Genomic DNA, 72089 nt, shown 5'->3' with positions numbered 1-72089 from the left:
TAGGCTTGGGATGATGGGTCAGTCAGTGATGACTGCCATGCAGGGTAAGGACTTCAGTTCAAATTTCCAGTCCTTGGTAGCTGAGCTGAGTGGCACATGTTTGTAGACCCAACTCTCAAGGAGCAGATACATCTACTCCCTGGAGCTCACTGGCCAGCAGCCCGAGCCAATCAGTGAGTCCCAGAGCCAGTGAGAAACCATGTCTCCAAAAAACGAGGAAAGTGATTGAGGAAGATACGTGATAGAAGTCTCTGCACCTTCCCCATACACACATCCTCACACAGGTACCCATGTACAGTGTACACATGAACTTTTACATAGTAGATAAGAAGCTGCAGCTTAGCTATGGGTTGAAGATAGTTAAGGGGAGGAGGACCAAGGCTCCTGGAACCTGGGCTAAGTTGTGCCTGCCGCCTGCCTGATGTGCTGAACATATTTTTGCCTTAGAGAACTTCTACCAGGTACAGTACCTGGTGCTCACCCTCTGCTGTCACTGCCATTGCTCTCTTTGGCATGGTCAAGGTAGCCATATCCATTGTGCAAAGCAGTTGTAACTCTTGCTGCCAAGGGACTTCCTGCAGGAGAGATACCACCAGCTAACTTCTGCTGCAAAGGGACTCCAGAGACCGTGACTGTCATCCCTATGCCTATAATTCACCCACCTATCACAGCTTCATTCCTGCCCAAACTGCTGTAACTACTACTGCACAAGTCCCACTACTGCCACTCCTGTTGGTGCTGGCCACCTCAGCCACCCTGTGAGTCTGCACATTGGGATTGGTTGCTTTCCACAACCCACAAAGGAACAGAGTCGTAAATGTCAGAGAGAACAGGGTTCGTGAAAATAAACAGAGTAGACCAGGGTAGAGGGGCTTGAAAGTGTGCGAGCATAAAATGTGTCCAAGGAACCCCAGCTTGGCTGTCAGCCAGAGGGAACAACCCCATCCCTCACACCTGCCACAGCTGGATCTAGAAAAGAGCACTGTGTGTTCGAACCCAGAATTCTGCTGATATACCTCCTCAGGTCGGCAGGCCTTCCATTCCCCTTGCCTTGCATGTACAAAGTCCTTCCCTAAATTGTAAGGGGCAAGACTCTAAGGTGAGGAGTTTCTGGCAGAAAGTCCTCCTTCTAGTTGGGAAGGGTGCTCTGACTTGTGTGAGTTGGTGGGACTACCAATTCTCACTGCCACCTTGGAGACTGTTTTACCCATGACAGTCCCACAGACAGGAGCTGCTGCATATTCTCAGTGACTGCCTGCATACATAGTATAGCTTCCATTCCACGGCTCCATGTTTTTGATTTTTAGTTTTCGGTCTAGTGTTTTTGTTAATTTTCTTCCCCCTAAATTTGCTATCTTTAGCAAATTACACTTAATGCTTTGTAGGGTAATTGTTAAGCTAATGTATTTTCATTGTGTCAAACTGAAAAAGACATTTATGGCTGTTTCTTATTTATCTCTATCTGCAAAATCATCTTTTATCTATTTTTATATCCACAGTCGTCTCTCTACCACCTCTCCTATCTTAAATCTATACACTTTCCTTCCTAGTCAGTTTTACCCATTCTGTCCTCCTCTCTTTCCTCTGTCTTCTCTTAACCACCTAACATCATTATCTTTAAATAATTTATAAAGTAGACATTCTACAGTCATTACCCTATCACAGCTGCCCCTGAGCCTTAACAGAGACAAAATGAAAATACAGAGACATATGTAAGCACCTCCTGAAGCAAGGTAAGGCTCAGACTGCTGGCAAATTAGTAAAGGCCACTGATGTTCCTACTGCCACCCATCACAACCCACCACCAACACCCAATAACACTCAACAACACCCAAGAACACCCATCAACAACACCCACCACCATCCACTACCACCCACCACCATCTGCCATCAACACCCACCAAACACCTACAAACAACACCAACCAACACTCAACCAAGGCCACCAACATCTACCACTACACATGAACACCCATGCAAATAAACCAAAAAAAAAAAGTGGGGAAACAGAAAAATTAAAACTGGGAGATGCATTCAGACAGCAGATGTACAAATCAAAACTAAAACACAGAGAATATGAGACAACCTTTATTCTGATGCAATCTGTTCAATTCACCTGGCTTTAGTGCATCCTCACCATGCCTAACCTCCAGACCTTCTCCAGGGCATCCATTCTGTACCAATGCCTAGTCTGGTGAATTCTAACCCACCACGCATACTTTCCAATCCACAGTCTTATCTGAATTGCATATTCCATTCATTTGCTAGGTCTGGACAGCCCTCCTTATGCCTTTCTCAATCTCCAGGCTGGGCTTTGGTGGAATATCCTCTGTGCTCCCTAGGTCTGATTAGTCCCACCTTTTGCCCCCTCCAGGCTGAATCTTAGTTGTTCATTCAGTGAGCTAGGTTAGTCCAAACAGTCACAACTGTGCTGATCCCAGTACATAAGTTTGGCCCAAGTGACACATTCCATATGCTGTCCAGTCTGGGGAGTCCTGGACCCTATCCCACTTGCACCACATCCAACTTGCAGGCCTAGCCGGAACTCAGGAATCTGGGCATGGACTCAGCCTCATTAGTCTTTGGACCCTTGCCTGTTTGTGCCAGTCTGAACTCTTAGGCTTGCTTTAGTAGCAGAGACTCCATAGCCCAAGGCAGCATAGAATCTAACCTCAGACAATCAATGAAAGAAATCTACATATCCATTCTCCAAACACACAATATTAAAGACCAAGACAGTATATCTCCCCTCCAAAATCTGCCAGTCTGGCAGAAATATTCTCCAATTATTTAGATGAACCCTAAGAGACAGAACTTAAAGGAACAACCATAAACTTTGTCAAAGAATGTAAGAAGTTTAAAGAAGGCACAAATAGTACAATAAACTTAAAGAAGACAGCAGTAAACGATAGAGTGACACAAGCATAAGACTTAATGAAATGACAAAGACAATGCAAGACAGGAAAACCACATTTAGTGAAGAGAGTTATTGAAGAGAGAAACATTGAACAGAGCTCAGTCTAAAATGCAGATGGAGCTGAAGGGCTCTATGACCCAGTGAGAAAACTGGGGGAAAACCTTACAAGTAGAATAGATCAAGTAAAAGATACTACAGGAAGCAGAGCTTAGACAAAGAGAGAAATAAGCACAGCCCGTAGAGTTGTCTTCTGTGTTTCTGTCCAAGGGTTAATACTGTTGTCAGCTTTAACCAGAGAAGTTTCTTATTGCCGCGCTCACTGTGGCTATGGAGAATCATAACGAGTTAACGTTCTGAGAATGAGTACTAACTGCCCAGCCACAATGGAACATCTATATCACCTCTTCCACGGCTCAAAAAACACTGTGGGAGAAGAGATGGAAGCACTGGAGAGCCAGAGGAAGGGAAGGAAAGTGGTATGGAACGCTGACTTCCAGGGATGACATAGCTGCAGCACTCTTAATACGTGATAACTGGGGTTACTTATACAAGGTTCTGCACAAGATTAGACCATTGTATCAATAGTCTATTATGGAAAGAGTTGGGGCTTCCAAAACCCCACCTATGCACGAGGATTTATATATAGTTAATGGTTGATGAAGAAGGAAGAGGTATTCTCTTCAGTATTATAGTCACTGGTAAAGTTCCCACACATTTGTCAACAAACTTTTATTCATGCTCTTGTAAATAACCTTAATGAAACTACACACACACATACACACACACACACACACACACACACACACTCACACACACACACTCACACACACACTCACACACACACTCACACACACTCACACACACACACACGCACACACACACACACACTCATACACTAAAAGGGGGGCTACCTGGAAGAACAAATGGACTCATCAAGACAAGGTAATAGCCTTGTGTGAATATGATAAACACACACATATGTATGTAAGAAAATGTCATAATGAAACTCTAATATATAATTAACACGTGCAAATAATGTTGCCAGTATGAGACTCTGGTGTCTAATTGTTTAACTCCTCTCCTGGTTCCATTTCTCTGTCCAGTTTATTGACTTTCTCTGGCTTCATTCTGGACTTAGTGCTGGGTACCTTGACTTTTGTTAGAGATACAATCCAGAATCTAATCTAAAAAGCTACTACATTAGTGGTCTTTAAATTCTGGAGCAACGGAATTCTCATCTAAGACTAGGACAGAATTTTTTTTTTTTAAGATTTACTACATTTATATGAGTACACTGTAGTTGTCTTCAGACACACCAGAAGAGGGCATCTGACCCCATGACAGATGGTTGTGAGCCCCCATGTGGTTGCTGGGAATTGAATTCAGGACCTCTGGAAGAACAGCCAGTGTTCTTAATCTCTGAGTCATCTTTCCAGACCCTAAAACACTCTTAAGACTATATTCTTACTCTTTAAAACTATATTTTTGTTGCCTGGAAGCCATAGGAAGCTATGATGAAGACTCCAAGCATATGATCATGCTACTGGAGTGATTGTCATTTTAGAGTATCACTAATATTCTCAATATAATTCATGCAATAAATATCACAAGTCTCGTGCACCATTGCATCAGCTTCCTTGCTTTTCTTCCTCTGTGCTCACTAGAAGCACATCTTTTGGCTACAAGTATCAGGACACTAACATGCCTGAAGATAATTGGGCACAGCCACATCTCAATTCTACAGGACAATTTAGTACAGAGATGGAAACCTGAGGTCCAATCCTAAATTCTTCATAGAGAGTTATAACTATCCATCATACACAGAAGCCACTGGATTCAGAAAAAGAAAATAGTAATATTATTATTAATTGACTCATGTGGTTTAAAATCATAAAGGACAGTTTCTTCAAGGAGAAGCAGGGACACAGCCAACCAATGGTACCCTAGGGAAAACAGGTTACAGATGATGAAATTGAGATGTGTTTACTGCTGGGTTTGATGTATGTGAGAGAAGCGAAATACTCAGAGAGACAGGGGTCATTGACAGAGCATGCTCATTCAAAAGTGTCTGCGAGAGAATAGTCTTAAAATAAACGAGCAACCCTTCTGAGGCCCTGTCCCTTTAATATTTTGGAAGAATCAATGAGATGTGACAATGACAAGGTTGGTAAGGATACCACCAACACTTCCTCATTTTGCCTAAGGAAAACCTCAGGGTATAACTTGGCCTGGTAGAGTTAGCAATCTGGCCCAGGAAGGCAGCACATTCATTAGTCAGAGGCAACTTATGCTACCAAGAAAGAGCTTCAGAAGGGAAAGTCTAAGTGCCGTATCCAGGAAGTAGGAAGTACCTCCATATGGTTGTGTAAGGATGTTATTTTACTGTGGAGACCAATCTTACTAGCTAGAAATGGGTAACAAGTGACTTTTCTACCTAGTGCAGGGCAGAACAGTGAGAAAAAAAAAAAGAAAGAAAAGAAAAGAAAGTTAATTAAATCCTTTTCTTTCCAAGCATTTTGTATATATCACTTTTTGTTTTAGAACATTTTAACATTTGCAGAGGAGTTGCAGTGGAGTGGAGATTTCCCCAAAAGCTGAATACAAGTGTTTATAGTTCATGTCCAGCAGCGTGCCATCTCCTCTGTAACATTGGCCTCAGCTCCCAGAAATGTCTGGATCGGAACCTTACGGAACTTTTCTTATGCACAGTACATTCCTCAAAGGATTCTTGGTTCACATTGTAAAATTGTAACATTCCTAACAACTTTGTATTGAATAAAGATATGCATCAAAATGAGCTTTCTCTGTCGAGAAGATGTACATGCGGCCAGTATGTTGTTACAGAACAGAGTATTAAAAACTTTTCTGTGCCCTTTCAGGTCCTCAGGTGGTCATGAGATAGGCAGAGGGGGCTGTGGTGAATCTGATGACCCACCGTCCAGTTTTTCATGAAGAAAAGGCTTGCAGCCTAGCTTTCAGAAATGGCTGTCACAGGGATGTTGACACAGGAAATGTTCAGAGATGGTGTACACAGGAAAGAGCCACTTCACAATAATGTTACACCATTTTTTAGGACAGCTGTTTCTGTATTATTGCAGAGTAACAACTTCAAATTTTTCAATGGCATGTAAAAACAAACAAACAAACAACAGCAAACCCATTCCTTTCTATATGGCTCCCTGCCTTACTTATAGATAGAGTCTTTCTATAGAGCCCAGGTTGACTTTAAATTCATGATTTCCCTGCCTCAGTCTCCCCCATGCTGGCATTACAGGCATGATCATTACCCATTACTTTCTTGTGTGTTTATCTGGAGGTCAGTTAGCCTCAGCTAAGTTGTAGGTTTATATTGATGTCATCTGGTATAGGCACAAAGTCACAACTCTGTTTCAGGCACCAAGTCTCTCACTCTAAAATGCCTAAAAGAGCAACAGCTACTTAGGTTATGTCCTGCCTTCACGTAAGTGAATGGTAGAAGGTTCTGGAAGGCTGGAATGAGTCATAAGATCTCATTTCAAAGCTCAGCCAGTCCCTACTGCTCTTATTCCACTGGCCAAAATAAGTTCAACATCCTTGGAGAATGGGAGGTACAGTCCATGAACTACAAGGAAAGTGAATGAAGGCCCATGAGCAAAGCATTCTGTCTACTGCAAGCATCCTGAAAGATGAGTGGATTTTTCTAAAGCTAAGGAGCCTTCTGGGGGAAGGGAGAATGGGAGCCCCGCTTGTTCTCTTGGAGAACTTTAAATTAGGAAAGTTTTATTAGGATGAACAGGAAACATTCAAGCAAAAGTTAAGTGCAAGAAAAAGCAAGTCCCTGTATCTTAAAAAGAAGGAGAAGAGGAAGAAGAAGAAGAGGAAGAGGAAGAAGAAGGAGAAGAAAGAAGAAGAAGAAAAAGAAGAAGAAGGAGGAGGAGGAGGAGGAGGGGGGGGAGGAGGAGGAGGAGGAGGAGGAGGAAGAGGAAGGAAAATCAACCTAAGGACAGAAATAACTGAAATTAGGAAGCTGATTCTATGTGTGCAGTTGACATCTACTACAATATTTCCCAAATATTGTGAGAGTCAGTGGTAATTGCTTCATATAAAAGAATTAGAAGGCTAGGAGTATAGGACCATACCACATCCCAGCAGAGAACAAGGCTAGTTCACTAGGTGGGGACTTGCCCACATTACATCCCAGCAAGGCCAGTCATAGGGGGACATGTACACAATGTTTTCATAGTAACACTGGAAAGTATGGGGATTCCAAATTCTTTTCTCTTTCTACTTTTAACCTTCATAAGCAGGGTTGACCATTAGCCACAGTAGGCACTAGATCATTTGAATCCTTGGCCTTAACATGACGTACTTGGGGGGCAGGGAGGGTTGCAATAAATGAAGAGATTTCCATCTCAGTAGGGCTATAATGTAAACAATCTAAGTGATTTTGTCAGGTATCACAAAGCTAGTGATCTTGGTTAGGTGGAAATAAATAAGATGCTTTCTCTGTCCCTTAGAAGTTTGATCTATATAGAAAATATTTTTAAAAATATTTGTTATGTTGCCACTTCCTCTGCTTTATAATTTTAAGACAGGATAATGTCTTCCCCTTGTGCAATGCTTGCTCAGAAGGATCAATGCGAGACAGAGGACTGCATATAACAAACTCCCTAGAAGATCGAGATGTGGCTATCTATCGATCTAAAACATCAATAATGATACTCTTCTGCATTATCAAGCAGCAAGATGAAGGCCTTCGAGCTTAAATAAGAAAGAACCCAAAACTTCAAAAATGTGGAACTTCCAACCAGGCTGAGCTGGGAGGACAGACAGCTAATGATAATTACTGCCGTCACGAGAGCAGGCGAGTCGCCATTTTACTTTATGACCTAAATTAGTGGTTTAACATTAGGCAACGAGAGATGCGTGAAAGTAAAGGAGAACTTAGTGGGATTCTCATCTTTAATCTAGGTGTCGTCAAGGCTGAGCCAGCAAGCCCTGAGCAGTACCTAAGTCAGCTGAGAGTACAACAGTGAACTTGCGTTTGGTGGGCTACTGTTTCGTCTTCCCATGGTGGCTTCCTGCTTTGTCTAATACCACGCCAGGTTCTGGCAGGCACTGGAGTTTTAGACTTGGTTCTGTACCTTTTCCCTGGACCCTCTTGAGGTGCCAGCTTTCTCTCCTCAGAAGAGAACTTCAGCTTCCACATTGTGAGCCAATGAATAATGACCAGTGGAGACTCAGAAGCTATCGGGGAAACCCCTTTGACCACATTCTTCCCTTGCAGCAAGCATATTTGAATCCACACTGAATTAGCTACCCTTGACACTGTGGTTTGTATGATGTGCCTTTATTATTTGTTGAATTAGAGGAGTGCTTTTCAGTTCAGAACCAGCACCGAGTCCCAACACACATCCAAGGTTTCCTACCAAAGTTGAGAAATCAAGACATGTGTGCCCATGAAATAATGAAGCCTTATCTTTGACCTCTTGGACAAGGACTCCTTTTTGCTCAACATTTAACCAGGGCTGAGGCTGTTGCCACTGTTCGTTGGGTTCCATCATGTCACCCGAGGATGACAAGCAGAAGAAAGGCACTCAACAGTCAACTGAGAATACACACAGTGAATACATCTCTGAGCAAGGCCCAAGTGAAGGCATGATCTGGACCAACCTCAGTAACCTCGTCTTACTTAACACCGCTGTTTCCATGAACCCCGAAAGAAAATTCCCAATTATAAGCTTAGAGCCCCCTGGGGTAGCTTCTGAGTGATGGGCAGTGCAAGATTTGGAGGCCAGAAGCCCCTCAGGAGCTTCTCAGCTAAGCACTCAGCAGACCTGCATCAGAACAGAGTTTAAATAATTTGCCCAGGACACCAAGAGGGGAGCTGCCTCAGCAGCTGAAGAAGATGCAGAAGCAGGTCAGCCAACTGCACCCTGGGAAGAAATACATTTTCACTAAATTTCTAAAAATTATTTTATGTAAAATGAAGATCCCAGCCGTTCTCTAGTATTCTAACACTGGAATATCAGAAATGACAGAACTCTTAAGGTTCATACATATATATGACGGTATTGCTTCAGGCTTCTGCTGAAACTTTTATTGGAATCCTGAGGAACGAGATGCCCAAGAGCCTATGATTATGGTTTGGTTTTCAAGTTTTTAAATTTTCATGGTATATATTCATTTTATATAAGGATACTTTCGCACAAAGATACATTCAATGAGCATACACCAACCAGACTTCCTGCTTGATTCTTCTTTAGCCCACCCCCACCCCCACTTACCAGCAGGCCACATCATTTCCCTACACCATTCCCCATCTACATTCATGGCACATGTACACATAAATGTACTTATCTGTACATAAGAACAACAAAGGAGAAAGGACACATGATATTCGTCTTTGTGTGGATAGGTGGGTGTGTATGCACGTATGCATGTTCATTTGGATATGAGTACACAAGTAAGCCAGTTTCAGGGACCACATGGGCACACATTGACACATATCCTCTGATTGTTCTTTATTTACTGAGGCAGGGGTCACCGGTTTGTGCAGGTTAGCTAGCCAGCTTGTGCTCGGGATCCTTCTCTGTCTTCCAATCACTGGAATTATGAAGAATCCACAGCTACTACATGGATTCTGGGAATCATTAGTTCCAAACTCCAGTCCTAGCCCTTGCATAGTAAGTGCTATACCCGCTGAGCCATGTCCCCACCCAGCCACTGTTGCTTGTTTCTCGGAGACTGGCTGGATTTCCTTACAGAAATGAGCTCCAGACCCATCAAAGAGACAAAACTTGATTCTTCGAAAAAAATCCTAAAACCTTTCCATTGTGAATATATAATACACTGCCTTTGTCTTGTTGCTGGACACCTAGGGAGGGTCTGTAACAAGAGTATTGTGAAAAGAGCGTGCATGTGTATTGTGAAAAGAGCGTGCATGTGTATTGTGAAAAGAGTGTGCATGTGTATTGTGAAAAGAGCGTGCATGTGCAAATGTCTCTGCGAACTGTGGACTTGGAATGTTCCAGTAAACAATCAGGAGTGCTGCAGCTGGCTCTCGTGGCAGACCTTAGATTTTTAGGGAATCTCCAAACTGATATCCCTACTTTATGGCCTAGTTTGCATCCCTACCAGAAGTATATAAAGGTTTTTGTCCATCTACATCTTCACCAGCATATTTCTCCTAATGTCTGCCCTTCTGACAGGGGTGAATATAGAATTTTAATGCAGTTTTCATTTACATTTTTCTGGTAGCTGTGAGGCGGAACTTTTTTTTTTTTCATGATTTTCACCTTTTGAGAGACATCTGTTCATCTTGGTAGCCCACTTGTTGATCATAATTTTTCAAAAAATGTTTTGAGTCCTTTGTATATTGTGGAGGTTAGTCACCATCAGATGTTTAGCTGGTAAAGATTTTCTCCCATCATACAGGATGTGTCTCTGCTCAACTCTCCTCTTAGCTGTTCAGAGCTTTTTAATTTCATGAAGTCCCAATGGTCAGCTGTTGATCTTGACTAAACAACTGCGGTCCCCATCAGAGGTCCTTACTTCTTTTTCTATCTTGGCGTGCTTTCCATAGCTTTCCTCTGACAGTTTCAGAGTTTCTCACTCAACATTGGGAGTTGAAAGAGATAAGGACCTCATTTCATTCTTCTACATTTTGGCACCATTTGCCCAGCTCCATTTGTTGAAGAGACTGTCCTTTCTCCAATGCATATATTTTAGAATCATTGTTAAAAGTCACATGGCTGTAGCTATGTGGATTTATATCTGGATCCTCTTTTTTATTCCATTGAACTACATGTCTGTTTTTATGCAATAATATGATTTTGTTTTTAGATGGCTAAGTAGTATAATTTTTTTTTTTTTTTGGTTTTTCGAGACAGGGTTTCTCTGTGTAGCCCTGGCTGTCCTGGCACTCACTTTGTAGACCAGGCTGGCCTCGAACTCAGAGATCTGCCTGCCTCTGCCTCCCAAGTGCTGGGATTAAAGGTGTGCGCCACCATGCCCAGCTATAAATATTATAATTTTAAATAATGAATGATGATACCTGCAGCACTATTCTGTTTTTCAAGATTGTATTTACTACCCAGGGTCTTCTGGGCTTCCATATGAATTTTAAGGGTTTTTTTTTTTTTTTTTTTTTTTTGCTATTTTTGAAAAAAAAAGGTGTTGAATTGTTAATGGAATTTTTTTAAATATTTAGATAACTTTTAGAAGGGTGACATTTTCACAATATTAATTCTTCTAATTCATGAATTTAGGATGTCTTTCTGTATTCCAGTGTTTTCTCTTTCTTTTGTCAGTGTTTTAACACTTCCATTTTAAAGGACAGGCACTTCCATAGTTAGGTTTATTCTGAGGTATTAAAAGCTTCTGTGTGTGTGTGTGTGTGTGTGCGTTTGATATGTAGTAGGGTAGCAGAGAATACAATGTAGCATGTATGGAGATCAGATGACTTTATAGAGACAGTTTTCTCCTTCCCCAATGTGGGTTCTAAAACCAAACTCAGGTTGTCAGGTTTCTGTGGAATTATTTATACCCACTGAGTCATCTCGCCATCTCGCCAAGATAATTTTGTTTTAAAGAAATTGTAAATGCAATTGTGTCCCTGATTTCTCTTTGTTTGTGTTTAGCATTTTTACATATGAAAGATACTGGCTTGGAGTAGAAGTTATCCAGTGTTGATAGAAATGTTTAAGAGATCCATAAGGTCTCTGGTTGCATCTTTTCCGTTCCTTATTTGTAGAATCATACCAACAGAAATTAAAGATGCTTTAATTTCTTCATTTTCTTTTTATATCTCTTTTATTTTCTTCTCTTTCCATACTGTTTTGGCTAAGACTTTAATCACTACCAAATAAAGACATCCTTTGATTTGGTAGTTCCCAACTGTAGTGAAATGCTTGAGTTTTTTAAATTTAGCATAACGTTGGCTATAGATCTATCCTATAAGGTCTTTATTATGTTAAATATGTTCTTCCTATCCCTAGTTTCTTTAGGTTCACTCTTAGTCATGAAGTGATGTTGGATTTTATTACAAGTCTGTGTCATTGATGGATCTTTGATTTTTATCCTTGAGTCCATTTGTGTGATGTAATACATTTATTGATTTCTGCATGTTGAACCATCCCTGAATCTCAATAATGAACCAACATGGTCATGGTGAATGGTATTTTGATTGATGTATTAGGAAGATTAGTTTTAACTTCTTTTGTTCTTGTTGTTGTTGTTGTTGGGTCTTTTTCTGGTTTCAGATCAATGGCTTCATAAAAAATTTGGTAGCTTCCTTAATTTCCTACTTTTAAAAACCGTTTGAGAAGCATTGGTATTACTTTTTAATTTACATTTCATACAAATATATAATATTTTCTAGCCCTATCTAGCCCCAACTTGCCCCTCCTGCACACTTGAAACCCCGTAGCATATGTCCCTCCCACCTTCCATATCCTTTTATAAAAATAGTAAAGCAATAAGCCCAATTAATACTGCTTGTGCAAGCAGGAACAACCCACCAGCAGTCACACTCCTGAAGAAAAATGATTCCTCCTATAGCAGCCATCAACTGCTAAGAGGTATTCCAAAACACTCATACACATAAAATAATTAAAATAATAATAAGTAAAATGACTGCTTAAAGCTCATAGTGTAAGGGTCCATGGTTCGCTGAAGAATGATACCCCAGACTCAAATATATGTAAACACAAGGAGTTTTTATTCTGCAGAGGTCCAGTATGCTGGGGTCTATCATCTACAAAGATGGAGAGACCCCACAGAACTGACTTTAAGCATATTAAGGGAATGCCAGGGAGGGGTAGGTGACCTCTATATTTATCTGTTGGCTCTATCTTAGGGACATTCCAAAACTATTGCTGGGGAGGGGGTGGGGGCTAGAAACTGTTGCTGGGGAAGTCTGGAAACTGCTGCTGACCCACTGTCCTTACCTCAGGCTAGTTGGTAGAGCAACCTCTGAGGCCTGGACTTGCCTGGATTTGCCCAGTTCTAGGAAACAGAGATTTAGGCCTAGTCTCCTGAACTGCTAGTTTGAAGCCTGTCATGGAGTCAGCCTAACCCATCTCAATAGCCGGCTATTAATCTATTTAAATTACTTTGCTTGGTTTAATTTTGCTGATTATATACATCTATAAATTTATCCATTTCATTTAGACTTCCCAAGTTAGTGAGATACATGCCTTCAGGGTATGTCCTTCCTAAAGGGTTTCTAGAATTTATTGGTATCCACTGTACTGTCTCCCTTTTCATCTCTAATTTTATTAGTTTTGGTTCTTCTTTCCTTTGGTTGGTTTGGCTTAGGGTTTGTCCATCTCTTTCAAAGAACCAACTATTCAGCTTACTCATTCTTTGTGTAATTTTTTTATTTCTAAATCACTTCTGCTCTGCCCCTATTCTAAGTATTTCTGTTTACTAATTTAGATTTGGCTTTTTCTTGTTTTTCTAAGGCCCTGAGGTGCCTAAGTTATTAGAGATGTCTCTGATTTTTTTTTTCTTTTGAAGTAGGCATTTATAAGCTTCCTATGACTGGTTTTATTTTATGCCCTAGGTTTTGGTTTGAGTGCTTCTACCTTCTTTTGATTCTGGGAACTTTTAAATTTCCTTTCTCCACTCCACAGTGTGTTGTCCAATCTCCATTCATTTTTGTATGTTGTATAGTTTCTCTTGCTTGAATTTGTGGTTACATCCCAAGTAATCAGATATAATACAGGAAATTATTTTAAATTTACTGCACTAGATGAGACATGCTTTGTTTGATCTGTTTTAGAGGTAGGTCTATGGGCTGCTGAGAATATAGATTTTGCAAGTGTGTGGATGGCGTGTTCTATGGATGTCTGTGTTGGCTCTATGATGTTATTTTAACTCAGATATCTGTTTCTCTGTCTCTCTGTCTCTGTCTCTTTCTCTCTCTTTCTGTATGTGTGTGTGTGTGTCTTGAGATCACTGGCTCATTGGTAAGAATGAGTTACTACTGAAGTCATCCACTATTATTGGGTTGAAGTTAATCTGTGACTCTACATCTAGTCATGTTTGTTTTATAAAATTGGGCACATCTGTGTATAGTGTATATATGCTTAGAGCCATAATGTCCTCTTGGTAGACTGTTTCTTAATCAGTATGTCGTGACTTTGTCTCTTTGACTAGTTTTGGCTTAATGTCTACTTTTTCAAGTATTCGAACTTCACACTAGCTTTCCCTCATTCCCCTTGCTTGGGATACCTTTCTCCATCCTTTCAACCTAAGATTGTGTTTATCCTTGATGGCAAATGTGTTTCTTGGAGGGAGCAAATAGATCACCTTTAAATCTGATCTGTTAATTTTTGTCTTTTAATTGGGGGGATTGATATCATTGCTATCAGGAGTTATTTTTAAAGTGTGTGTAAATCTCTGTCATTTTGTGATTGTGTAGTATTTGATGTTTTCCCAATTCTCATTGTTTAATTACTTCTCTAGTGTCTTTTCCCTCTAGATTCATGGGAAAGTTTATCATTCTCTTCAGTCTGAAGAATTCCTCAGTGTCTTCTGTAGAGCTGGGTTAGTAGACATAAATTCTTTCATCATGTAATTTATTTCTTTCTCTATCAATTATGAGGGATAATGTTTCTGGTATAGTAGTCTAGGTTGGCAACTGAGGTCTTTCCAAATTTTCACTATATTATGTCTTTTGGCTTTTCAAATTTCTGTTGAGATATGAGTAGTTATTCAATGGGTCTGATTTATACGTGGCTTTGTGTTCTCCCCTGACAGTTCTCCATACACTTTTTTCATTCTGTATATTGTTTAAGCTATAATGTGAAATGGGAAAGTTTCTTTTCTGGTGTTTTTATGTGGTATTCTGTGTACCTTGTGTGCTTGGGTCTGCCTTCACCTAAATTGGGAATTTTCTGTTATGATTATATTGAAAATATTTTCTATACATTTGACACAGAGGTCTTCTTTTAAGTTCATAATTTCTGGGCTTGGTCTAATTTGTGTTGTAAAATTTTGCATTTTTTCAATGTCATTGTCTTTGGATGAACATACTAATTTCGCTACCTCATCTTCAAGCCCTCTGATCTATTTTTTGGTGAGACTTTCTGTAAAGCTTTTTATTTGACTATGGAGCTTTTCATTTGTAATATTATCTAAGATTTGTTTTTCCTCACTACTTCTTTTTGATGGATTCTATTTTCATATTCTGTGCTGACTTCTGTATTTCATTCAGCTGTTTATGTTTTCTTGGAATTCATTCTGAAGTTCATTCATGTCTTATTTCTTTCCCTTTGACCATATTCATCAATAATCTTTTGATTCTTCATCTGGAACTTCTTCGATGTCACTCATATTGGGGGACATTCATCTAGAATTGGTAGATTTGACAAGACACATGCTGTTTTGGTTTTCATGTTACATGTGTTTGTATTTTTGTTTTGTTTTATTTTAGTTAGGACTTTTACATTATGAGTTAGATCACTGGCTGAGTTCTTTTTGTTTATTTAGATGACCTTTCTCCTTACAGTAAAATTCCTTGCAGTATTTGAGAGGAACTAGGTTACAGTAGGGGGTTAAACATCTCTGAGAGAACATCAAGGCACCAAGCTTTACCCGCTGTCTTCTCCCACGAGTTTAATATTGCCTGCAAGAATAGTCATTATCCAAGAGTAGAACCACTTTGAAAATGGAGTAACAATCAACTGCAAAAACAATAATGCTGTAAACACCAGTTCTTTTAGAAAGTAAAGGGAAGTTAAAAGAAGAAAAATGATAAGACTAATTATTAATACTGAGATAATAGAGAAAATGTAGACAAGATGACCATAAACGCAGGGGAAACTGTAGGCAAAAACAATAGAGAGTATGAAACAGTTCTCATGAAACAGATTGAAAAGAAAGAAATACAGACAAGCTATTAGATAATATAGAAAAGTCTCATTTTTTTTTTTGTAGGCAGAAGCACAGACACTCTGCAACCTGGCTAGAGTATATTATTTGAGAGAGGAAAACGGGTAGGAAAAGTAAAGAGAGGGAGAGAAAGGGGAAAAAATATAAAGACAGGATGAGAACAAAGTGGGAGCACATTGATCTATGAAGATATTGAATGTGAAACAAATACGGAACAGATGTAGAAGTAGAGCAATCTGGGTGAAGATAAAGGATAGAAAAATGGACTGACCTCTTGCCTCACATTCCTTCCCTAGATCCGGAATGATTTCTCAGTTTTACAAGTTTTTCAGTGGTGGGTGGTCTATTCTCTCCTCTGAGATGTTTTTGGTTAGATGGATTATTGATGCTGCCCTGGTTTACAGGTGGAACCTCAGATCTAATCTTATCTCTGTGAAGTTCTTTAGGCTCCCTTTAGGAATAGAAGACAAGCTTCTATCTTTCATAGACACTACATAAAGTGAGGGAGACTCTCCTCCCTTATATGTAGAGCCCACAGGGAATCTTTCTTAGGAAGAGGAAAAGAAAAACTGGTATAAACTATAAATTCTGCCTTGCATTGCTCTATAGTGGGAATTTTAAAGTCTAAAATACAGAATCCTTGCTTTTACTTCTAAGAGCACTCTGCTTTGGAAATTTTCAAACACCAAGAGCAGTAGGCAAGAATGATAAACTCTATGTAGTGTTCCCTGCTGTTAACTCTTGCCACAGTTTTGCCAGTCTTTCACTCATTGCTCATCAGTTAATCTTACTGAAGTATTCTAAGGTGCACCCCAAGCAGTAAGGGTTTTATAGACTTCTGCATGCATCCCTAACTGGTACCTCATGAAACATCTCTAATTGACAAATACATTGAAAATGTAATGATGGTGTTTAATTTTTGTTGTTATACTCTTTCTATTAAAATGTTTGGCAGGGCGGTAGTGGTGCACGCCTTTAATCCCAGCACTCGGGAGGCAGAGGCAGGAGGATTTCTGAGTTTGAGGCCGGCCTGGTCTACAAAGTGAGTTCCAGGACAGCCAGGGCTACACAGAGAAACCCTGTCTCAAAAAAAAAAAAAGAAAAAAAGAGTTTTTAAAAATGTTTGGGTTGTTGATTTGGACTGGGTTTCAACTGTGATCGTAAGCTGATTCCACTGATGAAGTTTCCTTTTTCCATACCCCTGCCCAGCTCAGTTTTCTATGTCTTCTATTGTCAAAAACAGGTGATTGTTTTATGGCTCTCATATCCTAGGTCACATCACTTAATCCTGTTCCTCCATCTCTCTTCTTTCTTCCAATCTGTAGCATGATTCACATTACTATTATTATTATTATTATTTTGGTTTTTCCAAACAGGGTTTCTCTCTCTGTATATAGCCCTGGATATCCTGGAACTCACTTCATAGACCAGGCTAGCCTCAAACTCAGAAATCTGCCTGCCTCTGCCTCCCGAGTGCTGGGATTAAAGGCATGCGCCACCATGCCTGGCCATGATTCACATTATTTTTGAAGAAGGCTATATGTTATAGGAGGTAATATAATTTATAGCACATAGGTCAAATATGATCTATGAACAAGGTTTGTTTGGCGATAAAGTGAAAAAATAATGAGTTAAATAAAACATAATTATTTGGTTTTGTCAGTACTTTTAAACAACCTCTTTATAATAGTATGATCAAAGTTAAAAATTAAGACAGAATAGAAAAATATCCTCTGTAGAGGGATTTTAATCCATCAACATGGCTACTCTGGCTAGAATACAGACACACCCTTAGTATACATCCTTAAACCCAAACAATGAAGGTAAAGTTAGTTCATAGAAGGAAACATCCATGTTGAAAATAATGTCTAATTGAAAAACAGACAAAGTGATAAATCTGAGAAATATTTAACAGAATATGATATGCCCAACTCTCACAAGAACAGAAAGGAGAGGCTACTTAAGAGTAGCACCAAGAGAGGGAAGAAAAGAGAGCAGCTTGTATCAGGACAGTTGTACAGAGACAGGTTAGAGAGAGAGAGAGAGAGAGAGAGAGAGAGAGAGAGAGAGAGAGAGAGAGAGAGAGAACAAGCTAGACACGGCGTGAAGACAGAATGAGCCGGAGAATGAGAAGGAGCCAGAAGATTAGATCATATTGCCAAAGTTAGTATGAAGCCAACCAGAGAAATACAGTCAGAAGCTGAAAGAAGCCAGTTTGAATCAGTGAGCTTTGACAGAAGTTAACTCAGAATTGAGTTGAGTCAGCCAGCCAGAGTTCAGAAAAAGAAAGAGCGAGCTTATTCAGCAGTAAGACTTCAAGATGAGAATTACTTCAGGTAAATAAAAGTTACTGTTACAAGTCTCAAAAACTTTGAGTGAAAGGTTTTACTGGTGTGACTGGAACTGTTACAGTCACTAAGTGTGTTGGTCACCTAAGTGAATATAAGATCACTGGTCATGGGTAAGTGCAGAATGTAAGAAATGAGAGTGGAAAAGACAATGAGTTTTCCTTACCTTCCAAAGGCAAAGACAGAAGCTGAGTCCAAAGGGAGAATATGGGCAGAATATCAAGGTAGAATCTACACAAGTGTGTCCCTAGCTATCTAAACAATTCTTCATTTGTATTACTTATGGGATAGTATGCGATTCTTTGAAAACTTTCATAGGTAAAGACAGGAGAAGTTACTGATGTGCTCTGAGAACGCACTGCCTAAGAACTTTCCCTTTATCATCCACTGTAATCCTCTGACAACCATTAGATCAGCATCACTATTTTGCTCATCCCATTAACAGAAAAACTGAAAGGAGTGAGTCTGAATGCATGCATGGACATCCACATCTGCAGGTATGTATGCAAGGACAACCTTGGGGGTTATTCCTCAGTAGCCACATTCGCCTTGTTTTGAAGAACTTTTCCATTGGCTTGGAGCTTACTAATCAGGCTAAGGTGGTTGAGCAAGGAAACCCAGAGATGTGTCTATTTCTACTTCCCAGCACTGAGATTATACTTGCCCAGCCATCAGGCCCTGCTTCTTAACATGGGTTCTGAGGATCAAACTCAGGTCTTCATGCTAGTAAGGCAAGTGCTTTGCCAATTGAGCTATCTCTTCAGGCTCTTGAAAAGAAATTTAACAAGAAACAAAGGTCCTAGTTCAGTTTAACATGTGTGACTGAGGTCAGGAACCTTCTATGAACGTCTTGACTCCATTGCAAGGAAGATAGAGAAGGGAGAATATGTATCTAACCCCAGAACTCTGTAGATTAGGGTCCTCTGTAGATTCAACACATAATAAATATTGCGTAGCATGAATGTCCAGGCTGTAGGTGAAAAGCAAGAGGTAGGAAGATTGAGAACAGTAAGCAGGAGACAAGAGACAGAGCTAGAAAATGAAGCTTCTGCATCCTAGATGGGCATCCAGTCTTTTTCTGTATTCCTACAGCCATAGCCTTGACTTTAGTGATCCTTATCTCTCTGCTGGATTGTTGTAGAAACCTGTAGCTGATAATATATCCAACTGGGTTAAAGGATCAAGCACACACACACACACACACACACACACACACACACACACACACACACAGACAGAGGCAGAGAGAGACAGAGACAGAGAGAGACAGACAGACAGACAGACAGACCCAGACAGAAAAACAGAGAGATAGAGACAGATCTCAGAACAAAATAACTCTCTGAGGCCTCCTGGAAGACAGAGCCCAGCCAATGGCTTTGTGTACACAATTTCATTAAATTTATGTGCATGGAAGTAGAAAAGAGAATGAAAAGAAGGTTTGGGAATCAGGCGATTTAAAATGATGAGTAAATCCCTTGGGTGCAAATGTCTCTTTTATTTCCTCAGACTGAGGAATGACATGAGAGCTGTACCTAAGCTTTACAAATACATGGCGTAGCCTGAGCCCAGAGAGTATCTATCTAACTATCCATAGGCCTAGGCCTGGAAACTTCTAGTTTCTGTACAATCTAATCTTCTGCAAGCCTGGACCTTGAAGGCTTCAGCTTCCAGCCTCCATCTGCTAACCTATGCCTAGAATGTTTCAGCCTCTGAGACTTACTGCTGAATAAACTCATTCTTTCTAGCTCTTTCTGAAACTCTGGCTGGTTGGTTCAAATCAGCTCTTCTGGCTCAAACTCCTCTCCAAGCTGACTGATTGAAATTGGCTTCTTTTAGCTTCTGACAGAATTGCTCTGCTTAGAAAAATTGCCTCTGAACTCAGTAAACTGTACTGCTCTAACTGCAGGAAATGAATGGAACTGAACGAAACTGCATGCAACTGTAGCAGCTCAACTGCATTCAATTCAACTTCTTTCCCTGCATTGCTCTTAACTGGCTTCTCTTCTGTCTGTTCTCATGAGAGTTAGGTGTATCCTATCTCTGACTCATTGTGCTAAATCTTTCTCTGATTCATCACTTTGTCTGCCCCTCAATGAAACATCATTGGTTTTATTTATTGTTTTATTTATTTATTTTTTATTTTATTTTATTTTATTTTATTTTATTTTATTTTATTTTATTTTATTTTATTTTATTTTATTAAAGGTGCATGCTAAGGGTTTGTCTGTATTTCAGCCAGATTATATAGACCTAGGTCTTTCAATGTGATCCCTTGCCAGAGTAGTCATGTTGCTGGATTAAATGTCCTCTACTCTTGTGCTATTAGTGAGTGGGTGGAGAAACCTAAGGTGCTTATTTACTTCATTAATGCCAAGCAATAGGTATAATAAGACATCTTCCTTTCCCGTTTAAATTATTTAAGGAGTCACATCTTACAAGGAGTTCAGTTCTAAATTCTGAGCATAAATTTAGCTATGGCTACTTACGCTCTGACTAGCTTAATTTATCATTTTTGACTGGAAATCTGACTATATCTCACTCCTGTATGAAATTCCCCAGAAGGGCACCCAGCAGTATTTTATCAAAATTTTTGGACCACTGTTTCCTCTGTGAAGTCACACTAGACAGTGCAGCCCCATCACTGTAGATATGTGTGGACCACAGGCACTCAAATATGAGAAAAATAAGTGAATTTGAATCATATTGTAACAAGGATATGGCTGACCAAATACACACTTAGAGGAGAAGTAGGGGCATTCACATCAGGGTGTTGTTACCAATCCAACCAGGCAAAAGCACTTTGCTGGTGTCTTAAGGTTCCATTGTTGTGAAGAGACACCATAACCATGGCAACTCTTATAAAGGACAACATTTAATTGGGGCTGGCTCACAGTGTCAGAGGTTTAGGCCATTATCATCATGGTGGGAAGCATTGTAGGAAGCAGGCAGACATGGTGATGGAGAAGGATCTGACAGTTGGACATCTGGATCCTTAGACAGCTGTGACCCACAGTCTCTTGACTTGCTCAAGCCTGTCTTGAACATCTGAGACCTCAAAGCCCACCCACACTGACACACTTCCTCCAACAAAGCCACACCTGCTCCAGTAAGGCCACAGCTTCTAATAGTGCCACTCACTGTGAGCCTATAGATCCATTTTCTTTGAGACCATCACAGCTGGCCATGTCAACTTTCCAGTGTCACTTTCTGCATGCAATTTACATTCACAGTACCAGCAACCCTGGATAATAGCTCCATTTTTATCACATGTTTGGTAACTCTTGTCTGTATTCCTCTTCTCATCCCTGATTTCTAGAACTTCCCTTTGATGATCCATTCACATGCCTTCTCTAAAAATTATGCTTTCCTCATTTACTATTCCCTCCTAAAGCAGTTTCTTCTAATTTCTCATTTGAGGCACCATTATTTTTTATTAACTATGATTGAATTAGTTGTACACAGAAGGAAATATGAAGGGAAGGAGAGGGATGGAGGGGAAATGGAAGAAAGCAGAAAGGGAAATTTAGAAGAGAAGAAGCAGGAATGGAGAGACCTGTGGAGGTTGTTTGTGTTGGGCAATTAAAGGTTGTTTTAAGCTGGATAGTGGTGGCACATGCCTTTAATCCCAGCACTTGGGAGGCAGAAGCAGGTGGATTTCTGAGTTCAAGGCCAGCCTGGTCTACAGAGTGAGTTCCAGGACATTCAGGACAGCTGGGCTACACAGAGAAACCCTGTCTCGAAAAACCAAAAAGAAAAAAAAATGTTGTTTTAAGTGTAATTTAGGCTTCTATGAAATCACTTGAGTCAGTGGATCAAGCAGATGGCTTCCCAAGCTGTGGTTCCTCACAGTAAACAAGTGCCCAACAGTCCCCTTGAGCACATCTGAACTTGTACATAGCTCAGAGCGACAAAAACTGACCTCAAGGTTTTCTTCTGACTCGCTCTCAGGTTACAAATTAATCTTTCTCACGAGAACTCTGACTGATTTGTGTGACTATCTACCCTGACCTTATCATGATGAGAGCTTTGACTCCACCCTGGCCTTCTTACATCATAAGAGATCCTAAACTTTGTTGACTGTGGAGGCCACCTTGCTCTCTTCTCCATCTCCAGAAATAGGCAGCCATCAGGTTCTTGGGCAAAACAAGTCACTGATTTGGGAATATATGTGTCCCCTGTCCTTTGCTAACTCACGCAACATCAGCTGTGAGGTACTAAATGGAAGGTACTCTAGCCAGGCAGGGCTGATAGAAATCATTGTTTGAATCTGCTTGTCTAAGATTTTTCTCTTACCCTCTTCCTCTCACATAACCCACTGCTTCTTATCTCCTTTCCTCTGCCACTCTCTACCTTATTCTTCTGCAATTATTTTCTGCAAACGCACTCAAAGAAGCTCTTCTTTGGCTGTTGTTTTCTTCTCTTCACCAATCTTACCCCCCTTTGAAAAATGCAGCTCACCTGAGCTCAAGTCCTGGCTTCATTTCTTATTTGCAATATGTGGCCAAGAATGTCACTTGACCATTGTGTGCCTCCATTTCCCTGTCTGTAGAGGAGATGCAGTGAGAGTGTCTATCTCAGACATTGGCTTGAGGACTAAGAGATTAGTATGCCAAAGTTATACACACTAATGACTGCAATTAGATGTTCAGTTGCTGATGTAAGCTCACAGCACTCCAATGACCATACTTACTCAACTGCAGTACATTTGATTGGAACTCAGCTTGCAACAGTAGTAAAATAAATATATCCATTACAATTCATGGCTACCTTGCAATGGGGATCTTCAGAGGCCAATGACCTTCAACTGTCTTTCTGCTAAGGGAGTTTGGGCCTCTCCTTTCAAATCAAGAATCATTAACATACAGAATGTCTTGGAACCAGAGAAACCCAATAAAGTCTGTTGTTTTTGTATGTTCTGGTCACTTGGTATATTTTTGTGACTGAGAATCTTAACAGCAAAACCTTGTTATGGAGGTGGGAATGGAATTATTGATATTATGACTTCATTTTTAGGCTGAACCACATGATATTACTATTTTTATAAGTAAAAATAATGGGATGTCAGCTATTTTTGCTGTTGTGGACAGACTTTGGAAATTTCATTTTCTTTTCTGTCCTGTCCCACTGGATGGGGTCTTTCAGTGCCCACTCAATATAATTGCACTGTGTTCATATGTGGCAGTATTTAAAAGCACCTAGAACTCTCTATAATAATTATCTTGGGAAACAGAATAGATCTATTATGCAAATGATTGCACAACAAGTAGAGTTTAGAGACTGAACAAAAGCTTAGCTGTACCAACAAGGCACCTGCCTTGGTGTTTCTACTGCTGTGATAAAGCATCATTACCAAAAGCAACTTGGGAAGGAAAGGGTTTATTTCAGCTTGCAGTTGCACATCTCAGTTCATCATTGAGAGACCTCAGAGCAGGAACTCAAGTAGGACATGAATCTGGAGGCAGGAGTTGATGCAGAGGTGGTAGAGAAACACTGCTTATTGGCTTGTTCCCCATGGCTTGCTTAGTCTGCTTTCCTATAGCACCCAGGTCCACCAGCCCAGGGATGGCAACACCCACAATTGGCTGGGCCCTCCTGCATCAATCATTAATTAAGAAAATGCCCTACAGACTTGCCCACAGGCCATTCTGATGAAGGCACCTTCTCAATTGAGAGTCCTCCTTCCCAAAGGACTCTAGCTTGCTTTGAATTGGCATCAAACTAACCAGTACACCATCTAATATCTATCCAATTGCCAGAGGATGTGAAGACATTAAAAATCCATCACAATTGTTCTGTGTCTATCTACACATTAATATGTATGGAGAAAGGTGGGCTGTCAGAGGAAATATTATTTGGTCTTCAGAAGGGTGGGTGGTAGCTTAGAGTTTGTATCACAGATACAATTTAAAAATAAACAAAACAAAACAAAACCAACCAGGTACCAAATCCATGACACTCTAACAAATATCGTCAAACCATGGTTATATGGGGCCCTCATTATTCTGTTTGCCATGTTTTTTTTTCTTCCTCTCTTCATTCAGCCTGATTTTTTTCCTCATCTTCATCGACATCCTCATCTTCTTCTCCAGTTTCTCCATCAGGTCCAGAAGAGTCTTCCTCCCTGTGACCTGGCTGCTTCCCCTTCACATCTTCAAAGCTATCTTCATTCTCTTGTGGACCTTTCTTTCCCATGAACATATGGCACCACCAGTGTGTCAAGTGTTTGTTTGTTTATTTTTCTGTAGGTTTTGTTTTTGAGATGCTATCTCAGCCCTGAATTCACATGGTAGCCAAGGATGAATACCTGATAATTGGCTCTGCCCTCCTTCTTAGGCTGGAACTACCATGCTAGCTTGTACATTTTAAAATTTTGTTTTGCTCTTAGTTCAGCTTCCAATTTTGTGTTACTATGTAACACTTTTAAAAATTAATTATACAAGACTGGCACAGCAATGCACAACTTATAACCCCAAACTTGGGAAACTGAGGCAGGAGGGTCACAATTCTAAGACTAGCCTAGGCTACATAGGAAACTATATTTTAAAACAGTAACAAAACACTCTAAAACTAAATAAGCAAGCAAACCAATAAAACAAGGCTGCAGAACATTAGTTACTGTTGAAGTTTCTCCATAAAACATTAATATGACTTCAAAACTTCTTCCTCTTCACAATCCCTCTCTGCCTTTTGTCCCTGGTCCCCTTCACCCACACCATCAACCTCTGCTTCTTAGTCAGTGGCCTCCCCTGCAGTCACAGGCATTTGGATCCAGCAGGATGATCCTTTGTGGTTAGTGGCTTCATTGTTAAAGAGATCCAGGCTTTACAGACAGCTCAGCTCTTTGGAAGGTCGCATGGTATTGATATTTTTCAGATGTTTTTCATATCAGTTCAGATGCTGAGATTTGGAGGGTTTTTTGAGGTTTTTTTGTTTTTTTGTTTTTTGTTTTTTTTTTCTAATGTGGTCAGATCTTCAAAGTGTCTCTTGTGGTGGAACTTGTGTTTTTGTTTTGTTTTGTTTTTTAACCTAGGTGGCTGGGAAAATTTGAAGTTAAACTCTAACACACATTTATAAAACTAAGGAGCTCACAGACCCAGTGGTTACTCTCCACATTTCTCCATCACTTAATGAGTAAGTTGTCCAAGACACATGCTAAATCAAAGAAGGGTTCTCACACCACTTGGGTCTAGGAGCTGGCACTCAACAGAAGCCATAATAATGTGCAGAGGAATGAAAGATGTCACAATTTAGTTTTTAAACCTCATTATGTATAAAAAATTCACTAAAGCATACATTTATAGATTTATTTTGTATATGTTGTATAACAGTGTATTAATGGTGATTGGCAAAGTTATCTGGTTAAAAAAAAAGTGAAAGCCTTATTAGCTTTGTAAATTTGGGTAAGCCATAAACACATGATCAATGTCACCCACCTACCATGTGTGCAGCCATTTGTCTGTAATCCCAGCCCTCAGCAAGCTAAAGCAGGAGGGTCACGATTGCCCATTCTGGGCAACATAGCAAGTTCTGGTCCCAAGCTTCACCCTTCCCAAAGGACAAGGAGAGTCTCTAGCAGAACTAGAAAGCACTGTTCTAACAGACAGGAACTCCTCAGCAGTGTATCCAAAGATTGGCCTTTGTAGGATGTAAACATCTTGGACTTTGATTCGTAAGAGGATTCACACTGACCTTTTCCTCAGTTTGCTTTAGAAATGTCCAAGATGTGATAGATTTAAGCATTAGCAAATGATTTTCATAAAACAAATTCCATTTCTTTCAGGAATGAGAGGTCATATTTTGTGTTTAGCAGAGCAGAGAGCTGTAAAAGAAAAGAAGACCACAGAGGAATTGCTGATTCAAAATTATTGTCCCTTGACAACTATTAAATTTTTTTTTCTTACGAATCTTTTACCTTTCCCAATGCTCTAGGTCACCCACACTAGCTCTTTTAGTTCCTGTCTGTCTGTCTGTCTGTCTGTCTGTCTCCTTTTGTTTTCATGTTGTTGCATGCTAGCCAAACACTACTACTACTAAGCAACATTTTAGATCATAAAGCTGCTCACTTTCTAAAACAATATATTTATTTGCTTATTCCTGCCAGTGTATGCACATGTGATGTATGTGTGCGCGTGCATGGCATGACACACATGTGGAGATTAGAGGATAACTTGGTAGAGTTGGTTCTCTTACAAGTTAAGTTGGAGGTGTCTTTACCCAGAGAACCATCTAGCTGGCCTGAGTTACTCACTTTTGTATGTACGGTGACATGCATCTTGAGATAGACATTGGGTATACCAGATGGTTGGCTTTTCACAAAAACCTTGTGAGTTTGGTAGGGCTGTTAATATTCTATTTTATTGAGTGGTTTAGCAGGCCAACTTCTAACATTGACTCTGTTGACTCCTACAATCTAGGTTGCATGCCATTTTGTGATCCTTTCCTGTATAGACCATCATCAACAGATTACAGCAAAGCTGATGAGACTTGCCTTGTGACTGAGTGTTAAAAGATTAATTTAGCCTGACATGTTGATACTCTGAAATATTTCCAGTTCTCAGAAGTTGAAGCAGGAGGATCTCAAATTTGAAGCCATCAGACTACCTCAAAATAAACAAAAAGATAGTGGTTTGTACAATCTTTCAGGCAGGTTTGTTCAATTGATCCTTAACTTTCATGCTTAGAAGAAGCCGGCCAACATATTGAGTATGCCAAGACAAAGAACTGAATCCTACCAAGAACTAGGTGAGCTTTGAAGCCTGTCCTTCTTCAGTGAGGCCCAGAGGTAACTGCAGCCAAGCCAAACTCAACAGCTTGTAGACCCTGAAGAACAGAAATCATCCAGACCAATAAGCCCAGGTTCCTGGCCTACTGAAACTATGAGACGATACATGGGTCTTGGTTTAAATGTTAAGTTGTTAAGTTGTGTGGCAATTTGTTCTTTAGCAAAAGATAGCTAATACCAACTTAGATGGAGGCTGGCTGTAATCAGTCTGTGGAAATACTAAAATATGCTCTCAAATTCTTTGATGTATCTGCCATCCTGAGCTGATCTCTGCATTTCCTCTGCCTACAGGTATTTTAGAGATTCTGTCAATATCATACACACACACACACACACACACACACACACACACACACACACACACACACACCAACAATCTAGCTAATCCAACAATGGCAGATGAATGGAAAGTCCAAGAATCTAGTAGTGCACAGTCCATGAGAATGGTCTTCAGTATACACTGGAGTCCCAAGAAGTAGGCTCTAATGTCAGTGAAGGAATGGATGTGCTCTCAAGGAGAGGGCAAGCAGGCAAAGAGGTAACATTTCCTTTTTCCATGTCCTTATATAGGCTTCCAGCAGAAGGCGTGGCCCTGGTTAAACGTGTGTCTTCCTGTCTCAAGATCCAGATTAAAAGTACGTGTCTTCCTACCCAAAAAGGTCTGGATTAGAAGTAGCTCTTTCTACTTTAAATTAAGCAAAATATCCTTTAAAGGTGCGCCCTCCATTTTTGGATTTTAGCTAATACCAGATGTAGTTGACAACCAAGAATAGCCATCACAGCTGTATAAGTTCATGTAGCATCTCTCTGTATTTCATCTTGATTGAAATACTCACTGTTGAAGCTTTGAAACGGTATGAAAAAAACAAAAACCCAATTACCATTTGGTGAGAAAGTCTACAAAACTTGAAAGAACCTACAGCCCCACTGAATCTAGTCACCTAACCCAGCTCCCAAACAGATTGTTAAAGCAGCCTGCAGTTGATCCCAGGTCCAGCCACTCCAGTCTTCCAGAGCAGGGAAAGCCATACCCCTGTACTGTTTGAATTCCTAGTCATGTCAACAGCCACATCACCCTGAACGTGCCTGTTCTTGTCTGAATTCCTAGTCATGCCATTTCTGGGCACCACAAAAAGATTATTGTTTAACTTCATTGACTTTTGGATGATTTCTACAAGGCAGCAGGAAGCTAGAACTCTGCCCCGTGTCAGGGCACTTTAGATCAAAATTTCCAAGTCTGACTTTAGCATTTTTTTCCACCCTTACTGATGCTGCCTTTATATCTGGGATCCTTATGTTTCTTCCCACTCATCATGGGGGACTACAGCAGCAGTACTTGGTGAACACTGAAAATCTCTGTGTTTGGGTCCTCTCACTAGAGTTGTTATGCTGTCTGAAGTACAACCCAAGTATTGTAATTTCTACACTATGTCTGAGGTGTTTCTAAGACACAGCCATATTTGAGATGACTGCCCACATGAGCTTTGTGAAGCACAGTACTTGGGAATGGTCCAAGTCACTCTCTGTGACCCATCCTAAAGGAATGCAGAAGAACAGAGAATTCAAAGGGACTCTGTAGATCCAAAGAAATCTATAGATTCCACAAGAGTGTGCATATTTGTACAAGCATGTGTTTGACTATTCTGGAGTAAGGTTAATTTTCCAGTATATTCAGGGCACCAGAAATTATAAGCCTGCAATATTTTTGAGTACTAATATTGACTGCAAGTGAAAAATTCCATACAATAAAAGTTTGTTTCATGAGCAAACATTTTAAAATATTGTATGATGTTATCTCTAGGCTATACGTGTAAGGCATGTATGAAACATAAATGATCTTTGTGCTTAGACTTGGTTTCTATCTCCAAGGTATCTTATTACTTATGTACAAATACTCTAAAACCCCATACTTCTAGTCTCACACATTTTGGGTGAGATATTTTACCTGTATACAAAGGGTCTTACTGCCTAGGGACAAGAGAAAAAAGGAAGATCTTTGGGGTCACCGATGTTCTACACTTTGATGTAATGCCACCCTGTTGAGAGCTAAGCCTACCAGAGATCACCATATGGACACTCTTAAAGCCTAAGAGAAAATCTTTATTGCCAGCCAGTAGGTGCATGAGGAGTTTGCCCAAATCAGGCAGCCCTGAGCCTTATAGCTCTTTTTCTTTTGTGGGAAACACACACACACAACACACACACACACACACACACACACACACACACACACACACAAAACCCCCAAAACCACAAAAAAAAAAAAACAAAAAAAAAAAAAACAAAACCTATATCCTGGTTGTCACACTCAGTTAGCAAGAAGCAGAACTGCAGAAGCCAAATGCAAGATTAGTCACATTTAGGGACTTTCCTGGAACTATGGACTGGGTCTTTGATGGAGTAGGTGTTTGTTCCCTATATGCTGGGTTTTATGGTCAGAATGAAGTATCCCTCTACAATGGTCAGTCATGCTAAGGTCTGGGGCCTGTTTTAACCTCATTCCTATAGATGGAATGTCTGTCATATAAGTGGAGACACATTCAATGTTGAACCCTAATCCTGAGTGTGACAGGATTAAAAGACCAGGCTTTTGGGAAATGGTTAGGTCAAGGGGACAGAGCCCTCATGAATGGCTTTAGTACCTTTATAAAAGAGATCTGGGAGAAATCACATGTTCTCCTTGTGCCATGTGAGGAGACACTGGAAATGCAGTCATCTATTTGCTAAGAAACAAGCCTTCACTAGACAAACCTCATAAACCACATGGGGGGAGGGAGTTCTTGATCTTGGACTTCCAGGCCTCAGTGACTTTTGTGATAACTTTCCAGTCATCTAGTCTACTATATTTTACTTTTGTACATCTATTTAGTGTGGCTTACAAACACACACACACACACACACACACACACACACACACACACATCTAATAGCTCTTACCACATGTGACAACCATAGAAAGTGGAGAATCATGAGGTCATGTTGAAATTTTAATTCTGAGCCTTGCTTCATCTCACTTTCCAGCTAAATGGTATGATTGTGTATGGTGGCCTCAACTATGTCAAATGGCAAATAGTTGCAGGCTACACCTCCAGGATCTCTTGCAAACATGAACCCTTAAATATCTATGGATGGCCTACTAAATCGTATGGGTTATAATCCAATGGAGCTATAAACAAGCAAAGCCTAAGGGTGAGCACTATAATCTCAGCATCTAGAAGGTGAAATCGTGAATCCTGAGCAGGTCCCGGCAGAGAAACGTACTGAAAGTCCCATCTCAATCTGATTAAGGCACAAAATAGTGACTTAGAGTGTGTGTGTGTGCGTGTGTGTGTGTGTGTGTTTGCTCCTGCGTTTTATGGACCATGAAGAAATCGGGGAATAAAGCTGTGGGGAATTGCATCGCACTAGCAGAGATGTAGTTGAACCAAATCATGGTTGCTGATTGTCAATGTCTTGCTGATCATGGAAATGTGGCTCTGACATCAACAACAGACTCTTCTTTTAATAGAGTCTGCCTGTGTGCTGATGGGGCAGATTAATTCTGTCTTTATCCCCTAGTTCCAATACTATGGGTCTGTGTGTTTCATTAGCTGGCTCCCCAACAAGTTAGAAAGTCGTTCACAACTTGCTTTGTTAGCTGTTAGCTTCAGGCTGTGCCTGGGAATCACTCTGCTTGCCAGCCTCAAATTTGCATTTTGTTAAGTGTCTGCAGCATGCTTTGATTTCACGCCTCAGAGGGACTATCCAAGTTCCTATTGGAGACACCGAGAAGCAGCAGTGCTCACAAAACCATGTAGGAAAACTTACATAGGAAACATACTTTGTGAGTTGATATGAGGAAGCCGACTGAAAACTGCCTGAAGTTTCGCAAACACACAGTGCAAAGCCGAAGGAAGTTCATATGCTAGCTTGTTATCAAGAAATAAAATGGATGGGCACAATACTTCATACCTGTATCCTCAGCATCTGGGAGGCTGAGATGGGGGTCTAAGGCGGGGCAGGACAGCTCAGTGGCTTGCTCAATAGTGTACACCAGGTCCTGGGTTTAATCTGTAGTACAAAAATTAAAAGGATATTTAAAATGAATTAAGAAAATGGAAACAATGTGTTATAAATGGTTAACTATTTGGCTAGCGCTCATGATGGGTAATGTATAAGCTTGGCAGAGAGAGGTGTTTGTTTGTTTGTTTATTTGTTTGAAGACAGGGTTTCTCTGTGTAGCCCTGGCTGTCCTCGAACTCACTAGACTAGGCTCCACTCAAATTCACACATAGCCCCAGCCTCAGCTCCCAAGAGCTAGCATGAAAGGCTTGTGCCAGTGCCTGGCTCATAGAGGGGTTTTAACGAGATGGCATGGTGGGTTTGGGCAAGATGCTGAATTCTATGTCACAGAGTCTCTTAGGGTAATGCCTCAGCGCCTGTTCTGGTAGAGTAGGAATCGTTAAAAAGTATGAAGGTATGACATCATCATGCTGGAGTAGATTAATACACTTTAATAGTAAGACACGCATCGACTCCAGAGTTGACTGCAGGGTTCTACCTTTTGAAGGCCGTCCCTTCCATTTCTGCTTATCCGTTCCTCTTTCTGAGCTTGCACAAGATGAAACGGTTTTTTGAGTGAACAGGCAAAGAAAGGAGGAACGGCCGGACCGTTCCCACTAATGACTCACTGCTGTGCTTGTGAGCAGGGAGGCGGCGCTGGGATCTGCTGACTCCTTTGAGATTTCTGGCTGCATTAAAGTCATTTCTTCTTTCTCTTACACGCGGTCACGACCGGCCAGGAAAGACGCAACAAACCAGAATCTTCTGCGGCAAAAGCTTTATTGCTTACCATCTTCAGGAGCAAGAGAGCAAGAGAGAGAGAATGGCAAAACCCTGTCCCTTTTAAGGAGAATTATCCTCCGCCTAGGACATGTCACTCCCTGATTGGCTGCAGCCCATTGGCCGAGTTGTTGTCATGGGGAAGGCAGAGCACATGGAGTGGAGAACTACCCTTGGCACATGCGCAGATTATTTGTTTACCACTTAGAACACAGGATGTCAGTGCCATCTTGCAACGGCAAATGTGAGGGCGGCTCCCCACATATCCTCCTTTCCTTTTAATAAGAGCAATAGGCCACCCATATTAATGAGAGTGGAGATAGAGGTCAAATCCCCAGTGTGCAGGTAAAGGAGCCATGTACAGGATTAGCTCTTAGGCTCACAGGCTTTTACCCAGAGCAACCCTGACCTGCTCCCGTGTCGTTTTTCCTGGGGAGAAGGACACTTGGACACTCAACCTTCTTGAAAGATGACATGTCTCCCTAGAATAGGCTCATATGTGCCGCAGAGCCCTTCTACTGCAGTGCTTAGCCATGCAACTCTCTCGGGCTGCTGAAGCACACTCACTCTATCCCGTGCAATGAGACTAGCCTCGTGGGGTGCAAGAGCTGAATGGCCAGCGACCTATTGCTTAAGCATAGATAACCATATATCAGGGGAAGCACCATGTTCTAGAGCTGCAAGCGCCTGGGCAATAACCACCTTGTCTCTCCTAGTTTGGGCCTTAAGCTTACAGACCAACCAAAGAAGCAACACTAATCCACAGCAAAGTGTATCTCCAAATAATATCAATCCCACCCATTCTTTAAAGAAGGAAAATGCTGAGGAGATCCAATTGGGTAATCCTTTGGTCAGGGACAGGTCCAAGCGCGTGGAGTTGACCTGAATAATGGCAATTCTCAATTCCCGAAGGGTCTGTTCAAATTCAGCCATCCAATTCTGTAACATATACTGAGAAAGACTTTTTGACAAATTAGCTGCCCTAGTAAATTTCTCATACTGAATGGAAGTAACGCATAATCCCGGAAACTTTTGTTCACATCCCAGCTGAGCTATTTGCCATAATACATCTAGTTGTTCCTGGACAAGATCTATGAGTTGATTAACCAGCATGAGACCTCCCTGTATCTTGACATTAGCTGAGGCCTGTTTATCTATGACTGTGGTCACCGAGGCTGACAATGTGTTAATGGTGTCAGTCGTCTGGATCTGTCCAGACAGAGCCAAGGCTGTCTGAACAAGGCCAAACCCATTTCCTTGTTAGTGGTAAAAAAGCAGGGGAATACTTGAGCATTATACATCACCGGCATTGGGAGTGGAAATGTCGACATTATCCCCCAACGCTGATCTCTCTGTTATTGTCGCCCTGGACATCACCAAGATGAGGGGCATTAGTATTCCCTTGGTCAGTCTGGATTTTTCGGGTGAGTCTTTCTGGTATCCAAAATGGGTTGTTTTCATTCTGTGGAAAAACACAAACAGCTCCCCTGGATCTTATCAAAATAGGATCCGGTCCTTTCCATTTGTTACATAAAACATCTTTCCATTTAACCATCTCATTGGGCCTATCTGGCTCTGAACAATGACGTTCAGCCGCAGTATGGCCATGAGCATCAAGATTTAAAAAATTGAGTGTAAAGAGTGCCATAGACACAGACACTCTTGGTACTCGGGGTAGAGCCTCGACTCCCCCTTTCTGTTTTAATAGATAGGATTTGAGGGTGCGATGCGCACACTCAACAATACCCTGTCCTTGAGGGTTGTATGGAAGTCCAGTCAGGTGGGTCACGTCCATCTGACGGCAGAACTGCTGGAATTTTTGAGATGTATAAGCTGGTCCATTATCAGTCTTAAGGAGTTTGGGTTTCCCCCAAGCACTCCATGCCTCAAGGCAATGTTGAATCACATGTGAGGCTTTTTCTCCGGTTAAAGGAGAGGCAAACATGATACCAGAGCAGGTGTCAATAGAGACATGTAAATATTGATTTCTCCCAAAGGAGGAAATATGTGTGACATCCATTTGCCAGACCTGTAATGGCCTGATGCCACAGGGGTTTACCCCTACATGAGGAGTAGATAAAATTTGACAACAATCTAAAGGCATTAAGTAATCAGAATCATTTTCAGTAGAACCAATCCCTCTGGCAGCTTGAGGAATACCAGAGGAAGGAAAACAGCCATGTAGGCTTGGCAAAATTATTAGTTGAGCTATTCTGTTCCCTTGTGATATAGAAAAGACAACTTGAGGACAAAAACAGAGAACCTGAAGTTCCCCTTTATAATCTTGATCTACAACTCCAGTGTGGACAATAAGATCTTGTAGGCTGCAAGAGCCTGCCTCTGTCTCCCAAGTGCTGGGATTAACGGCGTGCGCCACCATTGCTCGGCTCCTTTAAAGACAGGAAATGCCTGTTGCATTTTCCTTTGTTCCTCTCTAGGAATGAACGAGTCTGCGCATTGCCTCTCTGCGTAGGACTGGCACACTACGCAGGGTGGGGGCTCCGCATAGGGCAGAAGTGCACTATGACCTTGAAGCCGACTGCCCGGAGGCTGAACAGCATGCTGGCCTTCGCCAGCCGCTTTTGGCTTTTTCCTTGACTGATTAGCTAGCATTTTATCTGGCTGATACTTTTCTCTCTCATTTTTCTCCTCTTTCCTTCCAATCTCTCCCCAGGTATTTTTACCTGACCTTAACTTTTCCTCGGGTTCAAGACCCTTGGAAAGGCCTGTATACTTATTTTGTGCACCATATTTCCTCTTTGCTCCTACTCTCTCTCCCCGCTTTACTTCTGATAGATTGCCCTGAATTTCATCCAGAATTTTCAGCCCTGCCTTAACCACTTGATAATATGTGAAAAGGAACAAAAAGGCTCCCAACGCTGGAGAAAGTTCAAGGCCAAACATACCTTGTAAAGCTATTTTCCACTTTACTTCTGATAGACTGTCTTGAATTTCGTTAGAAAGTTCAAGGCCAGACGTACCTTGTAAAGCTATTTCCCACTTTACTTCTGATAGACTGTCTTGAATTTCGTTAGAAAGTTCAAGACCAGACTTACCTTGTAAAGCTGTACTTATGTTCCCCAGCTGAAGAGTTCTGAATCCACGCAGTTGAATCCTTCTCAACAGTCTGTTACGGGAACACTTCATTACCACCGTTCCCCAGCTGAAGAGTTCCATCCACACCGGATCCTTCTCAACAGTCTGTTTTACGGGAACCTTTATGACCGTGACCCGCAGTTCTGGTTCCGGAATGAGGGGTCTTCCTTGCGCTGGTGTGATGTTCTCGTTCTGGGTTTTCTCATCCCGGGTTCCGGCACCAACTCTTACACGCGTTCGCGACCGGCCAGGAAAGACACAACAAACCAGAATCTTCTGCGGCAAAAGCTTTATTGCTTACATCTTCAGGAGCAAGAGAGCAAGAGCAAGAGAGAGAGAATGGCGAAACCCCATCCCTTTTAAGGAGAATTATCCTCTGCCTAGGACGTGTCACTCCCTGATTGGCTGCAGCCCATCGGCCGAGTTGTCATCACGGGAAAGGCAGAGCACATGGAGTGGAGAACTACCCTTGGCACATGCGCAGATTATTTGTTTACCACTTAGAACACAGGATGTCAGCACCATCTTGCAACGGCGAATGTGAGGGCGGCTCCCCACACTTTCCAGGCAGTCCTTTCGGCAGATGTGCAGTGGTCAAGTTAAGCGGGATACTCTTGGGCTAGAGAAATGCTTTCCGGTTCTTAGCGCTCCGCGCAGACTTCCCGTTGTAGTGACGTGCAAGGCAAAAGGCAGAGTCATCGTTGCTCTGGAATGATTGTGCCTTTGGAGACAGTTGAGGACAAGCTTCATTAAAAAATACTTGCACAAATCAGCAACTCTGAATCAAGGGACGCTTAAGCAGTACACACATGTCACAAAGCAGCAAGTGTATGTGGGGGTGGGGCGAGAGGGAGAGGGGAAGTCACAGAACATCCAGATTGTATGATCCCGCAGGAACAAAACCATTAAAGGACCCTTTCACCAGGGTTGCACTCAAAGGGAAAGAAATCCTACTGATCTGAGTGCCACAGGCAAAGCCAAGGTCAAGCTTTAAGCTAGGAAGGCAGCACCTAGAGACGCAGAGTTATCCACATACGTAACTCATTTTCCGGAGACCTAAGGTGCAGTCTGGAGAGAGTGCAGTATACTGAGAGGGGTACGAAGGACCATTATGGATTCTGGCCCTGAGCTTCGCTGACCACTGAACTGCAGGAAGAAGACAGAAGACAACAACCCACTGCGCTCACGGTGCTGGAAGGGCTGATTTCTGCTCATGTCTGACAGAGAAATGAAGACATGTTTCACTTGCTCCTGATAATGGTGCTATGGGTGGTGTCAATAAAATTGGGGTTATCTAGACTGATTTCAGCTGGCTAATTGTATATTTTTCCACCATAAAAAATTATAAGAAACAAAATTTTGTGTGTGTGTGTGTATGAATATATAGGCATCTACTATCTACTTATCTTTTTACTCAGCCACACAGAAGAATCTCTGGAAGTATCGTTCTAATTGTTACAAACAGTTCACATAAGGGAATTAATTTGTTAGGAGTCTGTGGGGACAATGACAGCTGTGTGGCTCTGTGTATGCCCAGCCACTTGATCCCCTAACTATGACATAAGACTTTCTTAAGTTGAAGATTGATATATTAGACCAATTTCTATATTATTATTATTATTTGAAATTAATTCAATCTCAAATTAAAGATGATTTCTACAAAGAGCTACCCAGTGAGTCAGCTGGGATGTGAAATCACAGCGTATTTCATGCTTATTAGGAGCACTGGGAATGAACCACTTTGATCTTGCCATGGTGTGCTGATTCAAGTTCATGGGGAAAAGAACAAATCCGGCTGGTTGTAAAACTGTCTTCCATGGCAAGTACATCGCTTCCTGGAAACGACATGGAAATAACCAGGAGATAGATGAGGAAGACAGTGGTGCTACGGAAGGAAGATCTGAGAGTGAACTGCAATAATTCTGTAAATATGCATATGACGGTGAAAAGCAATAAAAACTGATTTGGCTGCCCTGTGGGAGCATCGCTGTAGGGGCACACTATGATGCTTGCAAATCCCCCCTATATCTCCAGCTTCCTGCTTCCCACGTGCCACCTTCCTGGTGTTCATGGCAATTCTCATGCCGAGTCTTCTTTATTCAGAACTTTCCAGAACTCAACATGACAACTTTATGATGATTTTTCAGAGCTGGCTTCACTGTGTGTGCCTTAGTCCTGTGCCAGCAACACTTGCTGTACTTTGCACTTCCATTTGTGTGTCCCCCCCTTCACATTTGCTTATAATCTTGTCTACTTTGATCTTGTTTCCTGCAGTGTCAAATATAGTTCATACTCATTATATGAGAAAATAGTGATTCTCTGACTTAAAAAATTACCTGACCTCAAATGAAAAACAAACTCCCCCCCAAACAAACAGAAGATGGAAAGCTAATGTAATAGAAATTCAGAGGAGCGTGGGGTGAGGGGTAGGGGAAGTTGGTCAGCAGATACACTGCTAGTATGACCTGGCCTGGGCTGCTTTACAGCACAGTGGACTGACCACGGTTAATAGTAATAGACAGTATAATAGCCCAAGAGTATACAGAAGGTATGAATTGGAAGTGATGGACTTAGAAAAGGCAGTGAGGTACACAGCTGGGTGCGGAGAGGAGTCAGGAGTTAAGGGAGGGTGAATACGGTCAGAACACATCAGACAAAGTCCTCAAAGAACTGCTGAAAGCAGACTGTACCTTTCAAATAACTAAGGCAGTATTTTCATTTTAAGTATTAAGCTACTCACTGTTCAGTGACATTGCCCTGTGACATTCCCATGCATGCTTCCTTTCTTCTGCCCTTGTCTGCCCCCAGCCCTGATCCCATTTCTTATTGGACCCCTACTACTTTCAGGTTGCCTTTTTTTTTTTTTAACCTTGTGAAAAAGTTATGTACCAGTTATCTCTGTTTGGTTTGTTTTTCTTAATAAGATGGCTTCCACTTCCATTTATTGCCCTCTAAATGACAGTATTTCATTCTCCTTTCAGATAACACTCCACTGTGTATCAATGCCAGCCTTCTATCCTCTCGGCTTTCAATGGACAGACACTCAGACACTCGAATCATCCCAGGACAAATGTGTGTGCAGGTCTCGCTGCTCTATACTGCCGTCCATGCCTTCAGGCGCATGCGCAAGACCCGGGTAAATGGAGCACATAACAGTTCAATGTTTGTTTACTGAGGAACCTCCATACTGATTTTCATTACAGATGTCACATCCCACCCGCTTCCTTATCATTATTATGGTTTTGTAACTTGATAATAGATCTTCTAACTGGGGTGAAATTGAATCCCAGTGTATCTCTGGCTAGCATTTCCCTGATGGGTAAGGTTGGTGAACATTTTTTCACATATTTCTTTATTTTATTCATTTATTTTTTTATTGAGAATAAAGTGAATCTCATGCAATATATCCTGATCACGGTTTCCACTCCCTCATCTCCTCCCAACCTCCCCATCCTCCCAACCCCAGGCCTCAGAGAAAGACATGGAGGAAACACATGGATGTAGTGACAAACAAAGAAGAGAAATTAAGAAAGAGCACAAGATGCGCGCGCACACAGAGAGATGAGATATTTTCTTCATTTGCATTTCAAATGCTATCCTGAAAGTCCCCTATACCCTCCCTCCCACCTGCTCCCCAACCCACCCACTCCTCCTTCCTGGCCCTGGCATTTCCCGGTATTGGGGCATATAATCTTTGCAAGACCAAGGGCCTCTCATCCCATTGATGGCTGAGATTTCCGTTAATTTCTTTGTCAACTTTACACTGCCGGTTGAATAACCCCTTCTCAGGGGTTGCCTAAGGCCATTGGGAGAACACAGGTATTTACATTATAATTAATAACAGTTCCAAAATTACAGCTATAAATCAGCAGCAGAACAATTTTGTGGTTGGGGAATCACCATAGCATGAGTTAGTAAGGAGTTGCAGCCTTAGGAAATGTGAAAGTCACTGGGTCAGTTGCCCATTTTTATTAGGTTACTTGAGATAAACACACACATACATACATACACACACACACACCAGATTTGTAAACATTTCTCATTGTGAAGAAATAATAAAATAATAAACTTGGGGCTGTGAGATGGCTCAGCAGTTAAGAGAACCGCTGCTCTTCTAGAGGACCTGGGTTTGACTTCCAATACCCAAATAGCTGCTACCTATCTCTAACTCCAGTTCTAGAGGATCCCTGCCCTCTTCTGGCCTCCTCAGGTCCTTCACACATGCGGTACACAGACATACATGCAGGTACAATACCCATAAAATAAAAATAAATAAATCTTTTAGACACTAAAATAAAATATAGACTGTCTTTACAAATCAGTCAGTAAAATGTAGGTATACCTAATTTCAGGTGTGTTCCTGAAATGTCAAATTTAAAATAATAGTAACAATTCACGATAATTACCTTGATTTATCCTTATCCCATGTATCAAAACATCCCGTGGTACTATTATGAGCCAGTCAAAGAGTTACCCAAAAGACTTTTTCAGAATGACCTAAGTGGAGAAATCAGACTCTTCTTTCTTCTCTGTTCTTCTCTGTAAACGAACCTCTGGTGAAGGATCGCGAACTTTAACTCCTTTTAGGTATAAGGTCTTAGATTTTGTGTTTTCTTTCTTCTGACTATGTAGATCTGACGGAGAATGCCCTGTGTCATTTGGGGACAAATTGCCGTTTAAAGTAGAATAACATTTGCCATCAATATCATAGACATTATTTTTTTTTCTTTAGTGCGGTAGCTGGAATCACACTCAGAACTTTGCACATGCCAGGTAAGTAAGTAGGGTACCCATGAGACCAGCCACACTTAAAACTTCATTTTTACTTGGTATTGATGAAAGAAGTCTTTTATAAAAAGATTTTATTTATGTATTTATGTGTGTGTGTGCACACATGTGTGCTTAGGCCTGTGTGTATATGTGTGCTCACATGTGTGTTGAGGCCTGTGTGTGTGCACTAGGATTTGTGCTGAGACCTGTGTATATGTGTATGTGTGTGTTCACATGTGTGCTGAAGCCTGTGTATATATGTGTGCTGAGGACGCTGTGTATGTATGTATGTATGTATGTATTTATATGTGTGTATGCTCACACATGTGTGCTGAGGCATGCATGTGTATGTGCTCACATATGTGCTGAGGCCTGTGTGTTTATGTGTGGTCACATGTGTGCTGAGAACTGTATGTATGTATGTGTGTGTATGACACACATGTGTGCTGAGGCCTGTGTGTGTGTTCACATATGTGCTGAGTCCTGTATGTTTATGTGTGCTCTCATGTGTGCTGAGGCCTCTGTGTGTGTGTGTGTGTATCTGTGTGATCACATGTGTACTGAGGCCTGTGTATGTGTGTGTCCTGTTAGCTCCTCTCTCTGTTTTATAGATTCCCTTGAGGCTGGGTCTCTCCCTGAACCAGCAATCTTTCTGGGTTTGGTCTCTTAGAAGCTTGTCTAATTTGTTTGGACATGCCTCAGGCTCTTTGAAGCGCATGAAGGACCTCCACTAGTCATTTGTACTTCTGCCAACCTTTTTTTTTTTTTTTTCTGATTATAAAACGTGCATGTTAGACTCAGGCCTGTTTGTCAGGCCATGTTTTATGCAAAGACTCTATAATCCCATGGCTGCTTTGAAACTTTCTACAGAAGTTTTATGGAAATGCAGTTTGTACTAATATGCTGATAGCTAAAGGCATTATCATGTTTCAAGTTAACTGTGAATGGGCAGTTATTACAGGATACCAGGGTGAGGAGATCAGGAAACTGGCTGGCACACATTAGTATCTTTCACCATTTTCTGTTTAAACTGTCAGAAAAGCTGGGGTGGATAGCACTGTACATTTAAAAAGTTCAGACGTATTGTTCTGACCAGAATAAAAACTGATAATTCATATATATAGAGAGAGAAATAAGCCCCCTGTAGGGGGAAGTGCACAGCAGAGAGAAGCAAGCAGGACTGTGGTCTCCTCTACTGTGGTTGTCTGGTTTCCCACAGCTAGTTCTCTGTTGTGACCATTGAAGCTCCACTTTTGATCACACCTTAAATTATATCTGCTACAAGCCAGTTGGAACATCATTGATAGAGCTGCTAGTTTTTCTGACTTCAAATGCCTCAGAAGCTAAAGGAAACTAATTCAATTTAGATGTCCTAGTAATCTTAAACAACACACATGCAGTCAGTTATCATTATGTACACACATACACACAGACACACACACACACACAGACCACATTAGAAGATATTTATCAAAATTTTAGAATGAAGAGTGGAACTCAAGTTGGTAGAGTGTCCGCTAAGCATACACAAATCCCCAGGGTTGATCTCCAGCAACATATAACCCAAACATCATGACCCTAGCCTGTAATTCTAGCTCTCAGGAGGAGGAGGAGACAGGAAAATCAGAAGGTTGTCCCCAGCTACATAGTGAGTTTGGGCCAGCTTAATATACAAGTGTGGGACGTAAAACCATGCCTGGAAGTTTGGTAAGGTGTAGGAGGCTGTAGCCTCCCCCTTAGGCTGCCCGAGCCGCACCTTAAAGATGGCGCCTGCCTGATGCAGAGCTGGTGATGTAAACAAGTCTATATTTGGTGGAGACACGCCCCTGCCGCCCTGATTGGCTGAAGTCCTGTGCCTGGTGAGGTGACATGGCCTGCCGTGAGTGGATGGGGGCTGAGAGTATATAAGAGTGAGAGGCCCTTGGTTCAGAGGAGGGACATGAAGACTGAAAATGGGTGAATAAACTGCTGATAGAAGAACTGGTGGTCATGTCGGTGTCGTTCTTGCTGGTCGAGGGCGGATGCGACAGTAAGATAGAGCAAGTGAAGACCTGGAGACTCGGTGGGCACATACCTGAGGCTTAGGTGACTCCCGGCTCCCTGCCAAAGTCCTGACTTGGAACACATGCCATGCTTCTCACATAAAAGAAACCTGTCTTATGGTCATGTAGGCTCAAAACAGAATTCTCCGTGCTAATGAAGTACTAGAGGCCCAGAGGGCTTAGTCAATAAGCTTCCCTTCCCAGACATTCCTCCCTGTACAAGGTATTTAATCTCAGGCCCACCCTGAGAAGTGGGATATGATTTTACAATCCATTTTCTGCCATGATAATAAACTGTTTAGAACCATGGACCACCTCTTTTCACCAAGATCTGCCATGGAAACCATGAAGAAGACCTTTGCCTTCAGAGTTGCAGCCTAATCTCCCATAGAAGGCTTCTCTGAGCTCCCAGCCACAACTGCCACCAAACCTGCTGCTGTCAAGCTAAGGACAATCACCTTCACTAGGAACTGGAGCTCCCCTCCCCCCAGCCTCCACTGCCCTAGCCTCAGCTCAGGCCCATGGACCCCACCAAGCAAGTTCTGTCGGAGTGGATGTGGGTCTACATATGAGAGAGTCTGTTTTAACAACGCATTCTTCAGAAAGCTTGTACAGCTGTTTTCTGTGACAGCTTTGTGGGCACCATCCCAGGTCCCTGTGATTTCAGTTTCTTTTTATCATAAGAAAATCTGAATCCTAAAAGCTCCAAAGGGCTCTGAGATAAACTCCAATATATTCTCTTCCTGTTAATAACCCCAGGTGGAATGCTTTGCCCAAATCAATGCACTGCTTTAAAATCCCCAGAGTTAGAGAATTACAATTTAGTCTCTCATGTATACCATTTCCCAAATGCTTACGGCATTATCTTATTATATATATATGTGTGTGTGTGTGTGTGTGTGTGTGTGTAAAATCACAACACATGCCCTTAAGACTTAGACAACACAATACTACAAGCCCCTGCCAAAGTACTAAGTATGTCAAAATATGTTCTGTGGAAAGTAGGGGCTACTTAGCAAACACTGGACAAGCTGGTGTCCCAAGAAAAACTGGAAGAGATTCTACTTGTAAAAAGGCAATTTTTTAAAAGAAAAAAATATTGAGGATCCTTAGGCGATTTTAGTTGAAAAATTAGGTTCTCTTACGTCCACAATGTCTGAAAACTGTTGCTTTATAAAAATAGGTTCCCCACTAAAACATTATCCCAGACCCCAGTAAATGTGTGCAATAAATCGTGTTGCGGTCGCAACTTTGGTAGAGCAGGAGAGGTGGGAGGCTGGGAGAAAACAGGAATAAGAAAGCAAAGCCCCATGGCCCACACTCAGCAAGCACAGCCCATCCCTGCCATTGCCCAGTGACCACCAGACTCAGAAGGTACCCAGAAATTCAACCATTAGATTTAATCTGAGGGAAACTAGTCCCATAGAAAGCACTGTATAGTCTGGTTGTGGTGGTGCATACCTGTATCCCCAGTGTGCAGGAAGCCAAAGCAGTTGGGTGACAAATTTAAGGCTAACTTGGACTGCATAGGGAGATTTTTGTCTCCTCTGTCTCAAAAGAAGAAGAAGAAGGAGAAGGAGAAGAGAAGGAGGAGGAGGAGGAGGAGGAGGAGGAGGAGGAGGAGGAGGAGGAGAAGGAGAAGGAGAAGGAGAAGGAGAAGGAGAAGGAGAAGGAGAAGGAGAAGGAGAAGGAGAAGGAGAAGGAGAAGGAGAAGGAGAAGGAGAAGGAGAAGGAGAAGGAGAAGGAGAAGGAGAAGGAGAAGGAGAAGGAGAAGGGAGAAGGGAGAAGAAGAAGAAGAAGAAGAAGAAGAAGAAGAAGAAGAAGAAGAAGAAGAAGAAGAAGAAGAAGAAGAAGAAGAAGAAGAAGAAAAGAAAAAGGAAATCAGGCTGTTGAGATGGCTCAGTGGTTCAGATCACTGATGGCTCTTCCCAGAGGACATGGATTTGATTTCTAGCACCCACACTATGGTGGCTCACAACCATCTATAACTCACTCCAGTCTCAGGGGATAAGACATATCCTAGCCTCCAATGGTAGCATGCATGTGGTGCAGACATACATACAGAAAAACATTAATATACATAAAAATAAAACAAAACAAACTAGGAATGTCCTCAGTAGATGAATTCATACCAGCCCCAGGCTGGAAGAATGTGCACTGTGAACCCACCAGAGTTTCTGACTGATAACAAAGGGAATAGATGAACCATCCACACAACAATGTAAATAATTCTCAAAACTGTCGCGTCAAATGGCAAATCCGACACGAAAGTGCACATGCTGTTAGTTCCGTTAGTTCTGTTAATGTTAATTCTAAAGTTGGCAAATGAAAATAAAGGGTAACAGGAAAAAAGCAGATCAGATCAATGCTGGCTTCAGAGAATCAGGTTGACTGTCTAGGGGCACAGAGACTACCTGGGGAGGGATGTTATGAATGCTGATTAAGGCAGAGATTGCATGAGCACATTTGTCAGCACTGAGTGAACTGTGTGTCTTTATGATTTATGAATTTCACTGTATAAAATGTTGTATCACAGACCTTGGAGAAAATACTCAACTGAAAAAAAATACATGTGGGAAAATATATAAGAAAATGTGGGGAAAGGTCCTTAAGAGATCATTGTAAGGAAGATGGTGCGGTGGTTTAAATAGGTTCGGCCCCCATATGGTCATGTGTTTCAATGTTTGACCATAGGGAGTGGCACTATTAAAAGGTGTGGTCTTATGGAGTAGGTGTGGCCTTGTAGGTGTGGCCTTGGTGGAAGAAGTTCTTCACTGTGCAGCTAGGCTTTGAGGACTCTTATGCTCAGGCTCTGCCGAGTGTGTGGAATCCTGTCTCCTGGCTGCCTTCAGATTAAGATGTAGAACTCTTGGCTTCTCTACCACCATGTCTGCCTGTAGGGTACCATGCTTCCTGCCATGGTGATAATTTTAGAACTTCTGAAACTGTAAGCCAGCCATAGCTAAATGTTTTCTTTTAAAAGAGTTGCCTTGGTCATGGTATCTCTTCCCATTAATAAAACCCTAACTAAGACAGAAGTTGGTATCGGCAGTCAGGTATTACTGTGATAGGCCTGACCATGATTTTGTTTGGAGGAATGTAGATTGGGGATTTTGGATTTGTAAAGCAGTGGAATGCTTTAAGTGGGGCTTAATAAACCATAGTAGTAGGAATGTGGAAGACAGCTGTATTGAGGGTGACTTGAACTGTGGGGGCCTGGCTCAAGAGGTTTCAAAGGAGAATTTTAGTATGTTGTTTATATATCATTGTTATGATATTTTGGAGAAAAATGTGGCTGCTTTTTGCCCTTCAGAGTCTGCTAAAGTAAATAGATAATTTACTTTAGATAATTGTTTATATGTTTGCAGTTGTGCAAGGGATACTTATATCATGTTAGGCATTATTACGACCTGTTTATTGCTTTCATTTGGACATAAGGAAATATGATTGTGTGTCAAATTGACAAGGGATGGATTCTGATGGCTATTCTCAGTTGTCATCTTGACTCTATCTGGGATGAACTATAATCCAAAACTTATAAAGATTTTGTGAAAAGAAATTTTTTAAAAAGCTGAGGTCCAGGAAAGGTGGTTCACTCCTTTAATCCCAGGAGGCAGAGGCAAGAAGATCTCTGAGTTCAAGGCCAGCCTGATACAGAACAAGCTCCAGGTAAAGAAAAGCTTAGGTCTAGGTGTGGTGGCACATGCCCTTAATGACAGCACTCAGGAGACAGAGGCATATAAATCTCTGAGTTCAACATCAATCTACAGAGCAAGTCCCAGCTCAGCAAGCTTAGGCAGTAGGAGTTGGAAAACAGAAAGCTGGTGGTGATGAAATAGAACAAGGGGGACCATGTTCCAGACTCAACAAGCAGCAGAACTCTGCAGCTTCAGCCCTGTGGTTCTGGCTTTTAGTGTCAAGGATAGAAGGGGTCACTGGGACAATTGACACTGGCTAGCTGGAGCTAAGAAATTAGTGGTGATTAAGAAGAGACCGGAATCACTGAAGTGAAATCTTCTGGGAAGTGTTTCCTGAGAGCACAAAGATGTTCCAGAGATAGCTAAGGTTGTATATTGTGCTGGCAGTTGAACTTGGTAATATGTACGAATTACCCAGATGGTACTGGTTTTTGAAAATATGAAGGAGTCATGGAGAGCCTGTGAGGCTTGGCACTGTAAGAGGCCAGGGAAGGCAACTGATGAAGGTACAGTCTCAGTTGCAATGTATGGTCCAAGACTGAAGGGGTCATGCAAAGAAGTTGAAGCTTGGCATCATAAAAAGAGCCTATCAGAGGCTATTAGTGAAAGTGCAGCCTAGTTGCAGCAGAAGATCCCAGTGTATTGGAGATGCCAGTTCCATGGAATGACCACCAAGAACAGCAGCAGCAGTGGAGTGGAACCAACCAGAGCCTATAGTACTACAGAGGGCAGAGCTGGAGAAGGACCCAAGACTTTTGGAGGAACCAAAAGAGCATGTATGGATCCCAGACACTGGAAAAAGAAACTTTGAAGTTGAAGTTGCCTTGGAGACCCCAAGATGTAAGAGATGCTAGAGCGATGAAATACCTGCCTGAGGAAGCTGCTAACAGAGAGTGGAACCAGCCCAAGAGAAAAACAAAATGTGTTGCAGTCAACAAAGCTGAAAGCAGTTGGACATAAGACATGGAGATGCAGAGTTTGGAGTTTACCCATCTGGTTTTTGGTCTTGCTTTGATCCAATATTTCCTTACTATGACATTTTGAAACGGTAATATATATCCTGTGATGTTGGAAGTATGTGATCTGCTTTTTTATTTTGATTTTATAGGGTATTACAGTAAAGAGATTGCATGAATCTCAGAAGAGACTTTGAACTTTTAATCATTGTTAAGACTGTGATAAATAATGGGGACTTTTGAAGTTGGACTAAATGCATTTTGCATTATGTTATGGCTACAAGCATATGGGGGGGGGCAGGGGCAGAATGTGATGGTTTAAATAGGTTTCAGCCCTCATAGATTCATGTGTTTCAATGCTTGACCATAGGGAATGGCACTATTAGGAGGTGTGGCCTTATTGGAGCAGGTGTGGCTGTGTTAGAGGAAGTTTTTCACCTTGTAGGTGGGCTTTGAAGACCCCTATGCTTATTCTCTGTCCAGTGTGTGGAATCCTGTCTCCTGGCTGCCTTCAGATCAAGATGTAGAACTCTTGGCTCCTCCAGCACCATGTCTGCCTGCAGGCTGCCATGCTCTCTGCCATGATGACAATGGACTGAATCTCTGAAACTGTAAGCCAGCCCCAATTACATTTTTTTTTATAAGAGTTGCTTTGGTCATGATATCTCTGCATAGCAATAAAAGCCTAAGACAGAAGTATAGACAAAGTTCTATACATAAAATATGACAGATTACTTCATCAAAATAAACAACTTAGTGGAGAGGAGACATATAGGAAGGGTCAATTTAGAAATAACCAATGTCTGACCCCATGAGCAATCAAGTAGTCCAAGGTTTTGAAGAGATATGATTACTTCATTCCTATTACATTGATAGTAATTTCAGAGTTTTGTGTTCTGGTGAAGAAGTAGCGTGTAAAACACTCTGTATTATTAGATTCTCAGTTGATTCAGTCCTTTTAGTAAGGTGGCCCATCCTAGTACCTAGGAATTGAACTTCTGTTTTTATCCTAGACTTATCTTACAAGACACAGGGACTATGTACAATGGCAGTTATTGTAATAATTCTTGTATTCATGAAATGGGTTCTATCATAATGTCCACCAATAAACAATAAATGAATAAAGATGGTGAATTCATATAATACAAAGAGAATATGGGTTTTAAAAGATGAAAACTAGATCTACAATATACCAAGATGGTTGGTTAGCTATCATATTCAGTACATGTGAAAATCAACACTCTGTGTGTGTGTGTGTGTGTGTGTGTGTGTGTGAACACAGTTATTTTCAAATGCATGGAAACTAGATTGTGAGAATGTGAATAGTTCCAGTCTTGGTACTGAAACTGATAATGTAGCAAAACCTAAACAGAGGCCAGGGATAGTGGTGAGTTCCTGCTATCAGGAAGCAGAGGCAGTGACTCATTATCACAAGTTCAAGACCAGTCTCCAAACAACAAATATCAGGCCAGACTGGGCTACATTAGAAACCTTTACCCCAAACCAACCAAACCTGCTAGGAGTCACCAGAAGAAACACCCTATTATAAATAAGTCAATCTTGAGTCAGTTATCATCCCATATGCAAAGATAACCCAAATGAATCATAAATAAACATTTAAATGTTGATTCTAGCTTGTGGTCACAAACTAGGCAAATTTACATACAAAACAAAAGAAGTCACTTAAAGATCAAAAATTGATATGTTGGACAGCATCAACATTCTCCCTGTGAACACACTATTACAAGCAAGAAGAGCCAAGCTATGAACTGGGATAATGCATTGGTAAATTATTAATTCTACAATGAATTTGCAACCAGATGTATGAACAACTATCACCAGTGAGTCAGAAAATTACACCCTAATTTATTTATTTTTCTCTGTTCTGAACAACCTAATCTTTTAAACTGAGCAAAGAGATACACAGATAGCCAATAAACAAATGAAAGATGTTCAAGGTCCTTAATTACCAGGAACGCATTAGAATGTAAAGAGAGCACACTGTATCTGTCAGAGTAGCTTAAAAGTAACAAAGAACTCGATGGCACTCAAGGCTGTGGAAGATGAGGAGCCACAAGAGCTCTCAGATGCTGCCAGACAAGATTCACAAGGGCACAGCAGCTTTAGACAAACCTTCAGCAGAGAATGTTGATCTTCAAGCGAGTCCAGGCAGCCAACGGGGAACTGGTGGGGGCTAGGGCACCCGACCTGTTCCTCTTCCTGTGTAACTATTTTGGTTTTGAATTCACTAAACATTATGCTGGCCGCTCAGTCCAACAGCAAATGTCATTGTTTTGCATTTTCAACCTGCTTTTCCTTCCTTAATGTTGACTAAGAAATAGGGAGTTGGAGATATCTGGGTACTGATGTCAGATACAACCAAGTATCTACAGCGCCTTGGATCCATGACCTGTTCTAGGAATGGCGTCTACTAGGAATGCAAATGTTATTGCTTATTGAGGTTCCTGTGTGAGCCTATGGAAACAGGAGGAAGAAGAAGGGAAGGGGAAGAAAATAAGAAAGAAGGCAGAAAGCTAAGCCCCATCTACATGCCCGTGATTCATCAGGCTTCTGAGGGCTGCACTAAGGGGGGTGGACTACGCTCTCCACAGGGCAGCTCTTCAAGCAGGTTAACCCCACTCAGAAGACCCTTCCAGAAAAAAAAAAATCCTCTACCAACACACTTGTCTTATTGGATCTGCATCTTCTACCGCATGTTATTTTGGCTCTGGGAAACAACCTTCCCTCACTCTGGATTAAGAAATAGATCAGAAACAGTCAACTGGAGAAGCCCTGACAGGTAATGCCAAGGACAGAAGAGCTCTGCTATGGGAAAAGAAAAACAAAAACACTGAAACATTAGACCCTCTTATTATGACCTTACTTTCCAAATAAATATTTCACTTTCTTTGCCTTTAAGGAAACCACAAATATAAGATTATGATAAAAGGGCAAGTAAAACTTGGTTTTGATTTGATAACAATAAAGACAGACGGGAGCCTTGACAAATTACAGTCAAGGCCATCTAAAGAAGTTGTTTTGTGATATAGGATGAGGGGGTCATATGTTTCATCCCTTATCATTCCACAAACCAAAGGAAACCAAGTTCTGAGTGTGAAATCTGAGTTTTAAATGTTGAACAAAACTCAAATATTGCTAAGACACTGGGCAGGCCAACTCTGTTCAAGCTAAATACAACAGGTTTGGAGGCCCGATGGGGACTGGCAGCCACCACTCTGTTCTCTGATGTAGACAGATGAAAAATAGCTCAAGCTACCTGTTTCACCTGTGTGTCCTAGTGAGACCTCCCAGTTCCTAGTAAGCTCAAGGACTGACTTACCTCCCTTGTGGGAAAGAAAAGTACAAATTATTCTGAAGTCCCAAGAAGATAATAGGAATAGAGTATTTGTTATAGGCTAGTTGTCCTTCTAATTTTTTCTCTCTCTCATACTAGCATAATTCGGCAGCATATGCATTAGAATTCCTCCAGGTGGGAAAAAACCCCAAGCCCCACCCCCCAGTTCCCCTATGATTTATGTAGTCAGAATCTATGCTGGTTGAGAGTCTAGGAGTTAGACTGACTCTATAATAGGCAGGAAAATAGGTAGGCAGATGGGCCATGGATAGATATTAAAGATGGTGAACTTCCAAGATGGCTGGCTTCTTTCTTTCCCTCATGACCCGAGACAAAAGTCTAGAAGCTGAAAACAAAGACTTGTGGGCTTTTTTCTTCTGCCAATAGGGCCTCCACTGATGTGGTGTTTCAGCAACTTCAAGGCCAAATTAGGACATGTCTTTCTCCAAACTCCCCAACCCTGAAATAGGGGAGGAAGACCCTTCAGAAACTTAAAACAAACAGTGACTTAGAATTCCGATTGCTGTGATTAAAATAGCAAGGTGGGGAAGAAAGGGTTTATTTGACTTAAACTTCCACATTGTAGCCCATCATTAAAGGAAATCAGGACAGGAACTCAAACAGGGTGGGAATCTGGAAGCAGAAGCTGATGCAGAGGTCATGGAGGGGTGCCACCTACTGGCTTGCTCCCCATGGTTTGCTCAGCCTGCTTTCTTATAGAACCCAGGACCACCAACCCAGGGATAGCACCCCCCCCAACACACACACACACACACACACACACACACACACACACACACACACACAAACGCACACAATGGGCTGGGCCCTCCCACATAGATCACTGATTAATAAAATGCCTTCCAGCTGGATCTGATGGCGGCTTTTTCTCAATTACGATTCCCTCCTCTCGGATAATGCTAGCTTGTGTCAAGCTGACATGAAGTCGGCCAGCACAAATAGTGTTCTAGATTCCTCCACTGCTACTTGTCACTCTGGAGACTTTTTTTTTCCTTTTTTATTCTTTAACTGATGGAGAGAAAAAAATTTAAGGTTCTAGACCATAACAATTGGGCCTCCTGTGAATCCATGTTTAAAGATTTTTTAAAATATTTTTCCTTGTCTTACGTGCATGCAAACATGTTTGCACTTGAGAACAACATTCAGGTGTTGATTCTAGCCTACCACCTGAGTGAAAAAGAAAATGAAATAAGAAAAGAGGAATGTGAAACCAAAAATAGGAACAAGAGTTGTACACCCTGCCTGTTACTGGGAGACTGAAACAGGAAGAACATACCTTGCAGGTTTAGGGTTCTGTTTGCAGTTAAGACAAGAGTAAGCTCCTGTTTGTGTTATACCTGTTTGACCTATTGCACTGGACATGTTTGATCACTAGTGGGCAGAAGGTATGTGGACAGGAAATATGTCAGGATGTACGCTTGCCCCGAATGGACATGATGGGAAGGAAACACAGTGGCCTGGTGGGGTTTAAACTGCTGCAAGGTGTGACTGGTGGCCATTTTCTGGGAACCCCAAAATGGACCCTGACATACATCTTCCTGGACAGTATTTAATTAAAGCTTGCTATAAATGTGGTAGTGGTCCTTTCCCCCTCTACCCCATGGGCATGACTCCTCCTAGAAGATTTTATTGCAGATACAGGGGGTGAAAGCAGGCAGAGGGAAGAGTCCAGGCTGAACATGGCTGACAGACCAAACCAGAACATGAAGGAGAGAGAGGGAGCAAGAACAAGAGCAAGGGAGGAACATATGGCCATTAGAGGCACCCAGGTCAAGAGACCAGAGTATCCAAAATGGCTAAGTTATATAGGGATGAGACAGGGGAAGGGAAGCAGAAGTGTGCCCCTCCTGCTCCCCTAGAGGTTTGGTGTAGCAGACTGGGTGAGAAGTGCCAGAAGGTCCTCAGGTACTGAACACGTGTCCTGGGCTTCTTTGAGACCTAACACCACTACGCAGTCTGATCTTTCTTGCCTGCTACAGGAGCAGCCCTAAGGTTCCAGCCACGTTCCTCCCCATCTCAACACAGATGTACTAAGATTGTGGCTCAAAAAGGGCTGCCAAACCAGTGCTTCCACTCACTGAGCCACCTCCCTGGCCAGGATCAGCATTTTAACAGGATCAAGACATTCTAGTCCACACAGACGTTTGACACTCACCGCATCGGACCTTCGAGCCTTTCAGACGAAGGGTTGTTTGCCCTGGGAATCCATTTTCCCTTATAGCTAAAACTGACAGGGAAGAAAGTCTTCGAGCGCCCTCTGGAGTTCATCATAGGAACTGGGCAGCTTTATAGTGAGGGCTTGGTTTCTTTTTTTGTTCAGAGACATTAGGTGTTAAAATACCACGTGTGCTTTTGAGCCCTTACTAACACCAAACATTGTGATTAGGAATTCACACCAATTATGTCATTCAGATTATCACGCAGGTACTACTATTCCGCAGTTCAGGTGTTTGATCACCTCCTTTCCACATGCTTTTCCTTGGCGTCCAAGACACCCACATCCTTTTTTGTTTGCCTCAGGTCCCTCTGGTCCTTCCTCTTCCGTCTTTGTCTTAGTACCCATCTCCCAGATCTGTTCATCTTCCCCCAGGGATCAGTCCTTGGTTTCTTTTCCTTGTGCGCTCAGCTTCTTAATGAATTCTTTTATCCATATGTCAACAAACCCCACATTTCTATCTTGTGACCAGCGCGCCTCTTGAGACACTCAGGCAGCTGCCTTCTGGACATGTCTGCTGGGACGCCTCAGAGACGCCACAACTGTGTCTCAAAACAAAGTTTTCCTTTCTCCCTTAAACCTCTTCCACTTGAGATTCCTCTTATCTCAGACGATGGAAATTCTCTCCCACTTCAGTCGAGTTGTCATGAATTCATCTCATTCACAGACCTGCTCCGTCCCATAGCCTTCTCCTGGCTGGGAGTCTTGCTACAGCCCCCTCCTTGGTCTTTTTTATCAAACTTTCTTTCCAAGAGACAATTCTCAGGAACCAGAATGGCTTTCATAGAACGCTTCTGAGCTCTACCTAATGTCCTACCAAGCCTCCGGTTTCACTCTGATAAATGGCCCTAAAGGCCCTGCCCAGGCAAGGGTCCCACTGCTTCTCCGACTCTGGCTCCTTTCGCATCCTTCTTCATCCACCCCACTCCAGCGACACGGGTGCTCTTCCTAATACATGCCGGGTAGGAGCACCCCTCCCATCCACTCATCTAACTCCCAGCTCCTGCAAGCACCTATTCCAGCATCACCTAGTCCACAGAGTCTACTCTGTCATTTCTGTTTAAACTTGCAACTTGCCCCTCCCTTCCAAACCCCTTACCACACTGTGCCCTGTCTGTAACATGTTAATGGCTTTCCAACATATTGTCTAATCTAATGGTTACGTTCCTGGGTACTAGTGTTCGTTCCACTAGAATTTTTAACCCCCAAATAGGCAGATGTTTCTGTCCCTTTTGTTTACTAACATGCTCAATATATAGATCACTGACTGAAAGATTTTTAAAATGTCTGGTGAATAAGACATGGCCACATCCTTGACCCTGAGTGCTTCAGTAATTTATTTAAAAAGTAAGTCAGAATAATAAGCATATCTGTTCTTATAGCATTGCAGTCCTATGAAGCCCGGTCTTTGTAGCTTCTGCAGAGAAGGAATGACATACATCGGGGCTGTCTGTCCTCACACACCTCTCCTGGAGCGAAGCTGAGGCCCCACCACTGTGCCTTCCATAGCAATTCAGCACATGGCTGTCTTCTTTACCTGATTTACCTAAGGCAACAATGCTGAGTTACTTAGAGAATTTTCCCTCCAAGCAAAAAGTCATGTGTGGCATTTTCATGGATGATTTCTATTTAAATATGAGTCCCAAGAAATTGTAATTCACACACACACACACACACACAGAGAGAGAGAGAGAGAGAGAGAGAGAGAGAGAGAGAGAGAGAGAGAGAGAGCTATGTAAAGTTGCATTCGGTGGGTTTTCTGTAAGGTTCTTCTGAGCAGGACTGTCTCATCTTCAGATATATCTTCATAAGAGAGGCAACAAACAGCCACCCTGCAGTGTCCTGAGTTGCCAGCGGCTGTATTTGTCATAGGGAAGCAGGCCTGCTGTACAAAGGGCGGTCCCCGGACCTTGTGTTTCTTAAGTTTTCTTGGCCGAATTGACCTGAGTTGCTAGTGCAGATTTTGTCTCTTAACCCGAAGGTGCGTTGATTCCTGGAGCCTTGGGATTCCGAGAGAAGCCGATTGCTGCGTCCTTGCTTACTAATCACTGATCCCACATTCTGTCCTGACCGATGCCAACCTGACCCAGGTCCTCGGGTGCTGTGACCATGGCTGCCGCCATCTGGCTTTGCAAATAAAAACAAACCCAAGGGATTGCTCAGAACTTAATGAATGAAGCATTTCTTTTCCGTAATTTGTTTTTACTTCTAAAAAATGAGACTCCCAAGAAGCACTGCCAGAGAAATGAAAGGATAGGACAGGAAAAGCCCTGCCCTCTGAAAAATCTATCAAGTGCGCCCACACAAGTTCCCAGCAGTCCGACCACACACAGTTCCTCAGATTTATAGCTTAATCTTGCAAAAAATGGGACCGGTTGCTTTGAGAAAAACAGTTAACTGGACAGATTGCCTGAGGGTGAAAGGGTGACTTCTGCCTGGGTCCGTGATTAACTTGCGCAGAGCGTGAGTATCGATCTTAAAAATAAAAACAGCGCAGCGGCATAAGATGCCCATCGCAGTCGCCATTGTACCCAAGGCGGAATTAGTTTTCAATGGGAGGGAGTCACTTCAGAATTTGCTATATGCCATGCTGCTAGCTAGCGCTTCCTCTGCAGGGTACTTTGTAATTGTTAACACAAGGTGAACCTGAACTGAGGAAACGCTTGCTTCCCATGACCCCCAGGACGCCACACTTGCCAGGCTGCATTTTCACCTTCCTGGCCACCACTTCTCAGTCTCACCACAGGCTCCTGACCCACAGCTAGGGGACCGCTACCTGGAGTATCATTTGATCTCCACTCTTGCCAGTAGTCATTTCGGCCTGTCTTCATGGCACTGAGTGTCCACTAACGAGCCATGCTTTTTTTTTTTTTTAGACCTGAACTTACCCTTGTGATTCAGGCTGCTCTAAAACAGACTCACTTCTATTTCTGTATCTTTAAAGGAATCACAATTCAAAAATGTTCTGCACCAAATCTCTGAATTCTCCCCCTTTCTCTGAAAATCTTTCTCACCTCGCTATCGACTCCTATGATCTTGTTGCTTTGTCTAAAATCCTGCACTCACTTCTGCCTCTCACAATGCCTCATGGAGTGTTATTCAGAAAATCCCTGCGATAGTCATTCGAATCCTGTCCAGAATCCAATCACTTCTCAAATTTCTAGTCTAGTCAAAACTGTTGTCTGTAAATAGTCCTCCATCTGTCCTAATCAACTCCCCAAGTATCCATGCACACTTACATACATACACATATACCTACACACAAACATATAGACAGACAGACATACACATTTGGGTGGATGGATGGATGGGTGGATGGGGCAAAGTTCCCCAGGCAAACCACTCAACCAACCACTTTATTTCTTTTCTCTGGTTTATACTTTCTTAGACAAAAGGTTCTTTAGAAAATTACCTCAGAGATAAAATGTTACATAGAATGGGAGTTACAGAGGGATGTTGATATTAAGTGCAAAGCAGTGTTTCATTACAATATACTCATTAAAAGTTCAAAGCCATGGTTTTTTCATGGCCTTGCCTTATCATAGGGCACACCTATAACTTTATTATTAGACCTAAATGGTTTTTCTTGAACACAAATTTGTCCCAAGTATATTTCTCTTTTTAGCATGATTCTGAAAGCTCATTATGTTTCTTATTATGCAGCCTTTACCTACTATTCTGAGGAGTGGGCACATTCTATTCTTGATTCTAACTTTATTACATCTTTCCAGCAACTAAGACCATCTCTAAAAACCTTCCTATAATTGTTTGAATCAAATCAGGAATTCTATAGATTTATTATCTATTTGTCTATATAGCATCACTAAAAGATAGTACATCTTTGTTGTTCTGCAGAGATCTGCTCAAAAGGGTGGGCTAATATCTAGTGATAGTTATATATTTAATAATAACAGGAAAAGCAAACTAATAGCAGTAATCTTTCATAGAATGAATTTCGCATGGGCCTTGCCTATTAGAGCAAATTCATTGTGAATTTTAATCCAAGGGAGACTTACCTCAGGATGATCACCTACTAGTTATTACCTTCTCCTATGATGGCTCCTGACACCCGCCCTTTCCAACTTGGACGCAGCAGAATGGCTCCCGGAAAGAAGGGTGGCAAGAAGAAGGGCCATTCTACCATCAATAAAGTGGTAACCCAAAAGGCACACCATCAGTATTCACAAGCACATCCATGGAATGGGTTTCAAGAAGTGTGCCCCTTGTGCACTCAAAGAAATCTAGCGAGTTGCCATGAAGGAGATGGGGACTTCAGATATTCACATTGACAGCAGCCTCAATAAAGCCATCTGAGCCAAGGGAATAAGGGATGCTCTACACGGCATTTGTCTAGTCCAAATATGCTTGTCCAGAAAACATAATGAAGCCGGGGGTGGTGGCCCACGCCTGTAATCCCAGCACTTGGGAGGCAGAGGCAGGCGGATTTCTGAGTTCGAGGCCAGCCTGGTCTACAAAGTGAGTTCCAGGATAGCCAGGGCTATACAGAGAAACCCTGTCTTGAAAAAACCAACACACACACACACACACACACACACACACACACACACACACACACACAAAACAAACCAGAAAACATAATGAGGATGACAATTCACCAAACATGCTCCACACATTGGTAACTTACGCGCCTGTTACCATATGAGAACTAACCTGCTGAGTGTCAAATAAAGTTGCAGAACTTACCTCAAGAGAAAAAGAAAAGAAAGGAAAGGAAAAAAGTTAAGCTAGGGTGGTGGTTTGAGTGAGAGCATCCCCCAGGCTCATATATTTGAGTGCTTAGCCCCGTTGCTAGAACTATTTGGGAAGAATTAAGAGGAATGGCCTTGTTGGAGGAGTTGTGTCTCTGGGGGCTAGCTTTGAGGTTTCAAAAGCTCACACCATTCTCAGTTACCTACCTGACTCCTGCATGTGGACCAAGACGTGAGTTCTCAGCTACTGCTCGAGCACCATGCCTGCCTGCCACCACGCTTCTCACCATAATGATAATGGACTCTAACCCTCTAGAACCATAAGCCTCAAATTAAATGTTTATTGTAAAGGTGACTTGGTCATGGTGTTTTATTACAGTAATAGAAAAGTAGGTAAGACAGCTAGTTTTAAAAAAAAGAAAAGAAACAAAAAGCAAAGACTAGAGATCTATGAACACAGACTGGTGTGGTCTGCTTGAGTCTCCAGGGAATAAACTGGGTAAAGCTGGATAATAGCTACCAGAAGATGTGGAGACAGCCAAAAATCTCAAGCCTAATAATGAAGTAAAATAGGAAACTTTAAAATCAAAACAAGAATAAAACCAAAATCTGTCCCAGAGAGATTGGTTCATTCTGGGACATTGCCTCCTCCCACGAGACGGTCACTGGAGCCACACTCAAGACAAAGGACCGCAGACAATAAGCACTGTACACTTACCAACGGCGTTTAAACAGGGAAAATAATAAAAATTAGTTCGTTTTGATGTTATCACTCTTATTCTCTCAGAGGAAGTGTTTTCAATATCCAAGGGAGAAGAGGCAGCAACAAGTTTGAGGTGTTGTACTGAAAAGGAAAAAGACAGAAGTCACAGCGCTCAACCTGAGCAATGGGAAGATGACATTGAACAAGACTCCTGCTGAGTCACAGCTTGACAGCCCAAAACACCCAGTGAACTACACACTCAGGAGCTCAGGAGCAAATGTCCCAGGACTGCATACCAAAGCATGGCCAACAGAATTCCTTATCCTGCAGGGAAGAATGCGCTAGAGCTTTGCAGTGCTTAGCTAAAGGGAAAACTTAGCTACTGGTCATGGGTTCCAAGTAGCACGCTGGATGTTGGTAAGGAATGTTCAGGAAGGGGCCAGCATTTGCGATGGAACTTCTGATGGACCACCCAGAGCAGCACCTCTGGCCTGACCTATGAAGGACCACCACTATGGGGTCAACCCTGTAACCGACCTGACCTAACCCTCAGAAAGGACCACTCAGAGTCAAGAATAATACTTTCAAAGTGAACTCCAAAGGACTTCCCCCACCCAGAGTTGAGACCCACATCAGTAACTTGACCCTGGATGGACAGACCACAGAGGGTGTGAGAAGCACCAGGGGGCCTCTGAAGGAACACAGAGAAGAAGGAGCAAGGCTGGAGCCATCAATCAGGCATTGTGACACTCATTCTCTAGCCCCACCCAGGCGCTCTCTTCTCATTCTTCCTTTATTTATACCCAGGGCCACGGTTGCAGGCAGCTATGTCCTACTCTGTCCTAGGACCTCACTTCATGATGTCTTGTTTCCTTTTTTTGCCATCTTTATTTTTCTTATTTCCACTTTGATGGACTTTCCAAATGAACACAAGCTAACGTGCTTTGCAGTTTCTGGGGCTCAGCTTCCCAAGACCTGGATCTCTCTGCCTTTACCTCTGTCTTTTCACCCTGAGATCTTTAGCCAAAGCCACCTCACCCATTCCTTGTCTCTACTGTACCCATTTGATCTACTTGTCCTCTCTATACTTTTTCCATCAGCCTGAAACCAACCACCATTTCCCTCTTTACTCCCACATGCCACTCATAGCTATAGTAGCTCATATCTTAGAGGACACTATATTATCTGTGTTCCCTTACTTCCCCCAAATGATTAGAGTTTAGAGGCTTATACTTTGTTATCGCATTGTTATTGCATTATAGTCTTGCTCATAGTGGGCCTACACTTTGAACGTGATTGATTTTGTAGGCAGAAATCGATCTCCAGTGGAATACTACAACTGAGCCTGATGTCCTAGTCACCAGCCCAGCCAAGAAGTGATACAATATGGTGAACTCAGTGCCACTTGGTCCCTCATGAACACTGAAACCACTTCTATTGAGAAAATAAGAGCGATTGAAACAAAGCAAAATAAAAAAAATCCCTGAGACCTGACCAGCCGATATAGAAGTCCCAATACAAAAACACAAAAGTCATGAAAAAAAGCCAAGCAATACAGTTCCCATAAAGTTGCTAATTTTAGGGGGCTAAAGAGATGGCTCAGTGGTTAAGAGAATGGGCTGCTCCTGCAGAGGTCCTGAGTTCAGTTTCCAGCAACCACATGATGGTTCACAATCATCTGTAATGGGGTCTGATGCCCTCTTCTGGTGCACAGGTGTCCATGCAGATAGAGCACTCATATACATAAAATAAATTAATTTTTAAAAATTACTAATTTTACAAGTTCTCCAATGAGAATAAATTCAATGAAACCTTTGATAAATGATAAGTCTGTTCAAAGAAACCAAAGAAGATGCAGACTCAAAATATAAAGAACTGAATGCAATAAGGAAGTCAATAGAGAATAGGAAAGTAGAATTCAAGAAATAGAAAAATGTAAGAGCTTGAAATATTTGACAGAAAGAAACCTAAATATACCAAAGAAAAAGCAGTGTGGAAAGCTTCACCAGCACATCATGGGTATGACAGATTATCAAATTAGAAGACAGGTTGGGAGAATCAGAGCATACAGACTTTGGGAGAGCATGAGAGGACATTCAAGTCTATGTGACACAGGAAAGACCAAGTCTATGAACTGTGGGTATAGATGAAAGATAAAAATACTAGGAAAATATTTTCAATAAAATCATAGATGCAAACTCCTCAAATCTAAGGAAAGACATGCCCATCTAGATGCAAGAGGCCTTTGTAACACCAAACGAGACTGGAAAAGAATATCTCCATGTCATGTTATAGCATACTTTAAAACACTTTACGGAGCAAAGAAAGTACGCTGAAGATTTCAGGAGAGAAATACCAAATCACTTGCAGAAGCACATCAAACAGCTTTAGATTTCTCAACATTAACTCTGAAAGCCAGGGAGTTTCAGACGAGTATTCTGGGCTGGTGAGTGGCTCAGCAAGGAAGGGTACTTGCCACCTTATATCTTGAGTAAGATCTCTGAAAGTCACCTTGGGGGAAGACAAGAACCAAGTTCTTTAAGTTGTCCTCTGACAGCCATGCTCCCACTGTCACACATGCCTGTGTACAGTAACACATGCGTGGATAATAAATAAATGTATCTCAAACTCTGAAAGACAACTGTCAGCCCAAACTGTTAAACTCACAAAACTACCTGCCACAATTGAAGGAGAAAGAAAATATTTGCACAATAAAAACAGACTAAAGGAATTCACAACCACAAAGTTAGCTCTACAGAAGACCTGCAAAGAATTCTTTGGATTGAAGACAAAGATAAACTTACCCATGAGGCAGCAGGAAGGAATGACCTATGCTACAACAGTACGTAAGCAAATGAATATTGAAGAACACCAAAAATAATAGATATTAATACATATTTTTGAATAATAACTAAGATTAATGAACTAAAATGTTCAACCAAAGGCACAGACTATCAATTTGGAGTCAAAATACTATCCATGTGTCTGTTGCTCTAAGAAATGTTTGTTACTGTAATAAACAAACACAACCTTAGGGTAAAAGGATGGAAAAACAAACGGAACTGGGAAATGAGTAAGTCCTAATTGTTCATAAAAAATATTTCAAAGCAGAATCAGTAAGAAGAGATAAAGAAGGCCAGTTCATACTGGTGAAGGGAGGCAATCAAAAATACATTACAATTTTAAATATGTGACTACTTAGCTTGATGCATATGGTGTGTACAGTTTCATAAAACAAATGCTACTAGATTTAGAAAGACAAGTTAATCCCAACACAATAATATTGTGTGACTTCAATACTCTATGGTCACAAATAGAGATGTCCCCTTGACAAAAACAAAACAAAACAAACAAAACAAAAATGAAAAATAGAAACATCAGTTAAATGATATCACAGGTCAGACATCAACAAAACATCCCATCTGAACAGAATGGAATGCTTGTTTTGCTCGGCAGCTTATGGAAATTTCTCAAAAATACATCATGGGATAGGACACAAAACAAATCTGTTTGTTTGTTTGTTTGTTTGTTGGAGACAGAGTCTCTCTGTGTAACAGAACCTTAGCTGTCCTGGAACCCCCTTTGTAGACCAGGCTGGTCTCCAACTTAGAGATCCACCTGCCTCTGCTTCCCCAGTGCTGGGAATAAAGGCGTGCGTGTGCCACTATGCCCAGTTCACAAAGCAAATCTTAACAAACACAGGAAGACTGAAACCATTCCTTGTATTCTATCTGACCACAATGGAGTATAACCAAAAATTGTTAGAAAGAAAAACTGCAGAATATTTAAAACAAAACATTATTGAATGGGTCACTGAAGAGATCAAGAAAGAAAAAATTTTAAATTCTTTAAATAAAATGAAAACCACAACATACCAAAAACTATAAGATACAATGAAAATAATCCTAGGAGGGAAGTTATAAGCTATAATGTTATAACTATAAGTACCTATGTTATAGCTATAAGTAACTATGTTAACAGTGGAATAATCTCAAATAACTCAATGATGCATCTTAGGACCTTGAAAAAAGACAGAGTCAAATTCAAAATTAGTAGATGAAAAGAAATAACTAAGATAGTGGCAGAATTAATGGAAGGGAAATTTTAAAATCCATGCAGAGATTTCAGGAAACAGTTGTCTCTTTGAAAAGATAAGCAAGACCAACAAATCTGCCAGAGATGGGGGGAGGGGACGAGGGATTGAGTCTCAAATTAATGAAGTTAGAAATTACAAGAAACCACTACAAAGGATATCACTGAAATTGAGAAAATAAAAATCAGTAGTTGGTTTTGTTCTGGGTGGTCTGTACCCTGTTCTTTTGGCTATACATAGTTGCTAAGTATGAATCAAGCCTTCTGCCATAGAAAGGACACATCCTAAATCACTGGATTAGTTTCTAAGCCTGTCTTTAGAAAGATGCTATTTCATGTTTTACTTCAGACTGGGTTCATAGCATACCTTGTGTCTAGACAATACAAACTACTCATAAAGGACCTCCAGTTATCTGAACGTGGCTTAGAAATTCATTGATTGAAGCAAATATGTATAACAAAAATAAAATGATGAAAGTAAGCAATAGTACACTTTAAAGACACATATTTCACTAAATTGGAAAATCTAAAACAAATGGATGATTTTTTTAGATGCTTATGACCTATCAGAATAAACCAAAGTGAGATAAATAGTGTAAGCCAATGTGTGGCAAGCAACAACATTGGAGCAATAGTAAAAACGAAGACCTCCTAACATGGGAAGATGGTAAGAGCTGAAGGAAAGTGAGGCGGTATGAAGTGAGTGCTGACTTCTGGGCAGATATAGTCTTGAACTCACAACCGTGACTGCCTGCACAAGCTCTACACAAAATCTGGCCCATCAATACCCTGCCAGAGAAGGAGGAGAAGTTCATGGAACCCTACTTCTATCTGAGGATTTCTAGGCAATTAATGATTTGTGGGGAGAAAGAGATTTTCATCAGTAGTGCAGCTACTTGTAATGTGTCCATGCTCCTATGAATAAGTGTGTGTGTGGTATATGTGCCTGTCTGTCTGTGTGTATATATGAGTGTGTGTGTGTTCCTATATGTATGTGTATATGTCAATGAGCGTGTCAGTGTGTACATATGTATGTATGTATATGAGTGTATGTGTGAGTGTGTACATGTGTGAGTGTGTATATATATGTGTGTGCATAAGTTTGTATACGTGTGTGTGCATAAGTATATATGTGTGTATGTGAGCATGTGTGTATGTGTGTGTATGTATATGTGTATGTATGTGAGTATGTATACATGTGTGTATGTATATGTCTGTATATGAGTGTGTACATGTGTTTGCATATGAACATGTGTGTGAGTGTGTGCATGTGTGTGCATGTATGTATGTGTGTATGTACATGTGCATGTGTATATGTGTGTATGTGAGTGTGTGTACATGTGTTGTATGTGAGTATATATATAAGTGCATGTGTGTGTGCATGTGAGCATGTATGTGAGTCTGTGTGCATGTGTGATCGTGCGTGTGCGTGTGCGTGTGTGTGTGTGTATGTAGGAGAGGGGACTACTTGGGAAGAGGAAGAGGATTAATGGGAGTGGAAGGGGACCAAGATAAGGAGGTAATAAAGGATAAATTCAATCAAATTACATTCTGTACAGGTATAAAAACCATGATAATGTAGACTATTACTACATATCATTTATATGTTTCCTAATAAAACATTTAGTCTCAACTAAAACAAGTCTAGGTCCAGATGGGCTACAGACCAATTTCCATAATGGACATAGATATAAATATTTCCAGGAAAATTACCAACAAGTTCAAAAACACAGCACAAAGATAATTCACAATATAAATAAAACTTGGGGTCAAGAGATGGATCAAGCACAGTCGGCTTTGACAGAGAATCCAAGTTCAATTCCCAGCAACCACGTTTGTCAGCCAACAACCACCAGCATCTCCAGCTCCCGGGGAATCCACCACCTCTGGTTTCTGTGGGCATCTTTCCTCACATGCACATTCTCTCCCACACACAACATGTAAAACTAAATATAAATTAATTAATCAATAATTTAAAAATATCAGTCACTATTGCTCGAGTTGTCATAATTCCAGAAATACAGGAAGATTGCTCAACACACAGTAACGACAGAAAACAATATTATCTCCATTGATACACAGAAGGCTTTTAAGAAAATCCAACATTCCTTCACAATAAATGTTTACACACACACACACACACAACACACACTTCCATTTCTAAAGAAAGTAAAGGAAACCACTTTTTAAAAGCAGTTTAATGAGGTACATTGTTCAGTTTAGAGATGAGAAGTGTTGATATTGTTAAACTCAAGTAGTACAAACATGCTTCCATAAGAAAATGTAGCTCGCTTGCTATTGTTTCTAATACTCTTGCTTGATTTAGCTCTTGAGAAGGGGTCAGGCGTGGTGGTGCATGCTTTTAATCCCAGAAGAGACAGGCAGATACCTTAAGTTCATGGCCAGCTGATCTACAGAACCAGTTCCTGGAAAGTCAGGGCTATGAAGAAAAACCTTGTCTTGAAAAAAAGTGTGTGTGTGTGTGTGTGTGTGTGTGTGTGTGTGTGTGTGTGTGTGTGTGAGAGAGAGAGAGAGAGAGAGAGAGAGAGAGAGAGAGAGAGAGAGAGAGAGAGAGAGTCTATTGGCATTTTAAAAAATTTCTTATTTAAAACAGGATTTCAAATAGCCCAGGCTAGCCACGAACTCACTATATAGCCCAGGACGACTTTGAATCTCTAATCCTCCTGCTTCCAGAATTACAGACTCACCATAGCCACCTTATGTATGGGTTACAGGGACTGAATTCAGGCCTTTGACCACCTAGTACCATGTGGTGGACTTGGCTGGACTCCGAATGTAGCTTACATATAGACTCAGTGTGTAAATGCCAGTGTTTAAGTCATACAGAAACAAGGCTCGGTGGTTACCATAATTTTACTAGTTCTTTGAGAACTGTATAGATGCATACAATGAAGTTTGATCATTTTAATGTCCTACTCTTTCCCTTAACTCCTCCCAGATCCACCCCTCCCCAAATTCCTTATCCCAACTTTGGATCTTCACTTTTAAAAAAGTCATTACTCCCTGAGTTCAACTTCTGCTGCCCATATAGCAAGGCTCTAGGCCATTCACTGGTGTGCGGGGATCACCTTGCCTTAAGAAGCAAAACTCCAGAGATTCCTGCCTAAAATAAAAATTAAAATTAAAAAATTAAAAAAAATAAAAATCACCTTATAAGACATATCATTCATTCGCTGAGAGTCATATGATGTTCCATTCAGCTATTGCAAAAATCAAATTTCCCTTTGAAAAGTAGAATCCTAAACTAGCAAAGACTTCTCCGATTCCAAGTGCTGTCCCAAGTGTGACCAAAACAAAACGAACAAAACAACAACAACAAAAACAAAAACAGAATTTGACGGAGCACGTTTTTATCTGAGCCATTTAATTCTAGTGGCAATTCTCTGAGGTCCCAGTTATTAATCCCATTTTTTTAGAAGATGAAAATGAGGCTCACTCCCAGTGTAGGGGAGAGGGAATGTTAAACCGGGGCTGGTTAGCAAGTTGTTCTTCATGTGCAAGAGATCCACAGACAGGAACAAAAGAGCATGTCTCCAGGAGAGAGCTCCTTTGGGGCACTTTAGTCAGTTCTTAGATTCTCTTTCTCTCTTTCGTTCCCACATCCCATATATCTGATGTTCCAGGAGGGTTTGAGCTCTGGAGTTTCTCAACTCTAGATGCTGCAGCAGTGCTGGGGGGGAGGGGCGCGAGAGAGGGGGAGGGGGTCCTTGCCATCGCCATGGGGATGCGATGCTTTCCAGGGCTATGTGGCCAGCATTGTCTCCTGAACAAGGCGCCCTTGTTAGGTAGAAATAGAGGGTGCTTCTCACTGGGAATTTAGTCCCAAATAAGAATCCAACAATTTCAACAATGCTTCCTTGTATACTGGGTAATTTTTCTCCCCAAGACTACAAGTCTTGTCCAGATTCCTAGTAAACTCCTACTAAGTATCTTTCCTACAGCGTTTTAATAGAGCCTTTGGTATGTTTGCCTGTACATTCTGAAGTCTTGGAAGATGCCTTTTATAATACGTTAAGATTAAAGTTCCGTTTTGTCCTGGGAGACTTTGGGATTTCCACAGCATCGGGGACAGAGGAGACGCCCAGCGTGGGAACTCGCTTTTGTGGAGACAGCCTGTCAGGCAGCACCTTAGGTCATTTTAGTTGATAGTAGGGTCCCCCGCACAGTTATTTTCCACGTTTCACAAGCAAGAACTGTAATTGGGTAACTGGAGCAAGATCACACCGCTGATGAGTAGAAGTGCGCATGACTCCCAGGCTTAGCCCAAACCTGCTCCCCACTTCTGCATCCCTTGCTCAATCGGGAGGTCAGCCATCAATGCCTGCCTGGTTGGAAAAGCACACTGGGAGTCCTTACTCCCCTTTCCCACTATTTTGCTACCCATCTTCCTCCTCTCCCTACCCCCCTTTTCAAGTCGTCATTCAAGTCTTACTTTCGATTTTCTCTGTAGAAAAATAAATCAACAGATTTCCATTCCCAATGGCAACACTGATTCTTTTTTTTTTTTTTTAAAGTCCCCCGGGGTTGGAATAAACCAACAAGAACAGTGTGAGGTCTGAAATCTCATTCTTCTAGAGAAGAATGAGATTTCTTTTCAAAGACCTTGAGCAGAGAGAAAGCTGTACTTGTCTCTAAAACGAAAGACAGAATTCTGAAGACGTCAACTTTCTAAATTAACCTCCAAGTAAGCAACTCTAACAATGTAACAGATCACAGTACTTGAAAAACTGGTTTCAGAGTCCATACTAGAACAAGCAAAACACACACACAATGAAGAAAAGGACCTGACTTCAGACTAAGTAGACTAAGTTAATCTTAAATAACCCATATTGTATAGATACGGAAAGGCAAAAAAAAAAAAAAAAAAAAAAAAAAAAAAAAAAAAAAAAAATCAAAGGATAATTCAGACTAGAGCTTAAATGACAGGATGGTTAGAAAAGCAACATCTTAATGAAACCAAAAACAGTCCAAAATGATTTGGAAAGGGCTGTAGTTCCAGAAAATGTGAGATTTATAGGTTATATGTATCATAACAACATCCAGTTGGGTTAAATTCTAAGCACCAAATTTAAAAACAACTCAGAAAGAAACTGGAGCAAAAGATTGCCCCTTGATTTTTTTTACTGTAATTGGAGGGCTAATGACAGGTGGCCCAAGAAAGTCACTTATTCCAGGAGCCATTGACAAAAGGCCAACAGTGCCTGCTTCAAAAACTTAAAAGACCTTGCTACCAATATGCAGAGAAGCTGGGAAATCTTTGGGTCATTTATGCCCCACCACCCATCCCAGGGACTGTGGAACTCCAGTCTCTCTGGTTTCCTTTCTGGCAAGGGAAGTTCTGTCTCATCCATGTCCCCACCATAATGTTACCTACCGGTAGGCCCCTTATCAGAGGCCAGACCAATGAGGTTTGTATACTAGACTCTGACTCTCCAAAGCTATGAGCTGATTTCAGTCTGATGAGACAGTTGAGGTTCTGGCCTCCAAGCCTGATGACTTCAACTCCTGAAGCTTGTTCCCTCACACCTGGCATGTGTGTGCACACAGATGCACATGTGAACAAATCAATGGATGTAAAATAAACAAATAAGACTCTTTTCTTTATAAGTAGCACACTGTGGCCATTGCATTATAGCAAAAGGAAAGTGATAAACAGATCAAGTGACACCAAAGTAAAAGGTGGAAATGAAAATCATAATATATACAAAACCAAATATGCTATGCAAATATACGGACAGCTCCTAAATCATCATAGGAGAGGAGCCAGGAGATGCACATCTTTAATCCCTGCACCTGGGAGACAGGAGGATTTCTGAGTTTGAGGCCAGCCTGGTCTACAGAGTGAGTTCCAGAACAACCAAAGTTACTCAGAGGAACTCTATCTCAAAAACCCAAACCAACCCAAACCAAACCAAAACCACAAGGGAGACTTTATAAAAAAATGTACATATACATTTGCATATGGTGGTGGCTCATTCCTGTCATCCCCTGTCATCTCAGTTCTCAGGAGGCTGAGGCAGGAGGATTGTCATGAATGAAATCAGCCAGAACTGTATTAGTTCCAGGACAGCCTGGCTGTGGTTTGATATCCTGTCTCATAATATAAAATTGTCTTAGGGTAGATGAGAAGTTGCTTCAATGGAAACATAAAGCAAATAGAAAATAAAGAAGACACAGTTTATAACTGATTTGGTTTTTTTAAAAGCTTCAGTGAAATATGTGTGCATAATCCAGTAGTTGAACATTTGCCTAATATGAACTATGCTCTGGATTCAACTTCCCTCGCTGAACAAAGTTCCGTATCCTAACACCAGTACTATCAGATGAAAAGAAGCAATTCATACACAGTGTATCTGAGTGTGAATTAGTACAATTTTCATGGTAATGTCTATTAAGAGTGTTTTTGTGATACTGGGGTGAACACTAATATCAAGGGCCCCATGCACACTAGGCAAACACTTTTGCACTGAGCTACACCCCCAGCTGTCACCATGAGAGTTCCTCATGCCATTTCTGGACACCTGACACCATATTCACAGAGCTGGTGAGCATGGGACTTCATTGAAGCTTCACTTCTTTTTTTCTTTTCTTTTTTCAAACACTTGTGCTGTGAAGGTAGAGAGAAACTTGGAGGTGTTTTTTTCTCCCTGTTGGTTAAAGGGCCATATAAATCCATTTGTTAAAGATTTATTTTATGTATATGAGTACACTGTAGTTGTTGTCTTCAGACACACCAGTAGAGGGCATCAGATCCCAGTACAGATGGTTGTGAGGCACCATGTGGTTGCTGGGAATCGAACTCAGGACCTCTGGAAGAGCAGTCGGGACTCTTAACTGTTGAGCCATCTCTCCAGCCCTGAAGCTTCATTTCTAATGAAGAAAACTGGGAAAGGGAAGGAAGTTGCCTGGGTTAAGGAACGGTTGAATGAATGATGCCCACATTTACCGGGAATACTATGTGGTGACTCAAAGAAGATGAGCTAGATTCTGATCACCACTACGAGAAACCAAGTACTCTGAACAAATAGGCTCTGGTTCTTTGTGTGGCTTGGCGTGGGCTTCTGTGATGATGTCTACTGGGACCCAGAGCCTAGTGCCAGCCTGGCAAGTGCTTTTCCAAACAGCCCAGGATAACTTTCATTCTTCAGACACCTGTTCTATTGCTTGTTGTATTTATCTTAGGCATATTTTGATTATGAAACCACAAATAAAAGAATCCTTATTTACAGTGGTTCAAGCAACCACGGAAGTACTTTTATGGTTATTCTGTGTCCAGTAAGTGTCCCCAGGACCCAGAGGCCAGGCCACAGCTCCCGACAGTAGAGGGTGAAGGCCCAAGGGAACCTGAAGCAGAGAGGAACTGGTGGAGCAATATCGTCTTCCTGCTCTCGCTCTAAGTCCTAGCTATTTGTGGGATGCTTGGCTCAGCTTAAGCAAGACTCTGTCCTACATTTCCCCTTGGGCTTCAGTGGACCAGCTTCCTGAAGCAGGAAGGGCGTTACCCAGCTACAAAGGATCTGTTTTCTATTTCTTGGTAAACCCCTGTCTATCTCAGGGGTTAGAGTATATGTCGTTCCTTCTTCTTCTCCAAAGCCTTAGTTCTTGTTTAGCCGAAACACTGCATGCAGGAGGGCATGTGGGGACTTCTCAAGAAATATTTGTAAAATAGATGTGAAAATCCTAATTTAAAAATATCTCATCCAAATGCTCCCAATCTTAAACTTTTCGAGCACAGACAGGACACTTTAATTGCAAAATTCTGCATAATGAAACTTGCTTTCATCTACAGAGTATTGTTGTAAGATTCCCTTCAACCTATGTGTATAATGTGCATATGAAATGTGAATGAATTTTGTATTTGGACTTGGGTCTCGTCCAGAAGACAGCTCGTTATGCATATGCAATTTTTCTAAACTCAAAACTTTGGAAATCTGAAGCGCTCCTGACCCCAAACGTTTCTGTTACATAGAGGACATTTAACACGCACATGTGCACATAAATGTTAGACTTTGCACTTGACAGTATTTTTTTGAGAGGGGAAAAACCTTTAGAAAATGAAAGACATTATCAGCACTTGTAACAACACTATTCTATCATATTTCAAGTCGACTTATTTTGGACCTGTTTGTACTTCCCAAGACTCCTCTTTTAGTGAGGTTTCTGCCTTCTAATTATTTTGTAGTATTTTCAGATCCCCATCCCAACATGGTCATTTTGATTTACTTAAGGCTCACAGGATAACTAGTTAAAATTACAAGTCAGAGTCATCCAAGATAAACAAACAAACAAATAAAGCAAAAGAAGAAGAAGAAGGAGGAGGGGGAGGAGAGAGGGGGAGGCGGAGGGGGAGCAGGAGGGGGGAGGAGAGAGGGGGAGGGGGGAGGAGGAGGAGAAGGAGAAGGAGAAGAAAGAATTCTACACACACTGAATGACCAGACTTGAGCCTGCAAGAGAGTGACCCATAACCCCAGTTCTGCAAGTGGGCACTGCCCTCTTAATCCATACAGACATGAGTTTCTTCATCTCAAAATTAAGTAAATTAGCTGACAAGAATTTTCATTTCCTCTAGAAAGAGTCAGAGACTAGTGCTGATTTTCTGGAGTGGGGACAATTTTGAAAGAGAAATTAGAAGCAGCAGTGAGAATGTTAACATGACTAGTTAGTGTGCTAGGAGTTCTTTGTGCGTGTGCATGCATCGTGTGTGTGCATGTGCGTGCGTGCGTGTGCATGTGCGTGTGTGTGTGTGTGTGTGTGTGTGTGTGTGTGTGTGTGTGTGTGTGTGGTGTTATTTGAGTCTTATAATGACTGATGGCAGCAGAGATGATTGTCTCCATTATATAGATGGGAAAACCGAGGCTCAGACAGCGACAGCACACAACTGCAAGTAGGGAGTCTGGATCAGAGTCTGGATCTAATTCAATACTTTGCACTTTTAATTCAAGAACCTTTGGTCTGAGTCATCTTCAGGATTGCTTTGCATTGTACAATTATTGCTGCTGGGTTGGAGTAAAGAAGAAAAGTAGGTAGACAAGTCCCAGAAGCCCTTTAGTCATAGGAGATGAACCAAATCCTAAGCTTCCACTCTCTGGAACGTGCAGTCTAGTAAGCTAACACATGTCATACTGGACTGGAGATTTATAGCTGTGAGAACATCCTGAAATTTTCCATGAAGATAGAGAGTGATTGGAGCAGCAAAAGACAGATGACCCTCTAGACAGAGTCCCAAAAAGATACTTTCAGGTCAGGTCCCCCGGCCAGCTTGGATGCCAGAGGTTCATTTACTGTGTGATGAGGTAGTGGGTTTATATTTCCAGAGCGAATGATTCTAAAGCTTTTGCTGCATTACACTAAAATACATAAGTAAAACAAAACAAACAAACCTAAAAGCAATTAGGAGCAATCAAAGCATCTGGAAATTAAGTTTCAATTTCTTCGTTTGCTAAGCTCTTCATCAAGTAAATCAGTCATTTTTAAATCCATGAATATGATACTCAAAGAATTTTAAAAAGCAATTAGCTTTTAAACTGTGTGTGCATTCACCACTTAATGGACTTGCAACTCAAGCATTTCACTGCCTTTAGTTAGATGTGTGCCTGTGAACTCTCTCTTGAGTCACATTGTTCTTTGGATTTTGACAGGTGAATGGGTGTGAAATGGCAGTGGGCAGTCTTCTCTTACTTGGGGTTAGGTGTATCAGCTGTTGATCAGGTTGAGCTGAAGTTTTGTTATATCATCAGGTCAAGGTATCATCGCGTTCAGCCTCTAAGAAGTCACACTTAGAAATCCCTGCTTGCTTGTGGCAGTATGTGCTTATAACATCGACACTCAGGAAGTGAGACAGGAAGAGTGTGAGTCTGGGGTTAGCCTGAGCAATGTAGTGAGACCCTGTCTCCAAAATATGTGTTCACATCCAAGCAACTCTTGGACCGCTTTAACTATTTTGACTGTCTTTACTGTGAAATCCATTATAGTTTAGAATATGCAGTAAGCATTTTATCTTTCAAAGAAACCCCACTTCCCACCCAAAGCCATTTAGCTATTCATGGTTTTGGCTCTAGAGCCTAAAGAACTTTAATAACTGTCAGAGGTGACCCTGTCTAGGCTGTTTTACTAAATATGCAGATATCTCCGTGATGGTGAGTGTGTTTGTGTGTGTAAAGAGGTATTTCATATAACATGGAAACAAAGGAAGTTGAGGTGCCGTTTCTACATTCATGTTCCCCAAACCCTTACAAAGGTGGCCTCCTACATGAAGCAAGTCACAGAAGCTGGAATGACTCTGCAAGAGGAAAACGTTGCATTGGGAGTGTAAGGTCCCATTTCAAGCTAACAATATTGAGCCACATAAAGCCAGCACCTGGGGCACTTAGCGGCAATCAGATGCAATCGATAAATTATAAGGCTACCACTTACTTCAATTATCAAGTCATACTCAAAATCACTAGCTAAATAGCTTAAATCCCTTTCACACTTGTTGAATTAGATCTGACTGAGTGATTTGAGTACCCAAACCAGAACATGGTGTTCTATAGTCAATGTGCTGGGTCCAGAAGGGACCTGAGAGAGCACCTTTGGGAGACTGCTCTGTAAATGAGAAAGCAAACCTACCGGCATCCGCATGGGTAGTTGGTGGAAGGGCTCCTTAGACCCCAAGTTTTCTGACCT

The 72089-nt window shown here is 41.5% G+C and overlaps 1 long non-coding RNA gene across 6 annotated transcripts; it reads right to left on the bottom strand.

Annotated features, from left to right (window-relative positions):
* Nucleotides 1-25433: 25433 nt before the first annotated feature.
* On the bottom strand, nucleotides 25434-51912 carry Gm32026. 6 transcript variants are annotated; one of them, XR_386573.2, is made up of 4 exons: nucleotides 31596-31742; nucleotides 30877-30975; nucleotides 26876-26963; nucleotides 25434-25962 (listed from the first exon to the last, which is right to left on the bottom strand). It is a non-coding gene; the product is annotated as a predicted gene, 32026 (long non-coding RNA). The 6 variants fall into 6 exon arrangements; XR_001782649.1 differs by lacking the exons at nucleotides 25434-25962; nucleotides 31596-31742 and adding exons at nucleotides 26633-26740; nucleotides 51840-51912; XR_001782651.1 differs by lacking the exons at nucleotides 25434-25962; nucleotides 31596-31742 and adding exons at nucleotides 26633-26740; nucleotides 31757-31772.
* Between the last annotated feature and the right edge of the window lie 20177 nt (nucleotides 51913-72089).

Source organism: Mus musculus, chromosome 19 (genome assembly GCF_000001635.26).
Source record: "Mus musculus strain C57BL/6J chromosome 19, GRCm38.p6 C57BL/6J".
NCBI classification, from domain to species: Eukaryota; Metazoa; Chordata; class Mammalia; order Rodentia; family Muridae; genus Mus; species Mus musculus.
Note: the sequence above shows the minus strand (reverse complement) of the source record. Positions and strands in the feature narration are given on the sequence as shown.